The sequence below is a fragment of the Pseudorasbora parva genome, chromosome 17 (assembly GCF_024679245.1).
Source record: "Pseudorasbora parva isolate DD20220531a chromosome 17, ASM2467924v1, whole genome shotgun sequence".
In the NCBI taxonomy this organism is placed as follows: domain Eukaryota; kingdom Metazoa; phylum Chordata; class Actinopteri; order Cypriniformes; family Gobionidae; genus Pseudorasbora; species Pseudorasbora parva.
Genome location: NC_090188.1, coordinates 35,460,798 through 35,532,886, shown reverse-complemented (window position 1 = coordinate 35,532,886; position 72,089 = coordinate 35,460,798). Strand labels below are relative to the sequence as shown.

The 72,089-nt window shown below is 40.1% G+C and overlaps 2 protein-coding genes across 3 annotated transcripts; one reads left to right on the top strand and one right to left on the bottom strand.

Moving 5' to 3' along the window:
- Positions 1-20,907: 20,907 nt before the first annotated feature.
- oit3 (oncoprotein induced transcript 3) lies at positions 20,908-38,969 on the top strand. Its single transcript, XM_067421663.1, has 9 exons — positions 20,908-21,065; positions 27,923-28,297; positions 28,388-28,501; positions 34,108-34,230; positions 34,319-34,441; positions 34,525-34,685; positions 36,992-37,404; positions 37,952-38,051; positions 38,168-38,969. The coding sequence occupies exons 1-9, from the start codon at positions 21,011-21,013 to the stop codon at positions 38,330-38,332; spliced, it is 1,629 nt and encodes a 542-aa protein (XP_067277764.1). The 5' UTR covers positions 20,908-21,010; the 3' UTR covers positions 38,333-38,969.
- Positions 38,970-39,286: 317 nt separating this feature from the next.
- On the bottom strand, positions 39,287-56,840 carry pla2g12b (phospholipase A2, group XIIB). 2 transcript variants are annotated; one of them, XM_067421699.1, is made up of 4 exons: positions 56,371-56,840; positions 49,887-49,975; positions 47,777-47,942; positions 39,287-39,846 (listed from the first exon to the last, which is right to left on the bottom strand). In XM_067421699.1, exons 1-4 carry the CDS (start codon positions 56,726-56,728, stop codon positions 39,728-39,730), a joined length of 732 nt encoding a protein of 243 aa, XP_067277800.1. In that variant the 5' UTR covers positions 56,729-56,840; the 3' UTR covers positions 39,287-39,727. The 2 variants fall into 2 exon arrangements, with proteins under 2 accessions (XP_067277800.1, XP_067277801.1); XM_067421700.1 differs by having other exon boundaries at positions 49,899-49,975; positions 56,371-56,839.
- Positions 56,841-72,089: the final 15,249 nt, after the last annotated feature.

Below are 72,089 nucleotides of genomic sequence, written 5' to 3'. Positions count from 1 at the left end.
ATCTCCTCAGGTCTATACAGTAATTTCTCAACTGTGCAACAGAGTCGCGTTGGTTATGACGCAATAGTTAGCCTATTTTTACAAAAACAGCTTCTAGGGGGCGATACAAGGTAACGGAGCCTTTTATGCATTGTCGTGTTTCTTTATAAATAAACAATGGACAAATGGAGTCTTTAAACGCCTCAGATGTAAAGTTATTCACTGTCAGTGACTCAAAAATGAATGGGAGTCAATGGGATGCTAACAGCAGGTGATGGCTTGGTTAGCAATGGCCGCCCCTATGGGTGGAACGCTTTCCGAGCGCTAGATTACCCCTTGGTTAATATAGTGAATGCTAAAGTGGTACTGGGCCATCTTGCTCGAGTAGCTGGGTAAGATCAACCTCTTTAAAGCTGCCCTAGAATGATTTGAAACAACATTTTAAATTGTTCTCTGATATCTACATAGAGGATATGTGGCTTATTTAAGGTCAAAAAATGTCCAGATACAGTTTTACGGGTCCATTTACAACCCTATAAATTGTCCCTAGGATGTAATGCTCTGTTTTTGCCTTATTTGGAAGAGTCATGAATATTAATGTTGAGCTCTGCTCTGGTTGGCTTATTTCAGCAGCTCACAGCAGTTTAGCTTTTCAGCTTGTGAGTCCTGAGTCCTGACCCTTTCTTCAGTTTAAGACGCTGAGCGAAGCTTGCTTGAAATGGGCCGAACAAATGAACAATCTTGAATTAAATTGTTGAGGTATCGGATTATAAACATCACCCATGACTGTTGATGTTTTTTTATCCGTGGGAAGAGTAGAAAAGTTTCCTGAACAGCCTGGAACATGAAGTGTGTCCATGCGAGCAGCTTGTTTTGATGATTCGCTCCATTTCCGCCTGACAATGAACATGTTTGGACAGATGCAAATGTTGGGGGCGTGTACATAAATGATCCCCAACGTTTGTGTCAAGGTTGGGTTTATGTTGAGAAGCACTTTTTTTCCCTGGTGTTTTTGATTCACGTGATTTACATAAGAGGAGGCAATGATGTTTGAGACTCACAGTATGTAATGTCCATGTATTGAACTCTTATTATTTTGCCATGGCAAGGTTAATTCAATTTTTCATTCTAGCGCACCTTTAAATTATTTTATAAATTAAAAGTAAATGCAGGTTGTTCTTAAGGGGCACCATCTTCACCTATCCTTTGATTATGGTCTCTTAGCTGTCGATCACTTGAACCGATCACATTTTAATAACACAAAAGACGCAAGCGTGCTTACACCAGCTGTGAGAGCTGTGGCACAAATGAAAAGATCAGCAGCGGCTGCGTCTCCTGGCTCAATAATAACTGATTGGTTCAAAATACATTATTAAAAAAAATCTGAATTCTTCTACTCTTCTGAACTCTTTGCCTCACAAGGTAGCATGTTCTCCTCATTAGAGCTTCAGGTGAAGGTTTGCCAGTAGTTGAGATGCGCCGGTCTACCGACCATCAATCAGAACCGGCCATTTCCATTTTCTTTGTTTTTATGTATTATTTCGCCCGTTCTCTGTCCCAGACTTTTTGCACAAAATGCATTGCAATCGTTTCTCAAAATGTGACATGCTAAAGACGGACGCAAGGAGAAGAGCAGAATAAATACTGTACTGCCAGCAAACTCACAGCTGTGATGCTCAGAATTTTGGAAGAAACACATTAAATTGAAGTGGGGGCTTATATGAATGCATTTCTGAAGGGAAATGACTGTTTTCACCCAATTTCCGATGCCATTTTCTTTTGATCTTACCTATGATGCCTAAGCAGTGTTTCTACGGGTGATGGTCATATCATCAAAAAGTTGATTTATTTCACTAATTTCATTTTATTGTATATTATATTCAATCAACTGACAGCTAAGGAACAACTCAAAATCAGTATCTCAGAAATGTTGAATAATGTGAAGGTTCAATATTGAAGACACCTGGTGCCACACTCTAATCAGCTAATTAACTCAAAACAACTGCACAGGACTTTAAATGGTCTCTCAGTTTAGTTCTGTAGGCTACACAGTCATGGGGAAGACTGCTGACTAGACAGTTGTCCAAAAGACGACCACTAACACCTTGCACAAGGAAGGTAAGACACAAAAGGTCATTGCAAAAGAGGCAGGCTGTTCACAGATCTCTCTAACACCTGAGCAGAGCCACAGACTGATCGACTCTATGCCACGCCGCATTGCTGCCGTAATTCAGGCAAAAGGAGCCGCAAATAAGTATTGAGTACTGTACATACTGTTATGTTAATACTTTTCATGTTCATACTTTTCAGTTGGACAAGATTTCAAAAATCCTTTCTTTTTCTATTGGTCTTAAATAATATTACAATTTTCTGAGATACTGAATGTGGGATTTTCCTTAGTTTTTCAGTTATAATCAACACAATTAAAAGAAGTAAACATTTGAAATATATCGGTCTGTGTGTAATGAATGAATATAATACACAAGTTTCACTTTTTAAATGGAATTAGTAAAATAAATCAACTTTTTGATGATATTCTAATTATATGACCATCACCCGAACACCCACTGTGGTCTGATTTACTAAAGCCACCAGGTGGCGGTGACATGGGTGTGAAGGAGGGCCCTTTAAAGCTACACTGTGATATTTTCCCCCATCTAGCGGTGAAAAGGTATATGACCATCCAGTGAATATTAGTTTCTGTTTCTCTCAATTCTGATTTCGTTTTAACTCCTACGGTGGCCGATTTAGTCCAAGATTAACATGGCAATCCCCCTTTTCACATTCGACACGGTGCCATCGAGTGTTAAAACGCGAAAGGCGAAGCTTGAATTTACGGGTATGTCCCTCTTTGGCTAATGTACTTTCAAGATGGAGGAGCAACATGGCGACCGGCATTCGAACCCCTCACCCGTATGTAATTTCAATGGTATTCATAAACTTACGAGAATACTTTATTACTTGAAAGAAGTAAATATACATTAATGAGCACATATATTTTTGAAAGAACTAAGTGTTTTTAGCTAAAAATAAATTACAAAAGTTGCACAGTGTAGCTTTAATCACTGCTTGTAGCTTTCATTTTTTACTTTTTTTCATTTGTGACACCACAGAACTATTTAAGTATACTTAAAAAATATATTCATAATAATCACACACAACAGGTGTGGTGGTGTGGGTCAGTTTAAGGGTAGAGTTAAGGACAGGTGTGGTGGTGTGGGTCAGTTTAAGGGTAGAGTTAGGGACAGGTGTGGTGGTGTGGGTCAGTTTAAGGGTAGAGTTAGGGACAGGTGTGGTGGTGTGGGTCAGTTTAAGGGTAGAGTTAGGGACAGGTGTGGTGGTGTGGGTCAGTTTAAGGGTAGAGTTAGGGACAGGTGTGGGGTGTGGGTCAGTTTAAGGGTAGAGTTAGAGACAGGTGTGGTGGTGTGGGTCAGTTTAAGGGTAGAGTTAGAGACAGGTGTGGTGGTGTGGGTCAGTTTAAGGGTAGAGTTAGGGACAGGTGTGGTGGTGTGAGTCAGTTTAAGGGTAGAGTTAGAGACAGGTGTGGTGGTGTGGGTCAGTTTAAGGGTAAAGTTAGGGACAGGTGTGGTGGTGTGGGTCAGTTTAAGGGTAGAGTTAGGGATAGGTGTGGTGGTGTGGGTCAGTTTAAGGGTAGAGTTAAGGACAGGTGTGGTGGTGTGGGTCAGTTTAAGGGTAGAGTTAGGGACAGGTGTGGTGGTGTGGGTCAGTTTAAGGGTAAAGTTAGGGACAGGTGTGGTGGTGTGGGTCAGTTTAAGGGTAGAGTTAGGGACAGGTGTGGTGGTGTGGGTCAGTTTCAGGGTAGAGTTAGGGACAGGTGTGCTGGTGTGGGTCAGTTTAAGGGTAGAGTTAGGGACAGGTGTGGTGGTGTGGGTCAGTTTCAGGGTAGAGTTAGGGACAGGTGTAGTGGTGTGGGTCAGTTTAAGGGTAGAGTTAGGGTCAGGTGTGGTGGTGTGGGTCAGTTTAAGGGTAGAGTTAGGGACAGGTGTGGTGGTTTGGGTCAGTTTAAGGGTAGAGTTAGGGACAGGTGTGGTGGTGTGGGTCAGTTTAAGGGTAGAGTTAGGGTCAGGTGTGGTGGTGTGGGTCAGTTTAAGGGTAGAGTTAGGGTCAGGTGTGGTGGTGTGGGTCAGTTTAAGGGTAGAGTTAGGGACAGGTGTGGTGGTGTGGGTCAGTTTAAGGGTAGATTTAGGGACAGGTGTGGTGGTGTGGGTCAGTTTAAGGGTAGAGTTAGGGACAGGTGTGCTGGTATGGGTCAGTTTAAGGGTAGAGTTAGGGACAGGTGTGGTGGTGTGGGTCAGTTTAAGGGTAGAGTTAGGGACAGGTGTTGTGGTGTGGGTCAGTTTAAGGGTAGAGTTAGGGACAGGTGTGGTGGTGTGGGTCAGTTTAAGGGTAGAGTTAGGGACAGGTGTGGTGGTGTGGGTCAGTTTAAGGGTAGAGTTAGGGACAGGTGTGGTGGTGTGGGTCAGTTTAAGGGTAGAGTTAGGGACAGGTGTGCTGGTATGGGTCAGTTTAAGGGTAGAGTTAGGGTCAGGTGTGGTGGTGTGGGTCAGTTTAAGGGTAGAGTTAGGGACAGGTGTTGTGGTGTGGGTCAGTTTAAGGGTAGAGTTAGGGTCAGGTGTGGTGGTGTGGGTCAGTTTAAGGGTAGAGTTAGGGTCAGGTGTGGTGGTGTGGGTCGGTTTAAGGGTAGAGTTAGGGACAGGTGTTGTGGTGTGGGTCAGTTTAAGGGTAGAGTTAGGGACAGGTGTTGTGGTGTGGGTCAGTTTAAAGGTAGGGTTAGGGACAGGTGTGGTGATATGGGTCAGTTTAAGGGTAGGGTTAGGTGTAAGGGAAGTGCCAATGGTGTAATTACAAATGTAACTACAGAAATTAATTACAGACGTAATTACATGCAGGTATTTTTAATATGTAAGTACAATGTAAAAACATGTATGTACACAATAAGTGCATTGTATCAAATTATTAATTAAAATGTTAATACATAGTAGTTAAAGCCACCTAATATAAAGTGGGTCTACAATAACTAACTTTTTTCAACAATTTGACTTATGACAAAAGAGCAACACTTGACACAATGTATAGGAGCATCGCAAGCTTTGACGCCTCTTGGATAGTTCTGGGCAACAAACTCATGCCCCTCTTATATCAAAATCCTGCGCCATTTCTCTTTTAAAATTCTCGTTTTAGTTTTACTCTATCCGCTATCATCAATAAACATGTCAAAGGTTACTATTTCACCATAAATCGATGTGAATGGCAAGCAGCCGAAAGTTATTTTAGTCTATATATTTTTAAATACAGATATTTTTCTTACACAAATGCAGCATTTCGCTTCAGAGGGCTTATATTAAGGCCTTTCATTTTTGGGTGAACTAACCCTTTAAAGATGTTTATTCCCTCCCTAAGCAAAGAAAACCATTTTTTCTCCCATGATTCCATTGTTCCAGAGTCTGCATTTACTCTGTGTCTGATCTTAAGCAACAAGGAAATAGGATTACAGGACAGCCCAGTAACTCTTAAAGACTCTTGACACATTCCAACCTATTTCCCTTCTTTTCTTAAATGAGAAAAAAATATCTCCCTCTGACCAAATTGCCACATCCATACTTGTTAAGCTCTAAGACTTGGGAAAAGACAAGCAGCACATCTCCAAATTGTCAGTTTCCGCTCGCCTTTTCTGTCTCCATGATAACCTTCAGGCACTTTCCTCTACTCTGTTTTAATGATACCAATGATTAGCACATTGTTCTGTCTTTTCTGGGCTGCTGTGAAGGACAAAGGAGAGACGACACTCTTCCCAAAGTACAAAGCAAACTCGACACTGATAAAGAAAAATATGATATAAATTACTTTGATGTCATGCTTTAAAACATTTAATTTGTGGTTTAAAAAAATATGTATAGTAAAATAATACATGTATGTATGTATGAATATATATATATATTTCCTAAATTTCAAGGTCACTGCTTAGTCCTTTTTTCAATTATCCTAACAGGATAATTGAGCAGAAGGTCAGTTTTTTAAGCATATTTCACAAGTTAAATAAATTCTGAAGTACAGTATATACAACTTAAATAAGACAATTGAAAAAAAGAGAACACTTTTAGGTACCTTCAAGCTTTGGGTGTTAATCTGGCACTTGGTGCTAATTTCCGTAATAATCTGTTCAATTTTCACTGACGTTGCAAGATGGAAAGCTGCTCTAAGGTTACTGAAACCCTACGACACCAGGTTGTCCAGATGAAGGCCAAAGGGATGACCCTTTCAGCTACTGCAAAAGAAGTTGGTCATTGCAAATATGTAATTTCTAGAATATTGAAGCTTTACAAAGACACTAATTCATTCAAGTACCTAAAAAGGCCAATGCACGAGAGGACAGGACAATGCAGAGACTTTCAATGTGGAATCAGTATAAGACTGCAGCTGGAATTACTCGCCAGTTCAGAGCTGAACACAGAAAGGATCTGTCTCGCCATACAGTGTCTTGCCATTAAAGAGAATTCAGACTGAAAGCTCACTCTGCAGTGACCAAGCCTCTCATCAGCAGAAAGAATCAAAAGGCTAGACTAACCTTTGCTGAGGAGCATGTTGTGTGAACAGAGGAGAATGGTCCAAAATTCATTTTAGTGATGAATGCAAGTTTCATTTATTTGGCTCCAATGGGAAACATTATGTTCGGCATCAAACTGGGGAAAGATTAAACCCAAAGTACCCAGTGAAAGGTGGAGGAGGAGGAAGTGGCATGGTTTTGGAGATGTTTCTGCAGCAGGAGTTGGGCCTATCATACAGCTACATGGCAGAACCTCAGAACCTGTTTATCAGACTCCTTCGGCAACATGTGATTCCTTCACCGTGAGCATCTCCCAATCAGCCCGCAATTTTTATGCAAGACAATGCCATCGATCACACTGCAAAACGGGTAAAGGAGTTCCTTGAATGTGAGAACATTGAAATAATGAAATGGCCAGCCCAGAGTCTGATCTAAACCCCATTGAAAATCTATGTAAAATCATTGGCGACAAAGTTATGGCTAAGAAACCCACTACAGTTACCGAACTGTGGAAGAGACTGAAGAGTGGACCAAGATCACAGCGGAGCAGTGTGAGTATAGTGATGTCCTGTGGCCGCATTCAAAGCAAGGGCCTCTATACCTCCTACTAATTTACAGGTCCTTCTCAAAAAAATTAGCATATGTGATAAAAGTTCATTATGTTCCATAACGTAATGATAAAAATTAAACTTTCATATATTTTAGATTCATTGCACACCAACTGAAATATTTCAGGTCTTTTATTGTTTTAATACTGATGATTTTGGCATACAGCTCATGAAAACCCAAAATTCCTATCTAAAAAAAATTGCATATTTCATCCGACCGATAAAAGAAAAGTGTTTTTAACACAAAAAAGTCAACTTTCAAATAATTATGTTCAGTTATGCACTCAATACTTGGTGGGGAATCCTTTTGCAGAAATGACTGCTTCAGTGCGGCGTATCATGGAGGCGATCAGCCTGTGGCACTGCTGAGGTGTTATGGAGGCCCAGGATGCTTCGATAGCGGCCTTAAGCTCATCCAGAGTGTTGGGTCTTGCGTCTCTCAACTTTCTCTTCACAATATCCCACAGATTCTCTATGGGGTTCAGGTCAGGAGAGTTGGCAGGCCAATTGAGCGCAGTAATACCATGGTCAGTAAACCATTTACCAGTGGTTTTGGCACTGTGAGCAGGTGCCAGATCGTGCTAACAAACGAAATCTTCATCTCCATAAAGCTTTTCAGCAGATGGAAGCATGAAGTGCTTCAAAATCTCCTGATAGCTAGCTGCATTGACCCTTGATAAAACACAGTGCACCAACACCAGCAGCTGACATGGCACCCCAGACCATCACTGACTGTGGGGAGTTGACACTGGACTTCAGGCATTTTGGCATTTCCTTCTCCCCAGTCTTCCTCCAGACTCTGGCACCTTGATTTCCGAATGACATGCAAAATTGGCTTTCTTTCGAAAAATGTACTTTGGACCACTAAGCAACAGTCCAGTGCTGCTTCTCTGTAGCCCAAAGGTGGCTTGACCTGGGGAATGCGGCACCTGTAGCCCATTTCCTGCACACGCCTGTGCACAGTGGCTCTGGATGTTTCTCCTCCAGACTCAGTCCACTGCTTCCGCAGGTCCCTCAAGGTCTGGAATCGGTCCTTCTCCACAATCTTCCTCAGGGTCCGGTCACCTCTTCTCATTGTGCAGCGTTTTTTGCCACACTTTTTCCTTCCCACAGACTTCCCACTGAGGTGCCTTGATACAGCACTCTGGGAACAGCCTATTCGTTCAGAAATTTCTTTCTGTGTCTTACCCTCTCGCTTGAGGGTGTCAATGATGGCCTTCTGGACAGCAGTCAGGTCGGCAGTCTTACCCATGATTGCTGTTTTGAGTAATGAACCAGGCTGGGAGTTTTTAAAAGCCTCAGGAATCTTTTGCAGGTGTTTAGAGTTAATTAGTTGATTCAGATGATTAGGTTAATAGCTCGTTTAGAGATCCTTTTTATATGTAAATTTTTTTAGATAGGAATTTTGGGTTTTCATGAGCTGTATGCCAAAATCATCAGTATTAAAACAATAAAAGACCTGAAATATTTCAGTTGGAGTTCAATGAATCTAAAATATATGAAAGTTTAATTTTTATCATTACATTATAGAAAATAATGAACTTTTATCACATGCTAATTTTTTGAGAAGGATCTGTATGACTGCTGTAAGCATCACATTTTAGTTGTGATGTTTTTTTGTGCTGCAGTGGTTATTGTTCTCTAATTTTGATCACAGTGTTTTCGAAAAAATAAAGGTTTTTGTTGAAGTACCTTGGTATTTTATAAAACATGCTAGCAGAAGAATGGTATACCCACGCTAATCGTCCTTCAAACTTCAAGCAATGTATATCAACAATATTCCTAAAAAAATCTACTGTTTCTAAATTGTTCTCTAATTTTGATCTCCACTGTATTTAACTTGGTCTGTATATATATTATAGAGAGAGACATTTTAAAAGACAAGTTAAACATTACAATAAAACGATGGTTCAAATTTTTTTTTTTTTTTTTTTTTTTTTTTTTTTTTTTTTTTACATTTTAAACAAGTACCTAGGATATCTAAGTCCACTAAATGGGGAGAGTGTTTTCACATTTGGCTGCTAATCTTTCGAATTGCCTTTCTAATAATGTTCAGGGCTCAGACTCTCCCTGTTTAAATCTAGATTTAAAGGTGCATCTCTTTAGCCAAGCATTCACAGAATGCATCTCATGAGCTTGCACTTGTTATTTCAGTGCACATGATTGTCTTTTCTTAATGCTTTGAACAGCAGCTATGCTAATTCTTCCCCTGTTCTGTTTGATCTCGGGACACACATCTGGATCCAGCCTCTCATAAAGACTGCAGATGACCAACACCTGTGAGGAGACAACTGAAGATGATGCAGCTCTGCATCAACAAACACACATGCTCATTGATCATTGACAACATGTATTCCTATTTTCACTTAATTCTGTGCCTTAATTAACTTATTACACTGATTAATAATACATTGTTAGCTAATCTGTGCGCTTTGTTCTGAAATGTGTAACTTGGACAAATCACTTTAAATTGTAATATAGATGCATACAGTTTCTGTGAAGCTGCTTTGAAATATGTATTTTAAAAAAGCACTATACAAATACATTTGAATTGAATTGACTTAACTTAGATTCAGGTCTGTTTCACCAAGTTCCATTGTATGGCTTCATAAAGCATGGACTACAAGTAATATGAGCTGAGCAATATGAATGTGCAGAATGCAGACTCAATTTTTGGGTGCGGTCAAGCGGTTGCACAACTATTGAGCAGTTTTTACAAATAACAATTTAGTTATATGAACAAAAGAAATTCAAGTAAAGCTGAGAAAATGTCTTTGAGTAAATACAAGCCATTTGAACTTTTCATTATTTGTGTGTGTGTGTGTGTGTGTGTGTGTGTGTGTGTGTGTGTGTGTGTGTGTGTGTGTGTGTGTGTGTGTGTGTGTGTGTGTGTGTGTGTGTGTGTGTGTGTGTGTGTGTGTGTGTGTGTGTGTGTGTGTGTGTGTGTGTGTGTGTGTGTGTGTGTGTGTGTGTGTGTGTGTGTGTGTGTGTGTGCGTGCAGTTTACTTAATAATGTTATGTTCAATTTACAAATGATTATCATGTAAGGTGAACACATTTATCAATTGAATTCACCCTTAACACTTTTAAATAACAACAAGCTTATTTTTTAGAAATAAAATGCAAAAATTGGACAAACTCAAATTTAATAGACATTAGTAATATTGTGTTCAAGTGCCCACAGGCTAAACACAGGCACCACTCTTCTGCATAATGATAACCACAAAATTAGACACTCCTCTAAATGTTCAACATAATTGAACATTAAACTAACATAAACTAGCAACATCTTTCCCTTTACTGACAAACAAATAAAATAACACTTTCATCCCTAAATTTACTCTCCTAATGCAGTTTCTTGCAAAGCATGCTGGGAACTACAGATCCGCTGCCCAGTTTGTTTGTTTCACTCAGCAATTTTAGGTTGACCGAACAAACATTTAAGTGATGCTGTCAATATCAACCCAGGCTCATTGGAAATACGTGACTCTGCCTACATTTTTGCAACACCCAAAATATGTACCTCCAGGTACGTTTACCTGCACTTTTTGGGTGAAACGTCCACCGGAGGCGCTAAGTGGTAATATTTTTTCTCCATTCCCAGACTGATCTCATGAAATGGTGTAAGTTATGCATGACACGCAATTCGTATGCCATTTTGACGTGCTATCAAGACGCATAATCCCTTTTTAGCATGTTTATCAACGCCATTTCATTCTATCCCACTACACTGCCCCTACCCCTAAACCTACCCATCACACACACACAAAGCCCCTAAACCAACCCATCACACACACACAGCCCCTAAACCTACCCATCACACACACACAAAGCCCCTAAACCAACCCATCACACACACACAGCCCCTAAACCTACCCATCACACAAACACAGCCCCTAAACCTACCCATCACACACACACACAGCCCCTAAACCTACCCATCACACACACTCAAAGCCCCTAAACCTACCCATCACACACACACACAGCCCCTAAACCTACCCATCACACACACACACACACAGCCCCTAAACCTACCCATCACACACACACACAGCCCCTAAACCTACCCATCACACAAACACAGCCCCTAAACCTACCCATCACACACACACACACACACACACACACACACACACACACAAAGCCCCTAAACCTACCCATCACAAGAAACATTCAGCATTTTTACATTTTCAAAAAAAAAAACTATTTAGTATGTTTATAAATCCATTTACCTTGTGGACACACACATATTCAGACACATTTTGAACGTGTAACTCAAGCTCTTCCCTAAACCTACCCATTTGTGTGTTATAAAAAACAGGATATAACAGGCAGATACGACTGCAGGCACAATTTATTCAGAAAGTACAAATATCCCAAGTTTTCCGAGGCCAAACGATTGATTTGTGTGAAGAAAATTGACTAAACGACTAAAACATTAAGATCAACTCTGTTCTTCACATGAAGATATCGTCTGACTTCAGAAGACCGAATGCAACTGAGTTAATACTTCTATACTGTTTTTTGGTCGGTTTTTGCAATAAATACATGTGACTGTACATTTATTTGCCTGTTATGTGTTTTATATTGTTGAGAGTGGGTAGGTTTAGGGTAGGAGTGGAGTTAGTTGCTCCAAAATATAAAATTGGGCTATACATATTCATTCTGTGAGATCAGGTTGGCAGAATCACATGGTGTAGACATACAGTCTTATATTTGATGATGATAGTTTTATATTTTAGATTTAAAAATATTACCACTTAGTGCCTCCGGTGGACGTTTCACCCAAAAAGTGCAGGTAAACATACCTGGAGGTACATATTTTGGGTGTTGCAAAAATGTTGGCAGAGTCACGTATTTCCAATGAGCCTGGGTTGGTCAGTACTCATTATTAGTAGAAACAACTCAGTAAATTTAAGTTCATGTAGTTACATAAAGTTTTTTTAAGTAATGTGACCAAGTATGATTTGAGTGCAACTAACAACAGTGAAAGTTCTCTTGAGTGAGTAGTGGGTTTGAATAAAAAGATCAAAATGGCCAGAAACAAATAACTTTTTTTTGTAAATGCATCAGTGTTTTGTTGTGCTGAGAAATGAATGCTATTCAAAGCGAAATCCGGGGCACTCTGTGCTACAGAGGACAAATACCTTAGAGTGTCTAGTTTAAGAAGCCTCACATGTCCTCAACTGACAGCTTCGCTAGTACCTGCCAAATGGCAGTGTTGACATTGTGACATTCCTGTCAGCCATCATTTGTGTTTTTTTCCCTTTTGGTCTGTGTCTGTTGGTGCGTTCAAGTCATGACGTAAAGATTGACAACGCCACCACAAAGTCATAAATAGCAGCAGGATTTCTTTAAGCCCCGATCTGTACGAGTTGGGGGTGTGTCATTGAGAAACATTTGGGAATGTCTGTAAGTTAGTTGAATATAACGGTATTTAGCAATGAAACCGTCAGTCTTTGATTTACAACAAAGCAAGCTAGCATTGTAATATAACAATTAGCCAAATGATACGGTTTACAGTGGCTTACATAAGATTACATAAAAACGTAAAAGATTAAAACTCACCTGATGCGCATTCTTTGTTCTTTATTAAACCTTGCTGTATTTTTGTAAACTCCATTAAAAGAAGGTACACCGCCACATCTTTCTCCAACCTAAGAGACTTGAAAACTTTTCACCTCGTAAATACGAACATCCCAGGAGGACTTGAACGCATCATGTGTGTCGCTCACATGTGATTGGCTGACATCTGAATAAGGGGGATGAGGAACACCGGAGTGCAGGTTCCTCTCGCTATGGCATCTTTCCCTCAGAACTGGTGTTCCATCATTGTTTGGAATTCAGTGCCGACTTAATCTTCATCTTTGTGCACACTTTCACTTGAGCTGGATTCAATTTTGAGCATTTTAATGATATGTTTGTCAAACATAAGCTTAAAGGGGTGTTAAAACTATTTTTTTTTACTTTAGCTAGTGTGTAATGTTGCTTTTTGAGCATAAACAACAACATGCGAAGTTACAACATTCAAAGTTTTAAGCAAAGGGAGATATTTGCTTTAAAAAAAATCTATTTGTAAGGACTACAGCAAACGGCCGGTAGGGAACTACAGACATTCCTGCAGGGTTGCTGACATCACTGTTTACATAAACCCCTCCTCCGAGGTAGAGAGAGAATTGAAAATAATCAAAGATATCTGAAATTGAACAAAGACATTTGCTTTACTGTTTTTAACCCCCTTTCTCTTATCAGCAGGGCCTTTTGGAATTCTGAAGGCCAAATGGGTGACACGCTATAGTGGGGGGAGTTTGGTCTGGTTGGTCAGTTTGAGTGTCTCACATTAAGAGTTCAGTCATATGGTCAAGGAATAGATAAAAGAAGATTATAACTGTTGCTTTTATTCTCTGGCTCTCTCTTATCTTGGAGGCCTTCTCTTTGGCTCTTCTCTTTCTCTTTGTAAATTCAGTATTAACTATCAGTCCAAACAGGCAACCAAGACAGAAGGGTTAATCAGATCATCACAGGATAAACAGGCAGATCCATACACGAGGAAGGCAGTCAGGAGAACGCTTGGTATGACGGGGGGCTGGCAATACTTTGCACGTATGCCTACACCTTGGGTGCTTCCCAATTCTTATTTGTGCATCCTCGTTTCCTTTCCTAGCTTCCTTTCCTCGCGCCTTAGCTCCACACCTTCAGGATGCGAAGAAAAGACGCGAGGACCGAGGAATAGAATCATGTGAAATAATATCTCCTTTAACGTCACTTCAAAGCGGCGTCAATTGATGATGACTGAACCGCTGGATTTAGTAGAGATTCTTGAACATTAGAGATAACTATTTATATTTTAATATAAATATTCAAAATATCCGAATCATGAATCAATACGCGGATTCAACATGACCTTTGAATCTTTATTTGGGTTTGAAAACAAACGCAGAAAAGACAATGCTGAATAAAGTCGTAGTTTTTGTCATTTTTGGACCAAAATGTATTTTCGATGCTTCAAGAGATTCTAATTAACTAACTGATGTCACATATGGACTACTTTGATGATGTTTTTATTCCCTTTCTGGACATGGACAGTATAGTGTGCATACACTTAGATACGCTCTCAGACTAAATATAAAAATACACTTAACATATAAAATAACACTTAAACTGTGTTCTGAAGATAAACGGAGGTCTTACGGGTGAGGAACGACATTAGGGTGAGTCATTAATGACATCAATTTCATTTTTGGGTGAACTAACCCTTTAAGTATGTCTAAAAGCAACCCCCCGTTTTTTTTTCTTTCTTCTGTCTAGGGATGGGGTGATGGGAGGGAGAAAAGGGAGAAAATGTTTGCTGTGTTGCTGGATTAAAAACTACCCAGGTTGGGTTGAAAATGGACAAACTCAGAAATTGGGTTGTTTGAATGGGTCCATTCACTGGGTTCAAACAACCCAATTTCTGGGTTTGTCCATTTTCAACTCAACTTGGGTTGTTTTAAACTCAGCATTTTTTAGAGTGTAACTGAAAATGTAATAAAAATCACAGCGGACTTTCAAAATATTTTTTTTATTATGATCATAGACTGACCTTTGAATTTGAATGCAGCTAATACACTTAATCTCTCTCACAATACAAGCTGCAATTAACAATGCCAATGAGAACACACTCTGAAAAATGCTGGGTTTAAAACAACCCAAATTGGGTTGAAAATGGACAAACCCAAACATTTGGTTGTTTGAACCCAGTGAATGGACCCAACAACCAAATATCTGGGTTTGTCTATTTTCAACCCAACTTGGGTTGTTTTTAACTCAGCACTTTTTTTAGAGCATATGTTTAAGTTGCTATGGGTGGTTGCTAAGAGTGTTGTGTAGTGATACACAGAACTGTTGGGTGAAGCAGCCATAGCTGTGTTTTATTGTGAATAAAACAGTCATTGACCGATCAGAATCTAATTTTTTGGAGTTAATTTGCTTTATTTTCCAGATTTAATCTTACGCACATGTAGCCTGACAAGCCAGACCCACATCAAGATGTTTGGTCTGGAAACTCCCCATAGACAGGGCTCAATCTGAGGGGCGGGATAAAAGGTTGTCTTTCAAACTCCCTCTGCACGCGATAGGATAGCGGTACACCAACCGGAGCAACGACGGTGAAGGGGAGCTCTCTGACTGATTAAACATTCGCCGTATCCGGTCGGCTAAACTCCGAACACATCTTCCCTTTTTAAGAATGACTTCAGTGCCGCTCTTTGTTCTTTTCTCAGAGGAAAGCTTAACTCCAAGTCTTCCGGAGGCAGAGCTGATTCGAAAGACCGCCGCCGTTCGCCAGTTTCTGTGTTTACTAGAAGACTTTGTTACTAGAAGCACGCGAACGCAACTCGGCCGTCGTCATTATGGCCCCGCCCGCCGACTCTATAGCCTACCTACACGATGTGATTGGGCCGTCCAGATTCAGAGGAATACAGCTCAGATAGGAATTGAGAGTTGCTAGACCACACTTGCGGGCAAATTAAATTTGCTGCCGCTAGGGTGCGTCTAGATTTCTAGGCTAACGCACATGCACACTCTTCAAAAATGGTGCTTGAAAGCTCTTGACAAACTAAAAGACGTTAACAACATTGGTATGTATTTGAAATAAAAAATATAGATTAAAATGAATGTCAGCTTGCTTATTTTGCTCAAGATAATGATTTATTACGTTCACATGTCATGTAAACAATAAACTATACTTGTAACCACAGGTCGTTCTTTGCAATGCTGTTTGCAAATGTTTTGGAACTATGGTTTCTGGAAACACAGACTTGTCGAACTATTCTGATAATGACAGAAATTGTGACCATTGTTTTCTAATGATGCTTTTAGGAGAAGCGCCCCAGAGTAGCAAAGAAATAAGCCGGCCAATCAAAAGAAAAGATTAAGATGAAAACAAGCACAGACAATGGACAGAGCTGAGGAACACAGGAAAAATGTATTGTGGACAGATGAGTCCAGGTTTGAGGAGTTAGAGTCAAACAGAAAAATACTTGTGAGACGCAAAACAAGGGAAAAGATGCAAGAGAAGTGCTTATCTGTCAAGCATGGTGGAGGCATTGTGATGGTCTGGGGGTGCTTTGGAGGTGGTGAAATGGGACATTTGTAAAGGGTAAAAGGGACCTTGAATAAGGAAGTAATAATTCCGACGATAATAAAGAATATAATTTTGCAATGCGATGCCTTAACCGGTGGACAGCACTTGATTGTTGCCAATTTTCGTCCTCCAACAGGACAATGACCCAAAGCACACCTCCAAACTGTCAGAACTGTCAGCAGCAGTCAGCTGGAGATCTGTCTGTAATAAAGTGGCCAGCACTGACTACAGATCTGAACCCTATCACGCTGTTGTGGAGGAAGAGTGAAGGAAATGTCCATCAAGCCAATCCATCTTGTTGGAGATGCTCCAGGAAGCATAGGGTAAAATCTCTTCAGATAACCTTCAAAAATTGACAGCTAGAATGCCAAAGATCTGCAAGGCTGTAATTGCTGCAGAAGGTTATTTTTAAGCAATGTTTGAAGAACACAATCATTAATTCAACCACTAATCAGTATTTCTAACGCCGCAAATAACTGCATTTCCTAATCATTTGCTATTTTTCCTGTTCATACTAATTTAATGTGTGAATTGATTCTAAGTGGCACTCTTAGTCCTCCATATGTCAAGCCTCATCTTTAGCAGCCATTTATCCCATTTATGAAAACCTTGTGCTACATAATATAATGACATCCTTCTAATGTGCTGATTTGTTACTTGACAAACTTATAATTAGCACATTTGGGCTGTTAAATAAAGTGTGGAAACTGCAATTCAGTGTAGCAATACACTTTTGGGACTTTCAAACCAAAACTAATTTTGGTTCAAATATATTCCTTTAGTTACTCAACAGTCTATTATTACTTTTGAGAGATAAAGGCAATTCTATGCACTACTGTATTGGTGAAAGAAATCAAACTGGATCTTACCAGGACACAGAGAGACTGATAAGTGGACGGTAGGATGCACAATAAAGAAACAGACAACTGGGCTCACATCAGGGTCTCTAGTTTGGAAAACAGACCCCTCGCTGGTACTCAGCTGGAAGCTGAAAAAGGGACAAAAAGACAAACTGCTACTGGCCTTTTGACAAGGTTACAAAGAAAACACCACCTCTGTCATTGCAAATAAGAAGAAAACGGAAGAATTGGCTAAGGAAGATTGAAGATTGGGTTTGATATAAAATGGACCCAATTGTCGGGTTTAAATTTTAGGGTAAAAAATAGGTTTAAGAAATATGGACATAGTGTCCGTGACGTCACCCATAGGATTCTGAAGAGCCGTTCTGAAGCTTAAAGAAGGGGCGAGCTGGCCGTCGCCATCTTGCTAGCGCGTCATCGAGCGTCACTCCCAGATAACAGAAATGGACGAAGAGGCGGGATTTGGGCGGAGCTTAGGTGACGCAATGACTACAGACGGCGAATAAATGGCTATCCACCTGTCACTCAAAGTAACCACGCCCTTAATTATGCAGAACTTTAAGGCTTTATATAATGTAAATGAATAAGTTATAAAAAAAAATTCAACCCCCTCACAGTTGTCATGAAGGGCAAAATTAGGCCATCCTTAAAAATATTCTTGTTTACCCTGTCAATTTAGGGCCGACTTAAATATATATATATTTTCTCCTTTTAGTGTTTGCTCAATAGCATTTATTTGTGCTGCTGCTTGCATTTAAGTTTTTTGTTCTTATTTTTTATTTTTTTATTTGACAGTAGTTCTTTCTTTCCCTGAGCATGGCAAATACCAAACCGTACTGAAACCGTGAACCTAAAACCGTAATACGAACCGAACTGTGAGCAATCTGTACTGTTAGCGTAACGTATGTATGGGGGTGCCACAAAATTAGAACATTTTCAAAGGGTGCCATGACTGAAAAAAGGTTGGGAAACACTGATTTATTGAATGGCTGTGGCTCGACGGCAGGAAAAACAATCAAAACAATCACGATTTTTAAACCTTTTTCATCATTAACGTTAATCAGATCTATTATTCTAAATGTAGGCTGCCAAGAAGGAGGAAAGAGGGGCAGTGTCTCTTCAAAAAAACTGAGAGACAATACATAATATTACAAAAATAAAATAACGTCAGGAAAAAAATGGTCTGCCATTGTCTGCGATGTTTGTTTACTGTAATATTTACCAGTAAAGAGTAGGTAATAGCTACTTAATTAATTTAATTCATAAAAACAACTTTTTGCTTTTTAATATTTAAATACACTAGTCTATATCACCAGATGCGTTGGTTTAGCAACAAGTGCAAGCCACTTCAGAGACACAGATAGTTGCGTGTTCTGAGTCAACACAATCGAGCGTTAAAAATACGGAACATATCACAGGAAAATACTAAAACGGGAAGACAGCGGGAAAAGAGCTAAAATACCTGAGAAACACTGAAAAAAAGGGAGGGTTGACAGCTTTGAGTCAATGACAGCTAGCTGGTGGTTGGCACCTTTTCTTAATGAATGCACCTGAAATGTATGCAATAAACATGTTTTTGACAAATATTTCAATTTGTTTGTGGTCTATATAGTCTGCAATTAGCCTATGCGCCCGAAGGCACGGCTTGAAGACCCAGTCAGTGATGTCACGATATGCCAATTTGTTTAAAATCAAACCTACGTAATCACCATCACCAAAAATTAACTTTTTTTTTTAAAAATAAAAATGTGAAGAAAAAAAATACATAGACCTTTTTATTTTTTTATTTTTTTTACTGTTACTGCAAACCAAAATATTTTTAAAGCTACACTTTGTGATATTTTCCCCCATCTAGTGGTGAAAAGGTATATGACCATCCAGTGAATAATAGTTTCTGTTCCTCTCAATTTCGATTTCGTTTCAACTCCTACGGTGGCCAATTTAGTCATGGCTTCCAGTTTGACCTCTTCTGGTAGTGTTACTTCAAGTGATGAGGTTACTTTTGAAAACTATTATAATTTGCAGTTATTTAATTTGCCAAATTATCTATGATCAAATTAATCTATGTAAAATGAATAATAGTTTTACGTTTTCGTTATTTTTTACCATTTCATTGCTAACATCAGCTATCAGGTTCCCAGACGAATGCAAGCTAATCTTAGTAAGGTAACTTTTATCAGTGCTATCGTATATTGTACGACATCACTAGCGTAAGGCAAACAAATTATAATGCAATTCAAATATTAATCTCATGTTATCCGTCATAGAACACGGATTTATGTTAAGGTAAACAATATTTTTCATCATTGACGCGAGGAAAACTATCCTAGATGTCGTTCTAGTGTTATGCACAGCACACCATGATACAATTCGCCAAGCAACAATAAAACTTTCAATATACACAAATAGGCTGAATTAATATTACCTGTCGAGAAGAAAGCAGGCAACGTCGGCGTTCTTTTTAAAATCGTTTCTCCTCATGAGCTCTTTCAATCTTGGAAAGGCCACTCCGATATTTACTTTTGTCTTGTTGATTTGCCCGTTATGTTGCCGTCTTAATTCTCTTTTCCGCTTCCTTGGCGACTCTGATACATATCCTGCAATATTACTAGGTCCCCGACCCGGGTCGAATTCGGTAATCAATTCCGGGACGTGGTTGCTTTCACACAGAAGGCGACCCAGCAATGTTCTGGGAATATTGCGGGTCCGACGTGCAGTGAAAGGGGCTTAAGAGTGATCCTCCATCATCATATAGCAGCCCAATCCTCCTCTACACATTCGACACAGTGCCATCGAGTGTAAAAACGCGAAAAGCGAAGCTTGAATTTACGGGTATGTCCCTCTTTGGCAAATGTACTTTCAAGATGGAGGAGCAACATGGCGACCGCCATCCGAACACTCAACACGTATGTATTTTCAATGGTATATTATAAAATTACGAGAATGCATTATTACTTGAAAGAAGTAAATATACATTACTGAGCACATATATTTTTGAAAGAACTAAGTGATTTTAGCTAAGAATAAACTAAAAAAGTTACACAGTGTAGCTTTAAGGATGGCCTTAGCTGTATAGGCCAAAACTACAATTTGTACCAGGCTGTAAACATGTTTTTTTCTGCTGTAAAGTTGGGAATTTTAACATGGGGCTCAATGAGATTCTGCTCCTTCTGGAGCCTGCCTCTAGTGGCCAGTTGGGGAATTACAGTTTACATTACTTCCGTATTGGCTTCAAGAGAGACCGCGGGAGTTTGCCGCTTGGTTTAAACGTTTAGGTTTGTTCATATTTGACCCAAACATTTTGACCCAAGCATTTTTTAGAGTGTACGTTTTCTAATCTAAGTGCTGAGCTTCCGTGGATACAGCCAACGAGCCTGAGCCATGCCAATAACACCTATGGGAAATCCTACAGAGAGCATGAGATAAACTCCCGAATGTCTTAAACACTCTCTGCTAGGATGCATCACATCTGCACGAGTGGTGTCTGTCAGCTGCTGTAGGCGGCTGACTGGTGTTGGGTGGGAAGATAAAGGATTCTGGATGATGTATCAGGGTGGGATGGATAAGCCGGACTCCAGTAACAATGAGAGGATGGTCCTCGATCTATCAGAACGGGTGGGTTTTCATAGACAGGGGACAAGGGAACAGGAGAAGGGGTCAAGGTGAGATAGATGTCCTGTCCATGGGAAGACAACAAACAAAATATTTACAGTCATTGTGTTTTTAGTAGACCCATCCCTCATAATGACAGAGATAACAGACTCCACTATTAAACCACAAAGCTCTTCAACAAACTGAAGTGCCAAGACAGGAACGATTAGGTGTACATCTGTGGCTTTCTCATTAAATAAGTTCCTCTCTACCACTGGACATGTTTTTCACTTTGGTTGTTCTGTTACAAGCTGCGAGTACTGCACTGGCCATAGGTAAGCACTTTACACTCCTTACTATTATTATTCATATAATGTGCTTTTATTATTTTTTTGAAGGTCATGTGAGTGGTGTCATCGCCTCATGTTAGAGTGTTTTGAAGGGTTCCACTTTTTGGTTTTTATGTGGTTGCTAGGGGGCAAATGTTTTTTTACTGGCCTTCCCCGAGTCTTTATGATATTCTGGTCTCTAGATATGGTTAATGTCATTCCTTCAATGGAAATCATAAATCGACTCAAATATTTGAGGTATTATACTGTAATTACAGTTATGAGCAATAGTAATTATTTTCAATAAAAATGTGACAATATGTCTGACTTTTAGAAACACTGAATGGGTTAATTTCCCCACATGACATAGGAAATAGATGACTTTATTTTAAGGTGACATTTTTACAGTGCAATTACACAGAGAACTAATTAATATTAATGAACTACATGTACTTACTACACTGATAACATGCATCACAGAAAGCGTCTAATTAATGTATAATGTATCAATCTGGAATATGTATTTATTTATATGTATTTATAGTGTTTGCTTATCTGCTAGTTTCCTGTTATTTAGACATTTATGAGATGTCTTTAAGATGTTTATGATCCAGAATGTATTTAAAACTTTTCAAGAGAGGTTTATCAACTAATGTTTTCAAGAAGTGTGTGCGTGGCGTGTGTGTATGTGTCTGTAACATATAAGACACAAATGTTATAATGACATGGATATGACATAGTTATTACAAGGAGAGGGCATTACCCCATGTCCCAATTGTTCAAAAGGCTTATAAATCATACAGAATGATTTTTAATTTGTATCTATTTATTTATTTGAGAAAGTAAAAATGTTTCCTGGGTAGGTTAAAGGACAGGGGCAGTGTAGGGGGATATAAAATAAGGTTTGTAAGGTATTAAACCATTACACCTATGGAATGTCCCCACAAGGCATAAAAACAAACCTGTGTGTGTGTGTGTGTGTGTGTGTGTGTGTGTGTGTGTGTGTGTGTGTGTGTGTGTGTGTGCGCGTGTGCTTGTTTTTGTAACATATCAGGACACAAATGTGTATAATGACATGGGTATGGTATTACAGAAGAGGGTGAAATATGAGGACATTTCCCCATGTCCCCACTTTTCAAACTGCTTATAAATCATACAGGATGAGAAAGCCAATATGCAGAATGTTTCCTGTGACAGGTAGTTTTAGGGGCAGGGGCAGTGTAGGGGGATAGAAAATACGGTTTGTATGGTATAAATACCATTACGCCTATGGGATGTCCTCACTGTGTGTGTTTGTGTGTGTGTGTGGGGGGGGGGGGATCTGCTGGAATATGCAGCAGATGTGAAAAAGGACTTGATTTATTATAGAGGTGTCCAGGAATACTGTGTTTACAATGTCAGCAGACATTCTTGACCTGAACATCCGTTTTTCCTTGACCTCCAGCTGTTCTTGTATCAACCAAACATCCCTAATAGATATCCCTATCTACAGTCTGTCTGTGCTGATAGAACTACACTATTATTTACATTCAAAAAGGTTTTGAGAAATGTCTCTGGGTGCGACACAAGTTGTCTTCTAAGGCACTATTACAATAAAACTCTAACCCTAACTACTGAACTGAAGCACAACTTGTTTGTACTACAGGGATGAATGATACTACAAATCAAAGAACATGTTATGAGATTGTGGCAAGCAGCGGGGCGCGGGACCGCAAGAGCGGGCCGGTGGCGAGTGATAATGGGTGCCAGCTGCGCGACACACCGGTCTCGTCTCGCGGCCGAGTGACGGGAGTATAAAAGGAGGAGCGAAAGACGAGAGAGGACCAGGCCTGGAATTTATGTTATGTTTTGTTGTGTGTGTGCGGGCAGTCATCCGTGAGGGGCTGCCCGCGTTACTTTTGTTTTGTTTATTTATTTAATAAAAGTTTGTTGAATGTTCGCCGGTTCCCACCTCCTTCCTTCCCATCTACAAACTTTGTTACACTCGCGGGTTTCGGCACCAATGTAATAACGTTCGTAGAAATGGGAAGGAAGGAGGCGGAAACTGGCGAACATTCAACAACTTTTATTAACCAGCAGCCATATCACCCTGTAGCCCAAGACTGGTTTCCCACTGAAGCTAAGCAGGGCAGAACCTGGCCAGTGCCTGGATGGGAGACCAACTGGGAAAACCAGGTAGCTGCTGGTAGAGGTGTTGAGGCCAGCAGGGGGCGCTCATCCTGTGGTCTGTGTGGGTCCTAACACCTCAGTACAGTGATGGGGACACTGTACTGACAAAGAGCACTGTCCTTCGGATGAGACGTTAAACCGAGGTCCCGACTCTCTGTGGTCGTTAAAAATCCCAGGATGTCCTTCGGAAAAAGAGTAGGGGTGTAACCCCGGCATCCTGGCCAAATTTGCCCATTGGCATCTGTCCTTCATGGCCTCCTAATCATCCCCCTCTCCTGATCCTCTCGGTCTCTTCTCCACCAATCAGCTGGTGTGTGGTGAGCGTTCTGGTGCAATATGGCTGCCGTCGCATCATCCAGGTGGATGCTGCACATTGGTGGTGGTTAGAGGAGATTCCCCCCTTCATTGTAAAGCGCTTTGAGTGCCTTGAAAAAGCGCTATATAAATCAAACTAATTATTTATTATTATTATAATTAAATAAACAAAATGAAAGTAAACCGTGGGCAGCCCCTCACGGATGACTGCCCGCACACACATAACAAAACTCAACACAAAGTCCAGGCCTGGTCCTCTCTCGTCCTTGACTGGTGTCGCTCATCCTTAAATGCCTACGAGCTCCCTCATGAGAGGACTCGAGACTGGTGTGGCTCGCAGGTGACGCTCCTTCGCAATCGCGTCCCCGGTCTCACTCGCTCCTCCCATGTGTCTCGCTCGTTCACCTCGCCACAGAGATGCTAATATTTTATAGAAACCAGAATATCAGAGACGTGTGGGTTCTTTTCCTTTGGGTCAGTAAACAATCTCCTGCAACCATTCTAGACACCGGAGGTCAGTTCTTTCAGAAAATGTAAAAAACACATTTAAATGCATACATTATGTGTCCATCTGCTTGAACTTGAATGTGTGTGTGTTTGGACAAACTGCTCTCTTTTATTTGGAGATATGGCCATGCAGTAAAAGTTGATTCTAGACCTGTATTAATTCCCCATGAGCAAAGTCAGTGTTACTGTCAATTTTTATTTTAACTGAGTTGATAATTTACTGGGGGAAGGATTCTCCCTCTATGCCTCATCAAGCTGCAGACTCTTGCTGACTAATGGTCTTTCACACCTTATGCTGCTTCATTTTTCATTTCCACATGGTCCAGCAGAGCAGCCCAACTACATATAAGGACCTATTTCATTTGTGGTGAGTGTTAGGGAGAGAGCAGTGGTGCAGTGTGGAGTATTGATTTGCCTTCTTTTGAAATCTACCAACCAACTAAAGCAAAAGAGTTTTGCACTGACAGATTTTAACAAGCGGTTTCGTATTATCAATATAGGGTGCAATACTTTTTTGTGCTGCTTTAGTCATCTTCCTCTGATTGAAACAACACATCCTGAAATAAATGATATTCAGAATATTAGGCTTTCCTCTAAATACTTCTTAAAATACCTGCTTAAAGGGATAGGTCAACCAAAAATGAAAATATGTCAGTTCTATCAACTGTCTGGTTACCAACATTTTTCAAAATATCTTCATTTGTGTTCCGAAAATGAATGAAGGTCTTACGGATGTCGAACAACATGAGGGTGAGTAATTACTGTATTTAAATTTTTGGTTGAACTAACCCTTTAAGTGTGTTTCTTGCCTCTAGCATCACCAAATATTAAAAATATTTAATATGTTTAATCACTTAGTATGCAAACTTTTCCTAAAGATGACCCCTTTCAACCTTTGGTCAACAGATGGCTCTTATCATGGCTAAAGACCTATTCGGACTGGATTAGATTAACATGGGGATGTGGGGGTAAAGTAATTATTACCAGAGGTTCTCTTTGATTTTAGTCCCGTCCGAATGTGCCATCTTGGTAATCATTACGGACAATGGGACTCATTCATGAAACACGTGCAGAACGAATTTGTGTGTAAGTCATTCGTAAAGCCGCTCTGACGTAAATTTTCGGATTCACGAAAATGTTTGTATTTTCAAAATGTTAGTTGGTACCAAGCGGCAAACTCCCACGATCTCTCTTGAAGCCAATACGGAAGTAATGTAAACTGCAATTCATCAACTGGCCACTAGAGGCAGGCTCCAGAAGGGAGCAGAATCTTATTGAGCCCCATGTTAAAATTCCCAACTTTACAGCAGAAAAAAACATGTTTACAGCCTGGTACAAATTGTGTTTTTTGCCTATACGGCTAATTTTGACCTTCATGATAACTGTGATTTTTTTATAACTTATTCGTTTACGTTATATAAAGCCTTAAAGTTCTGCATAATTAAGGGCGTGGTTACAGCCATTTATCTGCCGTCTATAGTTATTGCGTCACATAAGCTCCGCCCACATCCCGCATTTTTGCCCATTTTCTTTTATCCGGGAGTGACACGCGATGACTCGCTCACAAGATGGCAACGCCCAGCTCGCCCCTACTTTAAGCTTCAGAACGGCTTATCGGAATCCTATGGGTGACGTCACGGACACTACGTCCATATTTTTTTACAGTCTATGGTTGGTACGAAAGAAATTTACAGCTGCTCCCTACCACGAATAAATGGTGCTATAACATTTGAACGTACTGTGTTCTAATTTAGGCAAACTGATGACATTGCTTTTGATGCACTATGTAGGGCAGGCCTACCATAATAATATTTCAGGAGTTGATTTACCCCGTCTTTTTTGTTTTGTTTGTACTGTTTAACGTTGGGTAATAGGCAGGCTCATCGCTGTTCTTTTTTACCAGGCCGTCCAATCACAGTGGAGGAGGGGCGGGTCAAAAACTACACCGACCAATCATCCCACTTGTACACGAACTGAAGAACAATAATAGAAAAGTTAATACTGTTTTTTTTTACTGCATTTCTTAATTCAGTCATATTCTTCAAAATGAGATACTAGTATCACATTACTGCCATGGATATTTTGTATCATAGCTAGCAAAGTTTCTCAGCTGGAAAAAACGCTGCCCTTGCAAAGCGCTTTCAATCGCCACCAGCTGGCCGTTTTTAGAAGAGCACCAGGTGTTTAGCTGGCTAAAACATGCTTTGGTGGACATACGATAATTTAATATTTATTGCTAGTCATATGGCCAATTAGTCTCTTCAACATTTATGCAAAATCCTACAGCCAAACCTGAGAAAGAATTCCAGAAGAGTCCACAGCGTTTCTGGTCACGTCATTTGCATTTGTAACTCATGGGCGGGGAATCTGCAAATTATGAATAAGCGTGCACGTGCATCCTTTTTACACATGTTTGGAATTCACTAACATACACACGTTTAACTAACGAATCCGTGGTATACGAAGCGTTTGTGGAGCAGAGTTTCCGCGAAGGTCCATTTTACGAGCAAATTTCTCAGAATTTGCTCATATATTTACGAAAGTTTCATGCATGAGGCCCAATGACAGTAAAGATTACTGAGACTTTTACCTTCTGTAAAAAGGTCCGGAAAAAAGACCTTGGGTAATACTAACCCCATTCGAATAGACCTGCTGTAAAAATGTATGGTAAAATCCTGTCATTTCCTGTTACGTTTTAAAAAATTGCGTTTTGCGTGCATGGAGGCGCTTGAAGCATTCGGTTGCGTTGTAAGTGGTGGGACAAATCTGTGGCGAACCTCCAGCATTTTCCGTGTATAATTTAAAGCAAAAAGAAGATCAAAAGCACTTATTAGAGGCACAACACTTATTTTAGCTCTAGGAAAGTGTCTATTACCAACACAATGCAATCAGAATCATTAGACTGGACACACATATGAGTTCAGACTGGCGCATGTTGCGTTTGCTCACGTGATAACAGCAACATTATACGCACATGACGACAAGTAGATTACCATGGTGCGTAAAGCAAGTTACTCCTCCCACTGCTGCTAGTTTTACTGAGGTGTCTTATCCCGTGCGAATTGGCCAATAATATTACAGATGTCCTGAGGTGAAATTACTTTACCCCCACGTCCCCATGTTAATCTAATCCGGTTGTCTGCTGAGACCGTGTCAATTGGTGTTTCCTCTGAATTTGCCTCACTGGCACGTCATGCTAAAAAAAACCATCTCCGGCGCAATAATTCCGAAATTTTGAATATTCCGATCTAATATGATTTCTGACCTGTAAGGTTGCCAGATTAATAATCATACAAGGTGTGTTAATAGGCCAGAGGAGAACTGGTGCCCCGACTGAGTCTGGTTTCTCCCAAGGTTTATTTTTCTCCATCATGCCCTGATGGAGTTTTGGTTCTTTGCCACTGTCACCTTTGGCTTGGCTTGCTCGGTTGGGGACACTAAAATTATGATCAAAGTTATTCAACTAATTATACAAATAAAAGTTATGAATTAGATTTTAATTAATTCTATAAACTATAATACTGATCTGCCAACATTGTCGCTATATGATAAATTAAAATAAGCTGATAACATCACTGTTTTCTCCAGTACGACTGTACAGCCAAATCTAATTTTGTTGCAATATTATCCTGTTTGACACTGTGAAGCTGCTTTGACACAATCGTGATTGTAAAAGCGCTATATAAATACAGTTGATTGATTGATAATCCCATCTGAATAGGGCTTAATTTATAGTTGTCTCTACAAATTAAATTGGAAGAGAGTATTGGCCAGGTGATTGGATGAAAGTATTGGATGTGACACCAGTATGTAGCACATAATATGTGCTGACAGGTTCTAACCAATTGTTACCTGTCTCTGTAATTGCTCAGCCTTAGATCCCTGCTCAGCGTATATCAGCCTGAACGAACCATGGCGGAATACTGACTACCATGTCAACAACTCTGCGGGAGTCCCTCTGTGCGACCGGCATGTGGCGGGGGAATGGTATCGCTTTACAGGGATGGCTGGGGATGCTATGCCAACCTTCTGTATCGACGAGAACCACTGTGGTACCCACGCCCCCATCTGGCTGAATGGCAGTCACCCTCGGCCTAGTGATGGCATTGTCACCCTGTCTGCTTGTGCTAGCTTCAACAATAACTGCTGTCACTGGACAGCTAGTGTAGATGTAAAGGCCTGTGCTAAGGGTTACTATGTTTACCGCCTACCCCGACCCTCTGTCTGCTTCCACGTCTACTGTGGCCGTAAGTCTTCCTACTGCCTCATTAGTTCTTTCTGACATGTTAGTTAAGAATTGACCACCACTAGACATTTCGTAATGTGTGTCGCCATAGATTTCTATGACATATGCGATGAGGTTGAGTGTAATGGAGCTGACTGTCCTATCGAGCCAGAATGCCGCTGTTCTGAGGGAACGGTTCTAGGCCCTGATTCACAGACATGTCTGGGTGAGTAACAGTGTGGTCTAGGCCTGGGCAAGATAAATGCTTATAGAGCAGAGAATTATATTGCGATAAGAATGAGAGAGAGCTTTTGCAGTAATGGAAAAGAGACCACAAGATTGATGAGAAACAATCCATTAATGTACAAAGGCAGCCAGCAAAAGCAATGCTTTTAAAGGTAAAAAAAAAGCAGGGTTTTTAAAAATTGTTTTAGGTAAAAATCAGGATGCAATTTGTGATGTTTGTCTTGCAGAACAACACAAGTATGCGATTGTTACAAGAACAGATAGAGGCCAAGGGTAAATGGATGTTCAAGTCATGACTGTAGGGCATGGGTGTCCAATCCTGCTTCTAGAGGACCACTGTCCTGCAAAGTTTAGCTCCATCTCTGCTTAAACTCATCTAAACCAGCTGACCTTCAAATTCCAGGCTGGTGGGTTGGAGCAGGTTAGAGGTAAACTCTGCAGGACATTGGCCCTCTAGGAGGAGTATTGGATACCCCTGGTTTAGGCCAAGTAGCCTGACAGAATCTGACTCATTTGAAACATTGTTAAAATGAAGAATATATACTAACAGATCCTCTAACCTTCATGTATTACTTCACTTGGGGGATTCAAGCCTTAATTTGAAGAGTCAGATCCTTTAAACCATTCCTTAATTTGCACAAAAAAAAAAAAAAACACATTGCATGAAGCAGTCCTACTTCATAAACTGGTAGGAGAAAGTGTCAACTTTAAATGCTGTTTTGAAGGGCAAAGTTATAGGATAATAAGGGTTAAATGGAATAAGTGAAAACAATTAGATGTAACTGAATGTGTTGATTTACTGGATCGAATATAATTAAGCAGGGACGTGAACAGGATTTTTGAGGGGCAGTTGCTCTGACCTAAAAAAGGCCCCCCCAACCGAACCCCCCCCCCCCCCCCTCATCATCTGTCCAATTACATATTATTATTCTTATTGCCATTATCATTATTATTTCAATGCCCCCTAGTGGTATTTATGTTCTGCTCAGGAAAAATATTATAGGTGGGGCTATTTTTTTGCAGGGGGGTCTGGGGGTTTCTCCCCCAAGAATTGTTTTTTATTTCATAGATGTGATTTCCTGCATTATGGTGCGTTTGAGGCCATTTCCCTTGCCTATACCAATAAAAGAACTCAAACCAGTCAATATCAATAGTCTAATAAAAAAAGACAATATTAACCGTTTGTTATACCTTTCCGACAACGTTAAGTCTCATCCGACAACCGCGACAATCTCCTTCGAGTGCCGCTCAGGCAGGCTCAGCCAGGGCGGTTAGAAGGAATTTGGGGGCCCCAAGCAAAATGGGCATGGCTAACCTTCTACAGATAAACGGGTAATGATTAAAAAATGTTTGTAAAACTTTAAGAAACCATTTTTAAAACATCTATAAACATTTCATAGATAGACAGACCAAATATTCCTAACACTTTGTTAAGGGTTACTAGTTGGTTTGTAAACTGCCTATAAACATTGTCTGGATGGTTATTATAAAGTTGCAACAGATGACTATAATACGTTGTTAAATAGTTAATAAACAGTAACAGTAAAACATGTGGGTTGTCCTGATACTGTACTTCAAAATGCAACAGTGTAAAAATTGCCACACAGAATAAAGAAAACTGTTTTATACAAATAATATCATATTTGCATAAACTGTTACTACCATATATTCCGACACTAGCACATTAAGATAAGCTATGAAAAAAAAAATCATGTTCCTCTGCCTCTTTCTGGTTAAATAATGTTTATAATAATAGTTAATATAGCATGCTATATTAACTATTCCAGGCTATTTATGCATAGCATAAAAATAGTACGTTATAGCATGCTATGGCACTTTCATCAAAACCTATTACAAAGCTATAGCAATTGTATGTCATTGAATACGATAAACAGTTATTCTGGAACAGATCTTGACTATCAAAATCCATTGTTCTGTATTTTGCGTACGTGAGTTTTTGTTGTAGATGGCTATTGCTGCGCGTTTAGCTAGAATGCCATACAAAACCAACCCATTGGGCCACTGAATCTGCTTAACGACAACAGCTGGGGCAACAGCCTTAGTCCTAATGGGTTGTTATCATGGCTATCAAAATCCAGTGGTCTGTATTTTGCTTACGTGAGTTTTTTTTGTTGTAGGTGGCTTGTTTGTTTCGTTGCTTCTATTGCTCTCCCCTTTTTTGTAAGTCGCTTTGGATAAAAGCGTCTGCTAAATGATTAAATGTAAATGTAAATGTAGATCTGCGTCTTCCTTATCCCGTTAAAAAACATCCTACATTATGTAACCATATTCCGTCCGTTCGAAACAAAAGTTGCACTAACTGTTCGTTACAAGCAGCATTTGCCGTCAGGTAGGTAGCTAACATACACATATTTTTGCTAGCGTACCTGCTGCAAAATTACTACCTGCCTGCTATTTTATATAGTGTAATTTAGCACTTACCACTATCTTGTTTTTTCTCTTTTTTCTTTTCTGGCTTCCTAAACCATAATTCTGCTTCATGATTGCCGAGGAGGTTTTGTATTTTGCCGGCAGCAGAGATCGCGTGGTTGGGTGGCTGCTGTCAGCAACGACTGAGAGGGCCCCCTTGAGGGGGATTCCGAGAACAGTGTCATTGCACTTTACTATATTGACTATCAAAGGGGCGCTCAACCAGTTTGTCGTTGCATTTTATTCTTAACCTGTCGTCTTCAGGCCCCAGGCCAGCTCGGGGCCCCAAGCAATTGCTTGACTTTCACTTTCGGACGGGTACCCGAATATGGAAGTGAATGAGGCTTTGCGATTTTTTTTTGTATCTAGCCCTACGTGAAATTCTGCATCCATTGTACGAGTTTTTTATTTATTTTTTCTACCTCAGAAGGGCAGCTTGAGTCGAGAGGGGTATATTGGGCAGTTGCCTGGGCAACCTGAGCACCTCCCTGTGCACGTCCCCATGTCGCTCACTGATCTTCTCTCTTCCTGTCTTTCAATAATTTCTGTTAGCATTTCATGCTAACCTTTTACCCTTCAGGAACAACTTAACCAATTACCATACCTGTCAAGTTTCCCATTTTGGCCGGGAAAGTCCCATATTTTACCATCCTTCCCGTATTAGTATTTTTCTTTAAATATCCCGTATTTTAACCTGCGTTATTAAAAAAATAATAATAATACTGGAGGAAAAAAACAAAAACATTTCCAATCTAAGCTAAGCTCTGTAACTAGCCTCGCGATAACTGCCATCTGCAATAGCCTACAGTCAGACTGTAGGTGGCCGTTGTCACGAGGTAATTGTGTGAGGTCAGATGACAAGTGACAACGCAGGAAAAAAACAAAAAACAAAACAGAGACGGATGATGGACGTAAGACGAAAGGCACTCCTGCCAAAAAAACAAAACCCTTGTGTAAATACCGTGATCAATGGGACAGCAAATTTATTTTGTCTGAAGAAGAGCAGGTGGGGGACAGTCACGGGTTTTGTAAGTTTTGTAACTGCGACTTCAGCATCTCACATCCACATCATATGCGACAGCGGAAGATCTTTTAAAGTGACAGTAACCATTTATAATGACAATGTAAAGAATAAAAGTAATTGCTCACTAAATATGCTCTGCTCTTGACTAAATAACTTCAGTTCCTTTAATAAGGATTAATCTATATATAATTCATAATTTATGCAGTGCAAACTGATAACAATGTATGTATATTTCCTACTTGTTAACAATTATACAGGGAGGTAGAGCACAGGTACAAATGAAATGTATTATTATTATGGGTTTAATATGAGGATTTATACACCCCCTACCACCAACCCCACTCTCCCCCATTTCTCTCGGATTTTGATACCCAAATGTTGACAGGTATGCCAATCACTGTCTATTACAAAGCCAGCAGAATAGAAATTACCGGCTTTGTTGCAAAACAGTAATCTCCATACAAAGGTACAGCGCTTCACTTTTTCCATATTTTATGTTATGTTACAGCATTACTCCAAAATGGATTCAATTAAAAAGAATTCCCTCATAGAAATACCTCATAATGACAATTTGAAAGAAGTTTGTTTGAAATCTTTGCAAATTTATTAAAAATAAAACATGGCAAAAATCATGTACATAAGTATTCACAGCCTTTGCTATGCCACTCAAAATTGATCTCAGGTACATCCTGTTTCCACTGACCATCCTTTAGATGTTTGTACAACTTTATTGGAGCCCACCAGTGGTAAATTTATTTGATTGGACATGATTTGGAAAGGCACACACCTTTCCTTATAAGGTCTCAAGCCGTGAAGTCCAAGGAATTATCTGTAGACTCCCGAGACAGGATTCCATCGAGGCACAGATCTAGGGAAGGGCACAAAAACATTTCTGCAGCATTGAAGATCCAAATGAGCACAGTGGCCTCCATCATCCGGAAATGGAAGAAATTTGGAACCACCAGGACTCTTCCTAGAGCTGGCCACCCGTCAAAACTGAGTGATCGGGGAAGAAGGGCCTGGTGACCAAAAACCTGATGGTCACTCTGACAGAGCTACAGCATTTCTCTGTGGAGAGAGGAGAACCTTCCAGAAGAACAACCATCTCTGCAGCACTGCACCAATCAGGTCTGTATGGTAGAGTGGCCAGATAGAAGCAACTCCTCAGTGAAAGGCTACCTGAAGTTTGCCAAAAGGCACCTGAAGGACTCTCAGACCATGATAAATAAAATTCTCTGGTCTGATGAAACAAAGACTGAACTCTTTGGCCTGAATAGCAAACGTCATGTCTGGAGGAAACCATGCACCACTCATCACCTGGCTCTCTACAGTTAAGCATGGTGGTGGCAGCATCATGCTGTGGGGATGTTTTTCAGCGGCAAGAACTGAAAGACTAGTCAGGATCGAGGGAAAGATGAATGCAGCAATCTACGGAGACATTCTTGATTAAAACCTTCATCTTCCAACAAGACAATGACCCTAAGCACACAGCCGAGATTACAAAAGAGTGGCTACAGGACAACTCTGTGAATGTCCTTGAGAGGTGTAAAATGACTGTGCATCCAACCTGATGGAGAATGAGAGGTCCTACAAAGAAGTGTGCCAAGCTTGTAGCATCATACTCAAAAAGACTTGAGGCTATAATTGGTGCCAAAGGTGCTTCAACAAAGTATTGAGCAATGGCTCTGAATACTTATGTACATGTAATTTTTTTGTGTTTTTTGTGTTTTTAATTAATTTGCAAAGATTTTAAACAAATTACTTTCATGTTGTCATTATGAGGTATGTATTGTTTGTAGAATTGAGGAAAACATTAATTAATTTAATTCATTTTGGAATAAGGCTGTAACATAACAAAATATGGAAATAGTGAAGTGCTGTGAATACTTTCCGGATGCACTGTAAAAGATAATCCCAGGTGTTTTCCAATTTTCTAATATATGTTCCAATACAGTATTTTTCAGTTAGGATGCTGCCTTTAAAGGTAGCTGTGTATAGACAGCAAGGCAACTCACTATTTTTATTTTATTTATATATATATATATATATATAAATAACTGAATAACTGTTTCTACTCCACATTCAATTAACTGCTTCTGTTTTTAACTGTGATCTGGTGTGTTATGTGTAAGATGTAAACGAATGCGAGAAAGGGAATGGAGGATGTGCAGAGGTATGCATCAACACCAAGGGCTCTCGACGATGTGAGTGTGGACTTGGTAAAGTACTAGACGTAGACGGGAAGAGCTGTAAAGGTAAGAACATGGAAAGAAAAAATTCTTTCAAAACATCCTGAATGTGGGCAGACTTTCATTAAACTCATACCTTCTGTGTTCTGTGTAGAGACTGAAGGATGTGACAATGTGAATGGAGGCTGTAGCCATGGATGCTCCTCAGAGGACGACTCATATTACTGTCACTGTCCCTGGGGTCTGACGCTGGGAGAGGACAAACGGACGTGTCAGGGTGAGCTAAACCTCTCCCTTGCCTTTTGGTTTTTTTTCTGTCAGGGTTTGTAGACTTCACTTTGACGTTTGTTTTGTGTGCAGTCCCTGTGCAGTGTGATCCTAGTTCCATAGATGTCTCAGTTCCCAAAGATCTGGTGGGAGGACTTGACCTCTTCTTGTCTAACATTTCCTGCCGTGGCATTTCCAATGGCACTCACATTAACCTCCACTTTAGTCTGAAGACCTGTGGCACTGTGGTCCAGGTAAAAATTATTATGGATCTATCAATCTTTTGTTCAAAAGTCAACATGACATTTAGACTGACCCTGTTTAATTCAATAATTCATTTTCTCCAATTAAAAAAAGTTTGTCTTTGTAATCTAATAATAAAGTTGCTCCATCTGTAAAAAGTCTTTCCTTTTTAACTGAGGGTGTATTCACACTTGGCATTAAATTGAACCCTGGTGCGATTGCTCTGTTAGTGCAGTTCATTTGAATACAGTAAGTGTGAACTCTGCTACTGAACCCCGGTGCACACCAAACAAACATATTGAGACCGCTGAAAAGATGGTTCTCTGTCCACTTACAAACAAACTGGTGCAGTTTGACTGAAATATGAATGCAATAGGGATCAAATACATGGAAACAAACCAAAAACGTGCTACCTTAAAAATGACAGAATGCTCATATTGCCCATTACGGTTCAGTACATCCAGAACCATGCGAGTATGTTGGAGGGATTCCTGCCGCTGGTTTGACTCTTTTACACATTTTATAAGCTCTCCATGAGTTCTCAGCTTGTCAAAATACCATCATATGTAGGCTACACACATACAACGAGCGCATTTAGCCCAGCACACAGCATTGTTTTGGATGTTTAGTGAGTTCCATCACAAAATATAGGGGAGAGCAGGGCACAACCTAATGCTTTTTTTATGGGATACCATACATAGCCTTCACATGTCACTTTCACTTTTTTTTACTTGCAGTTTTTTATGACCTTGAATGGGGCAAAATAATGGCAGTGACAAAAAAGCCTGAAAAAAACTAACAAAAATATAATTATATATTTTTTTAATTGCCATTACTCTGCCCTGTTGAAATATGGCAGATGAGCAGAAAGTCACCTCACTAAAACAGATTAGGAAGTATTAACTGGTACACAAATAGTATTTTGGCTAACAAAGTCATTTAATGGCAGTGTTGTTAATGTAATAAACGTTCTCCAGAGGGTGAAGAGGGTCCAGATTGCTTTTCACAATGAGTATTATTTCAAAGTAGCTTGCTTTACAGAAAGTCCCTGTTATGTCAATAATGTCGTACCATGATTTAACATAGAGTAAGGTTTAGGGATAGACCCTAAAAAAAAAGTCTCCTCAAAAGTACAGTCCTTGCCAGTGGTATTTTTTTAAAATCCACAGCAAACTCACATCCAGGGCTGCGTCTGAAACTGGCAGCTGACTCGTTGCCTTATCAGACAATGGCTGCGTCCGAAACTGGCAAAATGCTGCCTTCAGAGGACGCAATTCATGGCAGGAAGGCATCAAGGCATGTCCGAATCTATTGTTAGCTTCACTTCCTGTCTCCTGAGACACCTTCATCTGATCGAGTTTTAAAGGCAGCATACATGTACGTATCCTTCGCTGCCTTTGGTATCCCACAATCCTGTGCTTTCTATTCAGTGAAAGTTGAGCTGAAAAAATGGCTTCCAAAAGTTGCGTTTGCTTGTCAGTTTGTGAGTAAATGTACAATTTTTTTAAAACCAATATTTACCAAATATACCAACAGAAATTATTAATGTAGTAATTAAATATTTGTTTAGTTCTCACCAAAGCTCTCTCTGTTTTGCTGTATATCATTAAACTGTTACACTGCCTAAGAAGTCTTTCCGAAAAAAAATTTGTGAGCTTTCTTGCACAAAGCACTGCCTTACAAGCCATTGTCTGATAAGGAAGCGAGGCAATGAGTCCGCTGCCTATAGATTTTTGGATGCAGCCGATGGCTTGTAAGGCAGCGTTTGTGCATGAAGGCACCTCACGAAACTGATTTCGGATGGACTTCTTAGGCAGTGTAATGGTTTAATGATCTACAGCAGAGAGCTTTGGCAAGAACTAAATTATTTTTAAAAAAAATGAATATTTTACACACTAACTAACCAGCAAACGCAACTTTTGGACGCCATCTTTTTTTCCCAGCTCAACTGTCACAGAATAGAACGCACGGGATTGTGGGATATCAAAGTCACCGAAGGATATATGTTTGCTGCCTTCAAAACTCGATCAGAAGAAGGTATCTCCGGAGACAGGAAGTGAAGCTAACATTAGATTTGGACTTCCTAACTTGAAATGTGTCCTCCGAAGGCAGCCTATTCCAGGTTTCAGACACAGCCCAGGTCTGGTTACATAACTTTTCAAAATGCAAATGGAGACAGTACCAGCCTACACTTTTTCCCTCACTTTCAAAATGACTGATAGTAAAATAGTTGGCAAATGATGAAACATGTTGACATAATACTTGATAGTTCTCTGTGAATGTAGTGGAAAATCTTTTTCCTTTCTCTCTGCTTCAGGTGATTGATGACAAAATCGTTGGCACCAACTTGGTGACAGGGTTGCCACGGTCTAGTCCCAGCAGCAATGGGGATTTGATCGTGCGCACCAGTAAACTACTGATGCCAATTACGTGTGAGTTTCCAAGGCAGTACGAAGTGTCAGATGGCTACCTGCCGAGTCTGCGCAACACAGCGCTGGAGTTAGCAGGCCACAGCGAAGGAATATTCCCCTTCAGTTTGGAGCTGTTTAAGAGCGCAGAATTTTCTGAACCGTACAACCAACCTCCTCAACTGCGGTTGCGTGACTCATTGTACTTCGGTGTTGAGCCTCGAGAGCGGGTGGATGGCCTTGCCGCCTTTGTAGAAAGCTGTTTTGCCACACCTGGCCCCAAAGCTGACCAGGCCTTAAAATATTACCTTATCAAAGATGGGTAGGTATTCAAAAGATCTCAAATGTCAGGGATCAGAATCTGTTCTGTATGCTCAGAATTGCACTTTCAATAAGTGAGTCTTTCAATAAGTGAGTCTTGGCAAAAACGGATGTCATTTCTATGTTTAGGCGGCAGGGATGTTGTCGGCACCTGCTGAATGTAACTAATAAAGTAACTTGTAATCTTACTTAGTTAGATTTAAATTCAAGTAATCTGTGAAGTAACTAAGTTACTTTTTAAAGGAGTAATCAGTAATCAAATTACTTTTTCAAAGTAACTGTGGCAACACAGTCCATGACTGGTGCTCATAAATTCCACTGAATTAGACTGTCCTAGAGTCAGATATAATGGCTAAAAAACATTTATTTTTAATTTTTATGAATTTCTTTTTATTCAAGGACACCTGAGTGTGAATTCATATCTGTGAGATTGTATAGATATTAATTTAAATGTGAAATTTCAAGTGAAGATTGCTTACATCACCTTTAAACAAAGGCAGAGTCTATATTTAGAGACTATCGTGCTTTAATGGCCTTATGTTTCCCAGCTGCATTTCAGATGAAACAGTGCGTCAGCTTTCGTCTAAAGACCAGCTCTCCAAACACTACCAGGTCCCCGTCTTCAAGTTCATTGGCAAGGACAACAGAGTGAGTAGGGGACATTTAGCTGCCTGGTGTATCTTATGCATGTGCTTTTGTGTGCTAATAAGGTAGCTATATTGAGTGGGTCATTAATCAATCGTTTTATGTGTACTGTGTGTTAGGAGGTGTTCCTGCATTGCCGTGTGCTGGTGTGTGGGCAGGCACAAGGGGAATCTCGCTGTACGCAGGGCTGCAGAAAGCGTTTGAGGCGACATCTCTGGATCGACCAGCACCAACAGCAAAACGTTCTGTCCAGTGGACCCATTCATATACTGCCAGATCCATGAGACCACATTGCTCACCTACATGAAAACGACGCCATCTACAGGCTACTTTAGTAACCTTACATTATCATCAATATAAGGAGCATTTGTTTAAGTCGGTCTCATCTTGCTTCCTTCCACTGCTTCTGACACTATATTAATATAAACCTATATCAGTCTCAAGCTACTGTAGGTGATGTGTGTGCAATTAACAATTATTTATAATCATAATCATAACATAATCATTTTAATAAAGCTTAGAACATGAAACTGAATTTCATTTTGCAACCTTGGATAATTTACATTCAACACAATTTTACTGATGGTGAAAACAAAATGATTTTTACAGCCAGTAAAGTTATTTTTCACAGTCTGTAGTCACATTGTTTCTCACAGGCCAATAAACATTCCTGTGTGTTACTGTTTAACACTGATTCTACATTTAATTACATTTAAAACAAAAAGCCAAATAACTCTTCGGCTTAGGTTAATTTAGTTTTCAGCATATGATATTCAGACAATTAAACATCTTTTAAAAAAATATTACTAGTCTACTGAGGTTCAACAAAATCATAATACTTTGATTATGCCAAAACAATGTAACAACTTAAATATGGTTGACAACAATTTTTAATAGCACATTAAATATTATTTAACAGTGTCATCTATTGTCTAAAGTGTGTATTGCAATTTTTCTGTTCCCTACATTTTAATTATTTCAGTAAATATTAAATATTTAGTGTTAACTTGAACAAATATATTTTTTAAATTGAGATTATATATGTGTGTGTGCGTGTGGTGTGTGTGTGTGTGTGTGTACAATTTGAATATATATATATATATATATATATATATATATATATATATATATATATATATATGTGTTTTTTTTTTTTTTTTTTTATAAAATCTTCCTATATAACAAACCTATACACAAGCACATACAATACAAATTAGTGGGACTGACACTTTTACAAATGCAATATAAACTCTTTATTTAACTAAACTGGATCCACTCGCACCAGGGTTACTGGGGTGAATCTCATAAACATGTCAAGAACATGTAATGGTCATATTTCACCCCAAAAATATAAAATGTGTGTATTTTGAGGAACAAAAAGTAAAACCAAAAAAACCAAAAACAATGTAAAGAAAATAAAGATACATGAATTAAATAATATATATATTTTTAATAGTTGTATTTATAAAACACAACAGTACGAAAAATTAAAATAATATAATTAATAAAATTTAGGATGAAAATTTTCCTAATTGTTTCTTTGAATGTTTGTGGTGAAATATGACCTGGTTGCATTTTAATGAGATACATCGTAATACTGACTCATTGTGTGGAGTAGTTTAAACATGTAAAGTGTTTCTATGTGTTGAATGTGGTGTGTTTTTGTGGTCTGTAGGTCTTCACAGCTCGTCCTTCTCTTCTCCTTCGCAATAGCAGGCTGCCCTCTGGCCGTTCATGAAGGGCCTGCAGCCCAAAGTCCACACCGTGTTATACATAGTGTCCGCAAAGGTCTCACATGCTGAGGGAGAGAAAGGATATCAGAGGTTGAGTGGGTTTGTTCTGTTTGTTATAACAAACGACAATCCATATTGTTCTTTTATTGTTCCAAAATATAGTTAGCATCCTATAAATCCTACATATCCTATACGCACTATATACACTGCTTAAAAAAATTAAAGGAACACTTTTTAATCAGAGAATAGTATCAAGTTAAACTCCTGGGATATTGATCTGGTCAGTTAAGTAACAGAGGGGGCAAGTCATTTCAGCTGCTTTAGTGTTAATGAAATGAACAACTGGTGCACTAGATGGGCAACAGTGAGACGACCCCCCCAAACAGGAATGGTTTTACAGGTGGAGGCCACTGACATTTTTTTCCCTACTCATTTTTTCAGACTGTTTTTCACCAGGCTATAGGGGCAGTGTCACTACTTGTAGCATGAGGCGATACCTGGACCCTACAGAGGTTGCACAGGCAGTCCAACTCCTCAAGGATGGCACATCAATATGTGCCATTGTTAGAAGACTTGCTGTGTCTCCCAGCACAGTCTCAAGAGCATGGAGGAGATTCCAGGAAGACAAACAGTTACTCTAGGAGAGCTGGGCGGGGCAATAGAAGGTCCTTAACCCATCAGCAGGACCGGTATTGTGCGAGGAGGGGCAGGATGAGCACTGCCAGAGCCCTACAAAATGACCTCCAGCAGGCCACTGCTGTGAATGTCTCTGACCAAACAATCAGAAACAGACTTCATTAGGGTGGCCAGTGGGCCCTGTGCTCACTGCCCGGCACCGTGGAGCTTGATTGGCATTTCCCATTAAACACCAGAATTAGCGAGAAGTGTCCAGCTTGGGTGTTCCAATCATGAAACAAGAATGCCTATTGGGCTTTCCTGGTAGCGTCTCATCGACCAATCGCGATGAGTTTCTTAAGGCACATGGGTATGATGTCATATGCATGATATTTTTCCCCCAAACTAGTTCAGCGGAAATGCCCTGCAACTGATTCTAAACATTTAATTTGGCCATGTCAATCACAATAACGGTTGCCCATACCCAACCCTGATCCCTAAACCTACCCATCACAAGAAACATTCTGCAGTTTTATATTTAAAATAAATAAATAATAATTTAGTACGTTTATGAATCCATTTACATTGTGGACACACACACACACACACACACACACACACACACACACACACACACACACACACACACACACACACACACACACACACACACACACACACACACACACACACACACACACACACACACACACGCCTTTGGCTTGGCTTGCTCAGTTGGGGACACTAAAAATATGATTAAAGTTATTCAACTTATTATACAAATAAAATATATGAATTAGGTCTTATTTAATTCTATAAACTATAATACTGATCTGCCAACATTGTCGCTATATGATAAATTAAAATAAGCTGATAACATCACTGTTTTCTCCAGTACGGCTGTACAGCCAAATCTAATTTTGTCGCAATATTACCCTGTTTGACACTGTGAAGCTGCTTTGACACAATCGTGATTGTAAAAGCGCTATATAAATAAAGTTGATTGATTGATTGACACACACACACACACACACACACACACACACACACACACACACACACACACACACACGGAGTAGACTTACACGCGGAATCACACACACACACACACACATAATGTTTTGTTTCAGCGTAGACATACAAGCGGATAGCTCAAAATGCATACAGATAACACGCCAACTGGTTTTAGAAAGTGACGTGTATGTTTATGCAAAGTCATGATGTCACGTTGCAAGATGCTAGATCTTATTTTGACGCTTCTGTTTGAGAAAAACGAACTAGCAGCGAATATTGAACATGTTAATCCGGATGTTGACAGCTAGCAGTTCAGCAGAAGAGGTGAAGAAGGGGGTGTTCCAGTCTGGGAAAACGGAAACCCCCACCAGCACAATAACGCCCATTTGTGGCCGCAGTTGGTTGATATTGGAATTGGCAGGTCCGCCACTAGTGCCCTGTGCTTTAAACAGATGAGAGCAGGTTAACCCTGAGCACGCGTGACAGTCGAGAAAGGGTCTGGAGAAGCCGTGGAGAATGTTATGCTGCCTGTAACATTTTTCAGCATGACCGGTTTAGTTATGGGTCTGTGATGGTCTGGGGAGGCAAATCCATGGAGGGACGCACAGACCTCTAGGCTAGACAATGGCACCCTGACTGCCATTAGGTTTCGGGATGAAATTCTTGGATTTATTGTCAGACCCTATGCTGGGGCACTGGGTCCTGGGTTCCTCCTGGTGCACAACAATGCCCAGCCTCATATGGCGAGAGTATGCAGGCAGTTTCTGGAGGATGAAGGAATTGATACCATTGAATGTCCACCACACTCACCTGACCTAAATTCAAAAGAACACCCCTGGGACATTGTATTCCTGTCCATCCGACAGTACCAGGTTGCACCTCAGACTGTCAGGAACTCAGTGATGCCATGGTGCAGATCTGGGAGGAAATACCCGAGGACACCATCAGTCCTCGGGTATTTCGGGTAGGACACCATTCGTCTCTTTAGTCAGTCGGCATCAGTCGCCTCATTAGGAGCATGCCCCGACTTTGCAAGGCATGCATACAAGAACGTGGGTACCATAAAAAGTACTGAGTACCATTTTGCATTGTTGAAATTAAATTCCTGCTGCATCATTTTTTTTAAATAGAGTAAAGATTATGCGTATTTGGCGTGCTGTCCAGGGGAGGGCTCCGGGCTCGGATTTTTGCCCGAACCCAGAGTATCCCCCCCCCCCAGTGATAAAGATACTCTATAACTAGACTGTAATGTTTTATGGATTGTTTTGGCATCTGATGAGAGTTTATTAAATTGAAGTGAGGAAATGGGGTGGTGGAGGGATGCTAAAATAAAAATGGTCAACGAGAGGAGGTAAATCTGTTGTATAAATACATTGATTAGTTTGATTAGCTTACCATGCGCCACTTGTGTTTAATTGGGTTTAATTATCTGACGTGCTCCCCTTGTTAATTAGGTTTGATTAGCTGACGGCTCCGTTGTTTAATTATCTGTATGTGCTCCTCCCGAAATTAGTTAATAAAACTTCACATATATAAGGAGAGAGCTAGGAAAATTCCCATGGTGAGTTGAGCCTGTGCAGGATGGAAGTAAATAGGGTATGTAGATAGAACAATCCAATGGATTGGCCAAAGCCATCAACTTTAAGAGAACCATTTAGCTGCAAAACAAAGCAAAGACAAAACTATATACACAGATCAGGCATAACATTACGACAACCTTCCTAATATTGTGTTGGTCTCCCTTTTGCTGCCAAAACCACCCTGACCCATTGACGCATGGTCTCCTCTAGACCACTGAAGGTGTGCTGTGTTATCTGGCACCAAGATGTTAGCATCAGATCCTTTAAGTCCTGTAAGTTGTGAGGTGGGGCCTCTGTGGATCAGATTTGTTTGTTCAGATCATCCCAGATGCTCGATTGGATTGAAATCTGGGGAATTTGGAGGCCAAGTCAACACTTCAAACTCGTTGTCGTGCTTTTCAAACCATTCATGGACCATTTTTGCTTTGTGGCAGAAGCATTATCCTGCTGAAAGAGGCCACAGCCACCAGGGAATACCATTTCCATTAAAAGGTGCACATGGTCTGCAGGAATGCTTAGGTACGAGGTTTACATGTCAAAGTAACATCCACATGGATGGCAGGACTCAAATTTTCTCTGCAGAACATTGCCCAAAGCGTCACTCTGACTCCACTGGTTTGCCTTCTTTCCATAGTGCATCCTGGTGCCATGTGTTCCTCAGGTAAGCGACCATTAGACCAGGCCACCTTCTTTCATTGCTCCGTGGTGCAGTTGTGACGTTCACTTGGCCAATTTTGGCACTTTCAGGTGTCAGCATGGGCATCCTGATTGGTCTGCGGCTATGCAGTCTCATACGCAACAAACTGTGATGCACTGTGTATTCTGACACCTTTCTATCAGAACCAGCATTAACTTCTTGGGCAATTTGAGCTACAGTAGCTTGTCTGTTTGATCAGACACGCTGGCCAGCCTTTGCCCTCCACGTGCATCAATGAGCCGTGGCCCATGACCCTGCCACCAGTTCACCACCGTTCCTTCCTCAGACCACTTTTTATAGATACTGACCACTGCAGACCGGAAACACCCCACAAGAGCTCTGACCCTTCATCTATCCATCACAATTTGGTCCTCTTCAAACTCGCTCGAATCCTTACACTTTTTCCTGCTTCTAACGCATCAACTTTGAAGACAAAATGTTCACTTGCAGCCTAATATATCCCACCCACTAACAGGTGTTGTGATGAAGAGAATCAGTGTCATAATGTTATGCCTGATCGGTGTACATATACAGTATAGTTATATTTACCTACTTTGGATGGGTGTTTTTCAGTGAGATTGTCACTGTGCATTATGGCATTGGCTTCTGCTTTAGAATTATTAAAGGTCCCATTCTTCGTGATTTCAGCTTTCAAACTTTAGTTAGTGTGTAATGTTGCTGTTAGAGCATAAATATTACCTGTCAAATTATAAAGCTCAAAGTTCAATGCCAAGCGAGATATTTTATTTAACAGAAGTTCCCTTTCAAAGCCTACAGCGAATGGCCGGTTTGGACTACAGCAGGAAGTGCAGGGATGTAATGACGTCACTAAAAGTAAAAAAGTAAAAAGGGGGCGTGGTCTTGTTACACTCCCACGTGGAGAAGAGCGCGCATTCAGCGCTTGCATCTCCCCGTTATGGTAAGAGGCATAGATATCCATAATAAAGGCTAGATGTCTCGTGCGCGCTGTTGGCCAATGGAGGTCGCCGTCCGCAACTGGCGGCCATCTTGTCACAGGCAGCTCGCTCAATCGTAACAGTGTGTTTTAATGGTGCATGTACTTTTAAATAACCATAACTTGCTCAAATTTCAACCAATTTTCAAACAGTTTGGTTTGTTATAAACGTCAGAGATAATTATAATTATATATACTTATGAATAATTATATATACTTATGAATAATTATAACCATGGACTTCAATATAAAAGTAACATTGAACAGAACAGATAGGTGCAATGAATATACACACGCACAAGGTATTGATGTTAAATCAATATATAGGCTACTAAAACTGTGCAAAAATAATATATATATATATATATATATATATATATATATATATATATATATATATATATATATATATATATATATTAGGGGTGTAACGATACGCGTATTCGTATTGAACCGTTCGGTACGAGGCTTTCGGTTCGGTACGCGGTACGCATTATGTACCGAACGGTTCTTGGACTAATTAATTAGAATTTGGAAAATAAAAAAGTGTGTGAAATATAATAATATGCGTTCAACAAGGTAGCCCAATAACCAAAACGACATAACAGGCAATGCCCCTGACACCGCCGAAGTGAAAGAACGAAAAAAAACACCAAATATGTTTTAGGCTGCTCAGTCAGGTGCTCGCTTACTCAGTAGGCTACGCGCTGAATGCTCGTGGCAAAATGGCAATTGCGTTTAACAAACCAGAAATAGAAGATCCTCCAATGAACAGGTCTGGTGTAGAGTACAGCAGCGGGAATAATTTATGTCATGTCAATCAAAGCCGACAACAAGACGATCTTGTTGTCTTTACACCGACAACAAGACGATGAAAAGGAGAAACAGCCACAAACTATCCCACAAACTATCCCCGCAGCATTTGGACAGACATTTCCAACTTATTCAAATGGCAAAAGACATCACCGCGGCGAGTGGTCCATTTATAGCCGCGGATATGAGACCTAACGCCCGTTTCACACATACTCCGTCTGCAGTGCGTGCGGTGCGTATTTTTTTCCGTACCCATGTTAACGGATGACAGCTTTCAAACTGCACGCGGATGCTGTCTGTCAGTCCGTTCCAGGTGCGGTGCGTCTGCAGCAGTGCGGCGATCGTTTTCGTACCGAGTGTATTTTTTGCTGCGCTGCGTTGCTGCATTAAAGTGGTAGAACATTGTTCGCATTAAAATAAACATGTACTGACGCGAAAATCTAGTAATTTCACCACAGATGCATCTCATTTAAAATATACTCTTGTTTCAAAGTCAACACATAGCTTTTTTTTTCTCAAGTAAAGCAACAAAACGACACCTTACCTGGCATGTAGGTTAAAAAAAATGTGCCATAATGGAGAGCACTCGTACTTTCTTGGAGGTGAAAAGCAAAGTTCTTTTTGACCTGCAGGATTTCTTTTAAAAGGGTGTAAAAACGAAAGAAAAGACGAGAGTCGGCTGTTTTTGAATAGACTATTGTAAGTTTCTAATTTAAAATGTTTGTGATTTAAGGCTATAAACTATGTTTAAATGTTTTGCCACTTGTGTGAGCTAAATCTAAAGTATATAAATATGAATAAATGAATTTAATAAAATGTTGTTTAAATGTAGTAGGCTACGTAACCTGACTTCTATTAAAGAGTAAACAAAGAAAATTGGAATTCTGACGAGGCATGTTCAGTAAAAACTTTTGGATTTTAAATAAAAAATAATGAATAAATGCTGTGTTTGTGGTGTGCAACAGCGGATCAGTTGCGGACTGCAAACGCAGCATGTAAAGCACTACAGGGTGTGTGGCTCCTGCAACGCACACGCAACTCAACACGCACCGCACACGCTAATGTAAAGAGCTAATGTCTTATTCCTGTAACTACATAGAAGATGGGTAAAATCATACAACAACAAAAAATCATACTTTGTTAGTTTTAATAAAAAAAATAAAAAAGGTAATTTCTGCCAATTTTTTCTTTTTGCTGTATCTAAAACATACCGAACCGTACCGTACCGAACCGTGACACCAGTGTATCGTATCGAACCGAACCGTGAATTTTGTGAACCGTTACACCCCTAATATATATATATATTTATATATATATATACACACACACACACATATATACAGCTCTGATTTTTTTCCAGAGCTAGCTATAGCTTATATATATATTTATACACACAAACTTTATAATAAGAATATCACTAATATAATAAAATAATTTGTATTTTAAAAAACATAAACAAAAAACATGCAAACTAAGTTTATTTTAACTTCAAAAACTCAATTTACTAGGATTTTCCCACCTACATTGCACTGTGCCTATTTCAGAGATCACTTTTCCCACCTAATTTTGCCTACCATCAAATGCCTTTAGAAAGCTGAGACCTTGTAGTTTCTTAGGAAACGAGCAGAATAATTGTGTGAAGTACTGGCACAGAGTTATAGCGGCTAGAATATAGTTTTTTTACACAAGCTGCACGATTAAGTTTATCGAAACGAAAAGCTGCAATTTCAACATGTTAAAGAATCCAGATTTGTAGCCATATTAATAAAGTTTGTAAGAAACCAAACCATTTGTAAATCCATCAAGATTTCAGCGAGATAAGAGTATTTATTGTTTGTACAGATCACTCATCTTACATCAGGTTCCACAGAGCCCGACAGAAAGCTCCTGTGACAAGATGGCCGCCGGTGATGACGATGGTGACTCCGCCGTAAGACATCTAGCCTTTATTATGAATATCTATGGTAAGAGGCGGGAACTTTCCGGGCAAAGTACGCTAAGCTGCTGTCCATGCACAACACGGGAAGCGCTGTCCCAATCAGAACTCGTTACGTGTTTCTGAAGGAGGGACTTCATAGAACAAGGAAATCATCAGGCCGTTTTTAGGACAGAGGAAACAGCGCTGTACAGATAAGTCAACTGTGTGAAAAATACTGTGTTTTTTTACACGCGAAACATGAACTCATGTTATATTGCACACTGTAAACATAATCAAAGCTTCGAAAACACGTGAAGAATGGGACCTTTAAGCTACCTTTCAGAATAGCTCACTAGGTTTTGTAACAGGGCTGAAGTGTGAGTTGCATGTGAGTATTTCGCACCTTCAACCTTTGACATGAGGCCCAGGCTCTTCTTCAGGTCACCACAGATGCTATGGAGGCACCAGCGGAATTTGGTGTCACAGCGGTACTTGTTAGAGCCGCAGGTATCATAGCAAATGTCTAGCTGGTTGCAACATTTGGTCATGGCTGGAACACCGACATCAAACTGTGGAGTAACAGCACATTAAACAACATGCACATTAGAACTTTCACACTGTTTTACTAAAACCAGAGTAATAAACTGCAGTGCTGAGAGAGGGTTATGCAGTATAAGGAAAATAAGTTAATAGATTATTTGATTTAAATATATTTTAAATCAATTTTAAACAAACAAACATGCACAAGTGCAGACACACAAAGAATTTGTTAGTAACAAACAATGCAACTACCTGACACACTTCGATGTAATGTATTGTGAGTCTGTAGATCAGTAGTGATTATATTAATTATTTTATATTTATAAGCCTACAGATATATTTGTATATATCATATACTGTATGTATGTATCGCACAATTGCAATATTTAGCAAGGAGTTCCTGCTCCATCTTTGGTGTAAAAAGGATAAAAGGATGAAAACTCTTGATTTAGTTATAGCCAGAGGTTAGAGACTCATCGTAATAAATAATTTCATAACATAAGGTAATTACATTTGTCGTCCATACTAGAGGAGATACCATACAGATATATTGCCTTTATAATTGCTTTCTTATGGACACCTTAAGCTTTAAAATCAGAATTTATTAGAGAGCCAGTAGCCAGAAATTACACACAGACCTGTCTATGAGTCTTTGTGTGGAACGTAACTGGCACATTTGCCTTTGTCTTTTCTGACAGCAGTCCCATTGGCTCTTTGGCTGGATGCCAAACTTAACTGTCCCAAACCTGTTGGATGTTCACTGTTTCTTCAGAGTCACTGCTAGTCTCTCAGGTTTAGGAGCCACATTTTTTAAATTTTGCTGGTCAGTGCAATACTAATACTTTAACTTAATGCTATAAGGTCTGGTCCACATTGCAACTTACTATGGCAAAGTAACTCAGTTAGAAAGGAAGAGACAGTCTGAATGAGTCTAATGTAAAGCACCAAACTCTGTTTTTGTTTTTTGTTTTGTTCTTGCAGTTTCGGGTTTACTTGAAATATATTACCATAATCATTTACTCAGATATAGAATATCTAGTTACTTGATACTAAGTGCTTTTTTTTCAGATGTAATGCTATTAAACCAGCTTATATACCAGCTTTTATTATATACCAGCTTCTCTAAAGGCCAAAGTTTTATATGTCACTGTATTTTGAATCCCAAAGTGCTTTTTCCCTTATACAAGCAGGATCACCCCTGTGTTATCAAGTTTATTACACGGCTCTGTGAAATACTTGCTTCTGATTGGTCAATCGGACTTCCAGCAGTATGTTATTCCCAAATAACAACCGCTCATACGGGTACTACGAGTTATCTTGACCGGTACTACTTCTATGCTTAACGGTGGCGCCATCTTGTGGCTTAAACAGCCGTGCGTTACAATGGAAGACTTCAAGGCAGGTTTCCTTTATAAAGTTTTTAATATAGATATTTTTCTTACACAAACGCATCGATTCGAATCAGAAGGCTCTATTAACCCATCCGAGTCGTGTGGAACATGTTATTTGACGGACAGCTGCATTTTTAATGGACTTCAAACACCACTACAACTACTGCTGGGATTAACGTTAGCCTGGACTTTTTAAATATAACTCTGATTGTATTTGTCTGAAAGAAGAATGTCATATACACCTACGATAACTTGAGGGTGAGTAAATCATTGGCTTGGTTTCATTTTTGGGTGAACTAACCCTTTCAGCATTCATTTTCAACATTTAGCAGCAATAGATAAAGGCTTAACAGTTTGGAACTGTTTTTCTTTGCGGAAGCTTTGTGGAAGAGCTAATAAAATATTTAATCTCAAGACAATATTTTGTGTCTAATTTATTTGATTATAACTTTGATTGATTCATCCACCAGTGCACACATAGGCCAGATTTCCACAGGCCATTCATGGAGATGGTTCTTACCAAAGCTTTAAGGTGGCAGCCTGGCCACTGGTTAATGTTAGTAGAAATAAAGGGTCACATACACTGTTCGGTACCTGGAAACCAAGAAGTGAGGTGCTACAACCATCGGGTTCTGGCATCTGATAACCAACACGAGGCTGAGGAGCTTTACCTGATAAACAAAAAGGATACATTAGAATATAAAATATATCATATATTTAATAAAATTAAAATAATATTGTTAATTGCCTTCATTAGAATACATTTCATATAACCGTAGCTTTAAGAACTTTACATACAAATCTGAGGAAAATTTGCCTGACAAGCTAGACCCACATCAAGATGTTTGGTCTGGAAACTCATCATTGACAGGGCTCAATCCGAGGGGCGGGATAAACGGTTGTCTTTCAAACTTCCTCTGCACGCGATAGGATAACGCTTCAACCAACCAGAGCAACAAAGGTGAAGCGGAGCTAGTTGACAGATTAAACTTTTGCCGTATCTGGTCGGCAAAACACATCTTTCCTTTTTAAGAATGACTTCAGTGCCGTTCTTTGTTATTTTCTCAGAGAAAAGCTTAACTCCAAGTCTTCCAGAGTCGCGGTCAAAGCTGATTCGAAAGACCGCCATTCGCCATTATGTTAAGCCCACCGACTCTATACACGATGTGATTGGCCTGACCAGAGTTTGGTTTTTCCAGCTCAGAACTGTATTGAGAGTTGCTAGATGATACTCTCTGCAAATTAGATTTGCTGCCGCTAGGGTGCGTCTAGATTTCTAGGCTAGAGGAAAATCTGAAGCAAAAATACATAGTTTTGTTTTGTCAAACCCTGAGATCCACTGAAAATAATGGCTGCAATTTTTTTCCATTATTTTTTTTCAGTGATACCATAGAATAACCATTGTGGGTTCGAGTGAACAATTCTGAAATAATAAAAAAAATGTCTTAGTGTGAAGAATGTTTTATTAGACTGGATAAACCCAGCCTGATCTGATTTGATTTTACCTCAGTCGGGAAACCTGTATATTTATTTATTACAAGACTCTGTGAAATACTTGATTCTGATTGGCCAATCGGGCATTCCAGCGGTATGTTATTCCCAGATAACAGCCGCCAAAGTTGAACAACACCGCTCATCTGCGTTCAAGTTATCTAGACTGGTACTACTTATATGCTTAACGTGTCACTTCACTGTCGTCGACTGTCTGGTGCCATCGTGTGACTGAAACACTTACCCACCACAGGTTACAATGGAAGACTTCAAGGTGTTTTACTCATGATTTACTCACCCTCGAGTGTATATAACCTATGTGTATATAACATTCTTCTTTCAGACGAATAAAAGTTATATTTAATAAATTATTTTTTAAGTTAAATTAAATTATTTAATAATTAAGACGACAGTAGATGGCAGTAGATGTAGCTCTGTTTTTGAAGGCCATAAAAATGCAACTGTGCATCAAATAACATGCTCCGCACGGCTCTGGGGGTTTAATAAAGGCATTTTGTCCGATCATATTCTGTATTCAGTCGATGGGAAAAGTGTTGAAAGTGCCTCTGCAGTTCAAAAGGCTTACACTGTATCTTGAATTGCCAGAAGGCACTTTCAACACTTTTTCCAAGGAAGGCGATCGGCCGATAAATCCTGTCCCCCTGTGAAATCATGTCCGCTTAGGACTCCAGGGTGATTCTATTGGCTAAAAGAACTTTTCCTGGGTAATCTGTTTAGAGCCTGATTACAATTCTTACAAAATCACGTTTTGATTTTTGTCATTTAATTGTGTTAAATTGTCTTTAATGTCTTGCAAATCATGTTTCATATACTAGTAGTATATAACTGAAGCTATAAGTTATAAAACCAAGCATATCTCGTTCTTAATGTGTTTTTTTTTTAGTTAGCGTATGTTCTAGCATAGCATACAGCTAACTCGATTAGCTTACTTTATACATCACGGTTAGACTTACCCTAAACAGCTTTTGATTGCGATAAAAGCTTTTGATCAGGCATTTAAAACAGCTACCACGTTGGGTCCTAAGTGGACACGATTTCACAGGGGGACAGGATTTGTCATGACACAGAGCTTTAAGTTTTAAATATGGACACCTTTCTTACACAAACGCAGCGATTCGCTTCAGAATCCCACAGAGCCGTGTGGAGCACGACGTTTTCATGGACAGATTCATTTTTTATGGACTTCAAAAACAGAGTTACTGCTACTGCCAAAGCTTGGATTAGCCTGGACTTTTTAAATATAACTAAGATTTTATTAATCTGAAAGAAGAATGTCATATACACATAAGATCACTTGAGGGTGAGTAAATAATGGGCTAATTTTCATTTATGGTGGAACTATTTCTTTCAGCATTAATTTCAGAGTTGGACAGTAACTAAGTACATTTACTTGAGTACTGTACTTAAGTACACTTTTTGAGTATCTGTACTTTACTTGATTTTTTTCTTATTTTTTTTTCACTACATTTGAAAGACAAATATCATTTTTTACTCCACTACATTTCTATCAAGGTCCTCAATGTTGAAAGTCGTTTCTATAGCAGCTTTGAAAGTCAGTGGATGATTTTTTTCTTCTTTAAAAGGTGTTTGGGTTTTTGCAGAAAGCCTTTCTGGAATCACTTTTAAAGGGTCACGTGAAGTTCAATGATTTTCCCTGCATTTTTTGAACACTGCTCAGTTTATAGCAAAATGAAAGAAGACGGATGTCAAAAGGCTTATTTTGTCTAGTATACGCATGAACAAAGTTGATTATGTCCTAAGTGAAGGTAAACAGTTGGAAGAATATCAGATGTGTATCAGTGTATATGATCCGTGCATTCGGTCCTAAAGTGACAGCAGCTTTGTAAAGGGCTTTGTTACTTTTATACAAGCATTTAAATAAGTTTAAAGCTACACTGTGTGGTATTTTCCCCCATCTTACAGTGAAAAGGTATATGACCATCCAGTGAATATTAGTTTATGTTCCTCTCAATTCCGATTTCGTTTTAACTCCTACGGTGGCCAATTTAGTCCAAGATTAACATGGCTTCCAGTTCGACCTTGTCCATGAGTGTTCCTTCAAGTGAGGAGGTTACTTTAGAAAACTATTATAATTTGCAGTTATTTAATTTATCAGTTAACATGTAGATTATGACATTTATGTAATATGAATAATAGTTTTACGTTTTTTTGTAATTTTTTTTACCATTTCATTGCTAACATCAGCTATCAGGTTCCCAGACGAATGCAAGCTAATCTTAGTAAAGTAACTTTCATTAGTGCTGTCGTTATTCTGTGTATTGTACGACATCACTAGTGAAAGGCAAAGTTTGCATTGTAGGCTATATCATTTTCTCTGTGAGCAGACATCAGTTGATGTGACAGATGTGTGAGGGAGAGCTAGAGGTACGCGAAAGGCGAAGCTTGAATTTACGGGTATTTCCCTCTTTGGCTAATGTACTTTCAAGATGGAGGAGCAACATGGCGACCGGCATTCGAACCCCTCACCCGTATGTATTTTCAAAGGCATATTATAAATTTACGAGAATACTTTATTACTTGAAAGAAGTAAATATACATTAATGAGCACATATATTTTTTTGAAAGAACTAAATGTTTTTAGCTAAAAATAAACTAAAAAAGTTACACAGTGTAGCTTTAAGTTAGTCGTATGCTAGCATGTCAGATGGAGCATCACTGACTGGCATAAACCATAATGATGGCATAGTGTATTTATACAAAAATTATAAAATAATGCGTTAACAATTAAAAAAAAAAAAAACTTTTGATACTTAAGTACTTTTGAAAACAAATACTTGTGTACTTTTACTTAAAGGGTTAGTTCACCCAAAAATGAAAATTATTTCATTAATTACTCACCCTCATGCCATTGGAAACCCGCAAGACTTTCGTTCATCTTCGGAACACAAATTAAGATATTTTTGTTGAAAGCTGATGGCTGAGAAAGGCTTCAGAAAGGCCTCCATTGGCATTCAGTATATTTCCACTCACAAGACCCATAAAAGGCACTAAAGACGTCGTTACAAAGTCCATCTCACTACAGTGGCTGTACAATAATTTTACGAAGCAACGAGAATAGTTTTTGTGCGCAAAAAAAGATCAAAATACTGACTTTATCCACCAAGTTATTGCCTTCCGTGTAGGTCTCTCAGGCGATAGCGGCGCTCTTCCTTTTCCGGGTCATGTATCCGAATGGCAGAGCTGCGTCATATTCTCACGCATGCCTCGAGTTCACGTCAATAACTTGGTGGATAAAGTCGTTATTTAGATTTTTGTGCGCACAATAACTATTTCTGTTGCTTCATAAAATTATTGTACAGCCACTGTAGTGAGATGGACTTTGTATCGATGTGTTTAGTGCCTTTTATGGGTCTTGTGAGTGGAAATATACTGAAAGCCAATGGAGGTCTTTCTGAAGCCTTTCTCAGCCATCAGCTTTCAACAAAAATATCTTAATTTGTGTTCCGAAGATGAACGAAGGTCTTACGGGTTTCCAACGGCATGAGGGTGAGTAATTAATGAAATCATTTTCATTTTTGGGTGAACTAACCCTTTAAGTAAAAATCTGTTTTTACAACTTTCACTTGTAACGGAGTAATATTTGACCAGCAGTACTTATACTTTTACTCAAGTAATGAAGTTATGAAGTTTGTCCACCTCTGATTAAATTCAACATATATGTTAAAAAAACTAAACAAATCTTTTCAGCAATAGATAAAGGCTTAAAGCAGTTAGAGACTGTTTTTGTTCGCGAAAGCTTTGCGGAAGAGCTAATAAAATATCAAGACAATATTTTGTCTAATTTACTTGAGACAAGTAGCCGTGTAATAAGCGGGATAACTGTGAAGGGGTTTATTCTGTGATAACAACCGTCTGGGTGTACATTATCCCTTACTTATACTGCTTCTGTTACACTTTTGAATTATGCTCATTTATTACGCCTCTGATTGGTTGAAGGACTATCCAATTGCGTAGATAGAGTCATTTGAATAATGCTTATTTATCACACCCCTTGTGCATTAGAAAATACAGAGCAGACTCCCCGGACCAATGTTAAATCCTAAATTGAGCTTGAATTAATTCAAGCTCAATTTAAATAATATTCCAATGTCAATCAAATATATGTGATCACTGTTTTCCAAAGCAACAAACCACAAAAAAAGATTTAATTAATTATTTTCTGTGTAACAATTTTAATTGTCTGATTAATAACATAGAAATCTGACATAACATATTCGAGAGACATGGATTAATATTCATTAATTCATCCATGGAGTATTCTAATTGACTGCACGGTGCAACAGTATAAATAAATCATTTCCATGTTTTGTATTCAGAGCCTATCCAGGTCTTTATCATTGCAAGAGAAGGTGACAATGTAGTGTCTACCACAACTACTCTATTATCTTTGCGTTTGCATTTAGTCAAGGGCCAATTACCAAATTTTCAGTAGGACTTTTGAACCCACATGAAGTTTCTTATGCAATTATTTGTTTCTAAAACTACATAGACAGACACTGACACATTTGACTGTGTATAAATACTGAGCAAATAAAATACAATCACTGCCCTTAGGCAACAGAAAAATTAATAACATTGAAAATTTCCACTTACTCATATCACTAATTAATTCAATTTCTGGATTTGTTCTGGGTACATTAGTTCTATTAATTTGCATTCCATTTACACTCTTTTGGGAAATACTAAGCACAGAGTGCAAGTCTGTCATCCTGAAACCAGAAAAGTAATAAAAATGAGAGTCAATATATAAATAAATGACTTTTCTCAGGCATAGGCATACGAAATGTTCTGATTCATCAGTGTTATCTGTAGAGTGGTGTGATTGACTTGCCCAGTGCAATTCTGTCTGTCAACATGAGGATTGAGCAGATCAGTGAGGGCGTTTCAGGTGATCAGCTAAATGTATTCGTTTTTTTTAATACTCAACTTTGCAAAACAAAATTTTACTAGCTAAACTTAAATCCAAATTATAATAAGAAATCAGGTATTTATTCACCTTCACTTTACTTTCTTTTTTAAGGAACACAAAAGGAGAAGTTTTGAAGAATGTACACACCCTCTGCATTTCTATATGACAGTTACTGGTGACATCTGTCAAGCTCCAAAAAGGACATAGAAGTGTTATAAAAGTAGTCGATATGACCCTGTGTGGAAATCTACAGTCTTGATCACTATGAAGATTTAACATTCTTTAGAACTTCTTTGGAACAACATGAGAATAAGTAAATAATGTTTATTTTTGGGTGAACTGTTTAATGGTTATCATCTTCGTCAAAGGCATATGTGACACAATCTTAGATTGTTCAATAAATTATGACGTGTGTTTTTACATAGCTTTAACTCATCAAAATAAGTTAAGAAATGTTAACCTTTTTTATTATAAGTTATACAAGATGCAACTCATTTTTAAAGTCAGTTTAACATAATCTAAGTTGAAATAACTTAAAAAATAACTTAAATATCCAAGTCGATTGTAAATAAAAAAATTCAGGCTGTGACTTTTCTTTTTCTTTTTACAGTGTATTTCACTTACCATGTCTACAGCGATACTGACATACACCATCCCGACCTCCCATCAGCTCCAGTATAGAGTCAAAATAGCCATTCACTGCCTGGAACCCCCCTCTGATAGAACCGAAGCCCCAGTCCGATTCATCCTCAGATTCTTGTGTGGTACTCTGGGCCTCTGCGGCTTTTCCCTCAACAGGGGCATCTGCCATCAAGATGTGTTCTGCCTGGTACTCATTACCCGGAACATCAGCAGCCTGAGCTTCAGGTAAAACGGAGCCGTCAGTTTCCGCTGCCGCTCCATCGACAGAGGCCTGGATAAGTGTGGCAGCCAAGCCTGCGGAGATACATAGCAGGAGCAATGGTAACGCACGTGGAAACATGATTTGGCACCGGGTCCTAGGAGGTCTGTAGGCTCCGAGGAAAAAGGGGAGACAGATAGATTCAAAGGGCTTAAAGGGAAAGAGTGAGCAGCACAAACAGACACTGTTGATAGTGCCTCGTGGAAGGGACTTTGACCTGTGATTAGATCAAGCAGACAGCAAGGCATTGATTGGCACTAAGGTTAAAGGTAAGGTCCAATCTCTTGCTGAAGCTTGCTCTCTCAGTGAATCACAGCCACACTCCCAGTGTAATCGACTCTTAACTTCTATTATCTGCAGTTAACACTTCACCTGCAAGATGATCTCCTCACACACACACACACACACAGTCATTTCATCTGTAAGAGACTATAGAGCTGTTGTGTTTCAACTATTTTTATCCCATTGACACACTCTTGCTAATCTCAGGGCCTATGCTCTGCTATTTGGCAATGATCCTGCATAATTATGAACCATGGTGATTGCATTTATATCAAAATTAATTTGAAAATAAAAACATGTTTATTAAGTTAGAAAGAACTAAGTCAAAAAGTGTTATTAGTTTAGTCAGAAAATACTATACAGGTTGGAATATATAAGGCAAGACAAGGCAAGTTTATTTGTATGGCACATTTCATACGCAATGGCAATTCAAAGTGCTTTACACAGAAATGAATTAAAATAGTGGTAACATATGCATGAGAAAAAAGAATACCATGTGTATGAAATTAAAAACAAGGAGAGTTAAAACAATTGTAAAGATAATAAAAAATAAAATAAAATGGTCAGATCCACAATAGCGGTCTGATATAAAAATAAAACATCCTTCAAATATACAGGAGGTTGTAAAGATTTGGTGATTTGGTGAACCTAACGCAAGTTCGTACATTATGATTGTCAAAGTCAACATAGTTAATAGTTATTAGAAAGGTGTGTCTATCGCTGAATGTGCAGTTGCTCACATATTTTCTTATCAGATGTCACTGATTTCAGGCATGCATGGTGTAGGAACATGTTCTGGTTGATAACCCTATACCTATAGTCTCCCCCTCTCCTCTGTGGAGATGTCCTCTTGTACAGTTATTGGCTATCACTGCTACCATTAATGCTGTTCGTAACAACCAAAATTAATGCACAACATATAACATAATCTTATAAAACCAACATGATGCATTGCATAACTACCAGGACAGATAATAGTACCATATGGACAAAGAATTTATTATGTGCTTAAAATAAGTATCCCCCAAAATTAAACAACAAAAATCAATACATGAAAAATTTGGTTTTTTTCCTATAGAGCAGCAAGCACAGTATGGTGAAAGTGTTGTTGAGTTAAAGGGATAGTTCACCTAATAATGTTGTTAATTTATTGACCCTCAGACCAGGCCAGATATACGTCACAACTGCACTTCCTGCATCATCGGACACGGATGCGTATGCCACACTCACTCGTTCACAATCACCAGCATTCTGATCACCTGCACATCATCACCAGAGCCACATATAAGCATGACAGTCACGAACCCTCATTGCACCGATCACCACCCATGACATTTGTCTACGTACCTGTTGTGCTACTTACCTGTCTTTGTCATGGGGATGGGGAAATGAAGCCTCATGAAGCAGTGAGGTAGCCTGACAAGCCAGACCCACATCATGATGTTTGGTCTGGAAACTCACCATAGACAGGGCTCAATCCGAGGGGCGGGATAAACGGTTGTCTTTCAAACTCCCTCTGCACACGATAGGATAGCGCTACAACCAACCAGAGCAACGAAGGTGAAGCAGAGCTTGTTGACAGATTAAACATTTGCTGTATCCGGTCGGCTAAACTCCGAACACATCTTCCCTTTTTAAGAATGACTTCAGTGCCGTTCTTTGTTCTTTTCTCAGAGAAAAGCTTAACTCCAAGTCTTCCAGAGTCGCGATCAGAGCGGATTCGAAAGACCGCCGTTCGCCAGTTTCTGTGTTTACTAGAAGCACGCAAGCGCAACTCGGCCGTCGTCATTATGGCCCCGCCCACCGACTTTTATACATGATGTGATTGGCCCTGCAAGAGTTAGGCGAATACAGCTCAGAAAGGTATTGAGAGTTGCTAGACGACACTCGAGGGCAGATTAAATTTGCTGCTGCTAGGGTGCGTCTAGATTTCTAGGCTAGCAGTGAGCCGTTACCCTGCCTGTTCCGGGAGAAGAGCCTGTACGGCCCATACATGGACATTCCGCTCTGTCGACGTCAAGCGGACCCATACTCGAAAAAAACTCTCCGAAACTTGTGAGAAACCGGAAGGAGTATTTTTGACACAGAAATACTCCATCAAACGTCCAACTTAGTTTTTGAATTTTTGTCTATGTTTAGGATGGGAATTTAAGTCTTTAACAGTGTAAAAAGCTCAGTATGCATGAAACAGCATTTCACCCCCCCTTTTCACGTTCCACTTACCTCTATGTCCTCGTCTGTGTCTGACAATATAGGTGTCTTTTTTTTCTTCAGTAGTGATTCATATAATAGAAGTCTATACCATCACAGAGTCATCAAAACATATACAGGCAAAACTAAATTAAAGGTGAGCTAGAATGATTTGAAACAATATTTTAAATTGTTCTCTGATATCTAAATAGAGGGTTTGTGGCTTATTAAAGGTCAAAAATTGTTTTACTGGTCCATTTATTTCCCTAGAAATTGTCCCTAGGATGTAATGTAGGATGTCCCTAGGATGTAATTGTCCCTCAATGACAGCTAACACATCTATACCATCCGTCATGGCAATGATTTTACAATGATAGCTTCTTAACTTTAAATCACAAACTGAACTGGGTAGCTTGTAAATGTGTTGTTTACAGTAACGTTACAGTTTGACCGTAGAGTACTGATTTAAAAGTCGATTTATTTCGCCAAACAAAGTAATGTAGAAGCCACTCAAAATAGTCAGTGTCATGTTTACTACTCACCCGCTGCAAATTTTTTGAGAACTGACTTCAGTTCAGTTCATTTCAGTTCTCAAAAATGTAGATTTATTTAACAAATTGACTAGAAGCCTTGTCAAATGACTTTGTTTCAACTTAGATGGTGGAGATGGTAATGTTAGCTACAACGGTCGAGTGAGCGATCTGTAAGCAACTAAACAGTAGTAGTAAACGTAGTTAGCTTCTGAGTTTACCACTTCTAGGAGATCTGCTTCCAAACAGTTAAACACACTTTTGAAAAAAGAAGTGGGGAGTGTGTCAATGGTGCAGGTTGATGTTTTAAGGTGCTGTACTGTGTCTTCTAACATTTTACCGTCAATTGTTTTGAAATCAGACATAGTAACTTTCTTAGGCTTTGATCGGATCTGTCTGACCCCAGAGCAACTCAAGGATGTGCTGATTGCCTTTCTGATATTCTTGATTTTCTCTGAGAAGAAGGAAGCAAACTCGCTGCATTTGCTGTCTGAGAGCATTTCTCTTGGAATGTGACTCGGGGGGTTTGTTAGTCTGTCTACAGTAGCAAAAAGAGTGCGTGTGTTGTTAATGTTTCTGTTTATAATATTTGAAAAGAAGGTCTGTCTAGCTTTTCCTAGTTTAACATTGAAAGCATGAAGGCTATCTTTATTGTAAGGGAAGATTCAAATATAAATATTAAAAGGTATTGTGAACTTACAAATACACTTGCAGACTTATACACACATACACATATGAGAAAGAACGTTAAGCAAAGAGGAAGGAAAGGAAGAAAGAACATGAAGGAACCAGCAACCTCTGACAAGATCGCCTGATAACCTGGGTCATTGATAAAAATCAACTGATAGCCAGTCAGCAGTTACTAATACAGTCCCTGACAAAAGTCTTTTCGCTTGTGTACAAATTGACCTAAAGTGATGCTGAAATATATTTCTAATCAAGATTTTTTTTTACAAGAAATGGCTCATTTTAATCCCACCAGATTTTGTGATAATGTTTCAGTGAAAAACTAAACTTTCAAAAAGTATTCTAATATTCACAGCTTGATAAAGCCCATTAAGTCAATTTTTGCAAAGACATAAGTATTGTCACCTTGTCATATGAGCTTCCCCTGTGACTAATAATGGATCAATTGGTCTCAAGTGTGTATAAAAAGAACCCCAGTACACTAGACCTTCACATCAACTGCAACTAGACCTCTGCAAACATGCCTAAGATTCACCCAGTGACTAAAGTTTTGATTATCAAGAGGCTGAAGACCAGATCCACTGTTGATGTGGCAGACACCTTCAATGTGTCTCAGCGTCAAGTACAGAGGATAAAAAAAAGATTTGAAGAGACTGGAGACGTTTTTGACAAGCCCAGGTCAGGCAGACCCCGCAAGACAACTGCTCGAGAGGACCGTTTGTTGGCTCGAAAATCCAAGGCCAGCCCATTTTCCACGGCAGCAGAGCTCCACGAGACCTGGTCACCTGAAGTCCCTGTGTCAACCAGAACAGTTTGTCGGATTGTGTCTCGAAATGGCCTCCATGGTCGAATCAGTGCCCAGAAGCCAGCACTAAACAAAAGACAATTGAAAAACCGTGTGGCATTTGCCAAGGCCCACAGCCTGCTAAAAGGATGGACGCTGGAAAAGTGGCAGAAGGTGGATTTTTCAGATGAATCTTCTGTTGAATTACACCACAGTCGCCGCAAATATTGCAGGAGACCTACTGGAGCCAGAATGGATCCAAGATTCACCCAGAAAACAGTGAAGTTTGGTGGCGGAAAAATCATGGTCTGGGGTTACATCCAGTATGGGGGTGTGCGAGAGATCTGCAGGGTGGAAGGCAACATCAATAGTCTAAAATACCAAGAAATCTTAGCTACCTCTTATATCCCCAACCATTAAAGAGGCCAAATTCTGCAGCAGGACGGTGCTCCATCGCATACTTCCATCTCCACATTAAAGTTCCTCAAGGTGAAGAAGATCAAGATGCTCCAGGATTGGCCAGCCCAGTCACCAGACATGAACATCATTGAGCATATGTGGGGTAGGATGAAAGAGGATGCATGGAAGATGAAACCAAAGAATATTGATGAACTCTGGGAGGCATGCAAGACTGCTTTCTTAGCTATTCCTGATGACTTCGTCAATAAATTGTATGAATCCTTGCCAAACCGCATGGATGCAGTCCTTCAAGCTCATGGAAGTCATACAAGATATTAAATTTGGATCTCACAGCACCACAACTTAATTTGCTGACATATTTTTGTATTTGCAGTAAATTTGTTCAATTTCTGTATAGGCGACAAAACTTTTGTCTTGCCAAAATTTGACCTTTCTGTCTTGATTAAATGATAAATATTTTTTCTGTGAAAATTATTTATTTCAGTGCATTAAACATCATTTGGGAGGGTTTTAGCTTTTCATATTAGCTATTTCTAACACCAATGAATTAATTAAAAGTCAGGTTAATATCAGGTATTTCTAGAAAATAGATAAGCGACAAGACTTTTGTCAGGGACTGTAGACAGTCAGCAGTTTAAGTTCATCTGGAAATACCCAATGACTGTGTATATATACCTATGCCTTTTGACTCTTTGGTGTTCATCTTTTGATTTGATTGATAGATTTATCCTCATAGAAAAATCTCTACGAATACTTGCTAACTGCTCTGCTGTATGATTTTAACTTGAATTGCTCAAATGAGAATTAGTTACTTTTACATCTATTGCTTTGAACTGCATACAAGGTAATCAGGGCTTGACATTCCGCCAACCCGCCAAAGGCGGGCTGTCAAATGCAGCCACTCCCACTAGCCACTTTGGCGGGTTGAATATAATTTCACCCTACAGCCAAATGAAATGCCAAGACCGTCGTATCACAAAATTACAATTTTATTTCAATTCTTTATCGATCAACTTGCAGTAAGTGAAGGCGGGATAGGCGGAATCGCGTGAGGACACACAACAGAAGCGTGCTCTCTCTGTCACACGTGCAATCAGTTCTCCAGTGTTGGGCATAGCGTCGCTACTACAAGTAGTGACGCTACTAGCTTAACTACATTTTTCGTTTGCAATTTCCCAAGCATTTCTGAAGATCAAGCTCAAATTGGAAACACAACTGCCAAGTCATCGATATACTTCACATTCTATGTTCCTTTCTGTTTCGCGCAGACGCGCACAGATGCGCGTGAGCCTTCCAAAGGACTCCTTTGGCAGTGAGCGTGGAAAGACGGATTCGGCGCAAGCACTGGATACGCGCACTATCTAGTTGACGTTTGTTTCCGAGCGCTCAGTTCGCTGTTGCATGCGCGTCATCCGCGCAGTGACAGAAGAGAATCGTCTTCAGTGCAAAGTTTTAAAATAATCTATTGTGTCTGTTGAATAAACAGCTCTTATTAAAAGCATAGGGATCCGGCATGGCCACCTCTTGATATGAATTAATTAATTTTTCATTAGAACACACACACACACACGCACGCACGCGCGCGCGTCTGGTTCACTATCTTTGTGGACACTCTCCATAGACGTAATGGTTTTTATACTTTTAAAAACGTATTTTCAATCCCCCAACACTGCCCCTAAACTTACCCATCACAGGAACATTCTGCAATTTTACTCTCTCAAAAAAACCCCATCCAGTATGATTTATAAGCCTTCTGAAAAGTGGGAACCGCTGGCTGGTTCCCACAATGTAGGTAATCTCAGGTTTTACTATCCTTATGGGGACATTTGGTCCCCACAATGTAATATAAACAAGGGCATACACACACACACACACACACACACACACACACACACACACAATAATAGGCACGTTTTGTTTTTTGCCATGTTGGTACTGTTTGCAGCAGGTCTTAATTCTTTTGCTACTGTACTTTGAGCTGAGTTGAATAGTAAATTAACTTACAGTTTCCTGCAAAAGTGCCCAAGTCTAAATTGAGCATAAACATGCAATCACAGGTGCGTATGCATATCATACACATACAGATGAACATACTTTTGCCAAGTTGCTGTAGCTTAGCTTACTGCTACCCCCAGCTTCAGTGTAGTGAAGCTTAATTGAATGTAGAGTAACTGGTATCTTAGCTCACTACATTTTCCAAGTAGCTTGCCCAACACTGCTCCTTGTGCCTGAATAATTAAATACACATGCACACATATAATTTGCTGTAATTGTCCAGCCCTTGCCCACCTGCACATCCCAGCTGATATACAATGTAGTCTTGATTTGGATGGTCACTCTGCATGTCAAAGTTTGAAAGGGTTTTAAATCTTCAAAAACAAGTAAATTGACTAAAAAACAAGTAATTTAAACATGCCAAAGTCAACTTTAATCATATAAAATGTAATTTCCAAACCGCAAAATTGTGGCCGGTGAAAATGCTGAGGGGCTAGTTACTTTGGAAAACCACTAGCCACGGTGGCTGGTGAGCAAAAAAGTTAATGTCAAGCCCTGAAGGTAATTATCCTTTGTATTATATTTCACTCATACAGGACTGCACTGTTGAGATTGGAAAAGCTGAAGTATTATAATCTGTAACCTTTTGATATTTTGCTAATAACTATTGATTATTGTGTAACCAGTATTTTTATCTTTTGTATAAATAAATGTTTATTTATAAAGACAAAGTACTGTTCAGTTTTTACTTCAGCTTATAAAGACAGTTCTATAAGAATAGACAGAGCATTATAGTGCATCCTACAAGGCCAAGGTCAACCAACCATCCATAAGAGAATCTGCTGGAGGGTAAGCATGAATTCATTCAAATGGTTATTGACTGATTATTGATTTCATATTGTTCATTTAAAGGTAGAGGGTCATTCACCTAGATTACTGGTAAATGTTAAACAAGCTAGTGTAGGTTTAGACCTGATTCTGATCAGCACAAGGCTACTTAGTTGCAATTATTAATATTGTATCCTAAGGGTTAATCAGGACCTGAGATAAATACCAGGTCTCACCACATTATAGATGTTATAATGGAATACAAATTTTGTCTTCCGCCACTTTCGTTCAGATTTTCTGCATTGCTTTTTCATTATTTGAACTGGTGTTGAGTTTCTCCATGGTGCCTTTTGTTTTCCACTCTTTTTCCTGACTTTCAGGAGCAATATCATCAAGTACACTCTTTAACTTTTGAGTTAAAGGAGTCAAGGAGAAAATCAACAGAGTCAGCAAATATGCTTGGTGTAAGAGATAAAGCCTTCATAAACAGCACATTAGTGTTCTCATTTAAGCATCTCTTTTTTACAGAGACAGATCTAGCTTCAATGGCAGGAGAGATTGATATATCAAAGAAAATACAGAAATGATCAGACAGTGCCACATCCTTAATAACAATCCATGAAATATTTAGACCCTTACTGATAACTAAATATAGAGTGTGTCCACGATTGTGTGTGAGTCCATGTACATGCTGTGTCAAATCAAAAGTGTTAAGAATAGTCATGAGCTCTTTTGTTGTACTGGATTCAGGATTGTCTATGTGAATTTTAAAATCCCCAGCAATAGCAAAACTGTCAAACTCAGAGGAACTTATTGATAACAGTTCTGTAAATTCCTCAATAAAGGCTGGAAAGTACACTGTAAAAAGTCAATCTGTGGGTTTGTAGATTTCATTGAATTTAATATGTAAACTTTATTTAACAAAATTAATTTCTTGTTTTTTTGACAGTTTTTTGCATTGAAATTATTTAAAAATTACTGGAATAAAAGCTACTAAATGTGGTTGTTAAGGATTTAGCTATTATTTTTGAATAATTTCAACTCGAGAGAATATTGAATTAATCCAACATGATACAAATGAGCTGTTTTCAATTTAGAAGCATTTCCTGCTAAAACGCATGCTTAATGCAGCTCACAGCACGAGGCACACATGCACTGGAGTTCCTTGATGCAGACTCATTTCTGACAAAGGTAAGGACTTTTTTGTAATTTATATTTGAAAAAGCTGTTTTAAATTGTCCAAGTTGTCTACTTGATGTAATATGAATGTCATTTTTAATATATAGGGCCTATTGGACCTTAAAGGTGCATTGTCGTTGCTGCCTATGTGTGGATCAGATTTAATCAAAAAATGGGTCTCGGATGACGTGGGTGAGTACATGAAATTTTATTTTGTGTGAACTAACCCTTTAATCTGGTTTTCTTTAGTAAATTTTAAAGGAAAAAGCATAATTTTTCACATATTTAACTTATCTAAAATGTGCTGCTGATTTTGATTGCTTATCCAGGGTGTTGCTATGCTATTGGCACTGTTTAGAGCATGTTTGGTAAATGTCACGGCCCTTAGAGGAGATATCATTGATTAATTTCTTTCTTTTAGGATGAACAGTGTCCTTTTGATATGACGAGAGGTGGACATCCGCTGCATGGCAGAATTCCTTGGGGAACGTACAGGAGATCTCATCAAAGAATTCAACGTATGCAAACTTAATTTCAATATACCAAATGTGTGAATTTAAATAAATTATTGTTGGTTACTTAACCATAATATTGTTGACTGGACTTAACTTGTTTGATCAGTATTGTAAGATACAAACAGAGTTGAGATTTTCTCTTTTAATCAGTATTTCTTAGGTTATGAGTCTCACTGCTGTTTATGATTGAAGGAAAATGAAGAACAGTCAGGAATTGAAAAGCTTGTGATGGCAGTAATTGTGACCAGGACAGGAGCTAAAAGTGACAGTCCAAATGACACTGGAATTGTTATTGAATGCTTGGAAGTTCTCACAGGCCTTGAAGTTGCAGTTCTGATGGTAAAGAATAGTCAATGTTCACACTGAGAATACAAAATTTGTGACTTGTTGGCAATAAAATGAGTTTGTAATTCATCTTTGATGTCTGTCTGTTATTCATACCTGCAATCAGATTTAATTAAATGATTTTAATTAATCCACTCATTAAAAATAATAATACCAACTTAATTTTGTGTTAAATCAAAACAATTCCATTAAGTAGTATTCATAACCATAGTCAGGTTTTTGTCCAAGGAAACCAATATTTTTGTTTAAATTTTACTTAATTATTTTGTGTGATGTTTGCAGTTACTCATTTTGAATAGTTGATTTTTAATGTGCTCATTTGATTAATTCTAACTCAATTTTTAAGTGTGTTGAATTTAATTAATAACATTGCTTGTAATCTGTTGCCACAATTTTATTGAGTAGATATAGGGTATTATTTTTTACAGTGTACTTTGGAGGCCTGTAAACAATGATAAGCAGGCTTCATTGAGGACTGTTGCACTACAGTTTTCTTCTAACCACGTTTCATTTAGAAGCAAAAAAAGTCAAGGTTGTTTGTGGTTATTAAGTCGCTGACTAGAAATGATTTGTTCTTAAGTGAACAGATGTTTAAAAGTGCTAACATAACAGTATTCATTTTTTCACCCACATTAGTCTTAGTTTGACAAGTGACAGGCAGCAGATTTTATTGGTTTGCTAAAAGGCCTGACAAGGCCTTAGACTTTCTTTCACGAACAGAACTGGGATAGATAAAGAGGCAGGCACACTGGGTTCCCACTTGTTCTGTAAACATTTGATAAAGTTACTGTTATCATAGCGGGGACCCAAAACACGTCGCTGAGAGCTGGAATCAGTTGTTTTTGGTTCACCTACATGGTGGTGAGACCACTGCAAATATCAGACCACTGCAAATCTACCAAGACCTGGCCGTCCCTCTAAACGTTCATCTCATACAAGGAGAAGACTGATCAGAGATGCAGCCAAGAGGCCCATGATCACTCTGGATGAACTGCAGAGATCTACAGCTGAGGTGGGAGACTCTGTCCATAGGACAACAATCAGTCATATACTGCACAAATCTGGCCTTTATGGAAGAGAGGCAAGAAGAAAGCCATTTCTTAAAGATATCCATAAAAAGTGTCATTTAAATTTTGCCACAAGCCACATGGGAGACACACCAAACATGTGGAAGAAGGTGATCTGGTCAGACGAAACCAAAATTAAACTTTTTGGCAACAATGCAAAACGCTATGTTTGGTGTAAAAGCAACACAGCTCATCATGATCACACCATCCCCACTGTCAGACATGGTGGTGGTAGCATCACGGTTTGGGCCTGCTTTTCTTCAGCAGGGACAGGGAAGATGGTTAAAAATTATGGGAAGATGGATGGAGCCAAATACAGGACCATTCTGGAAGAAAACATGAGTCTGCAAAAGACCTGAAACTGGGAAGGAGATTTGTCTTCCAACAAGATAATGATCCAAAACATAAAGGAAAATCTACAATGGAATGGTTCAAAAATAAACATATCCAGGTGTTAGAATGGCCAAGTTAAAGTCCAGACCTGAATCCAATCGAGAATCTGTGGAAAGAACTGAAAACATCTCGGTTACGTATGTAACCCTCGTTCCCTGAAGAAGGGAACGGAGACGTACGTCGGAACTGAACCGATGAATTGGTATCTGATCTCAGAGACCTATCCACTTCGAGTGTATAAAAATGAGCCAATCGGAGATTGGCATGTGATCCGCACATTCCACGCTCCGCCCCGCAGCACGGGTATAAATAGGAAGTGGAATGGCAGATCAATGCTTTCTACTTCGGAGCCGAACAGTTCTATTGCTGTTACCACGAAAAGTGTTTAAGAATTGAGTCTCGTGAGAGAAGGAGAACTGCCAGTGCGGGTGAAATGGCGCTTCAGCGAGTGATCGACAGTTGCAATTGTTTGCATTCAAAAAGAGCTTGTTGGTTCGCTGGGCGTTTTCCAATCTGAGTGTCACACACAGGCTTGCACTGTGGACTGTGTGCTGACCGCGGTCATCTCCCTGCTCTGAGCACTAGAGATAAGTCCCAAGAGGGTATCGAGGTTGGGCGAGTAGGATTTAGTCTCCTCGCACCTCTGAGGAACCTGACGATTAGGTCGTGCTTCCCTACAGACTTACCTTCGACTGCGTCGTGGTATGGCGCTATTGCGGCGACGTATACTTTGAGGGTGGAGGGAGACAGCCTTCGCTCCAAACCGTCTTCGCTCCAAAAAGGAAAGCACGAAACCAATCGAACACCTTCGGGGGTCTTCCCGGCGGGAAGAACACCACTCAACGAACAGGTTCCACTTCAGTACATACAGTCCGGGATTGGCCGTAGCCCACCCCCTTTCTTGGGCACGATGAAGTAGGGGCTGAGAACCCTGTCTTCATCTCGGCTGGAGGAACCGGCTCGATCGCGTCCTTCGCCAGTAGGACCTCGATCTCTGACCGCAAGACTTGGGCGTCGCTGCTTCGCGCCGAGGCGAAGAGGACGCCTTTGTACTTGGGTGGCCGGCGGCGAACTGAATCGCATAGCCGAGTCTGATGGTATGGATGAGCCCACGAGACGGTCGAGGGGGCTCTAGCTAAGCTCCCAGGGACCGTACCAGCGGGACCAACGGCACCACAGACATGCCCGGGGTGGGGCAGCGTAAAGGAGTGCTCTGGCTCGACTCGGGAGGTCCGGAGGCGGCCCGAAGTGTCGCGCGAGTACTCCTGGTGCGGGCCCAGAGGCCTCCTCAAATCCCACTCGGCTGCCTGCTGCCCTGAGGCAGAGAGGTGGGATGCTCAGACCCGACTCGGGAGGCCCGTGGGCGGCCCGGAGTGATGTCTGAGTATTCCTGGTTGGGGCAGAGTGTGGGTGTGAAGGCCAGTGGCGTCCTCGAAGCCCACTCTGCTGCCTGCTGCCCGGAGGCAGGGAGGTGGAGCACTCAGACCCTACTCGGGAGGCCCAAAGGCGGCCCGGAGTGTTGTCTGAGTATTCCAGGTTGGGGCAGAGTGTGGGTGAGAAGGCCCGGAGACAGTCTCGATGCCCACACTACTGCCCCCTGGCGAGAGGAGGGGAGGAAAAAAGCAGCAAGGCCCGGGGGCGTCACACACTTCCAACCTGGCCCTCTTGGGGCCCAGAGAGAGAGGAAACTGCTCTTGAAAATGTGGGTACCGCTGGGCCCCGGAGAGCCAGTGGCAGAAACGTAACCAGTCAGGGCCCCCCGGTCCTCCTCCGATGCGAACATCACCTCCCCCCGAGTAGTTCCTGTTCTCCCTAAGCTGTCCGTCTCAGGGCCGCGTCCCCTTGCGCTTGCCTGCCTGTAAGCGGGACCCTGGACGGGTTGGGCGCCTCCCTCGCGTCCGGTACCCTGCTCCTCCAGTGGAGGCTGCTGCTCGGCTCTAGCAGGGTGGAGGCGGACGCAGGAGGGGATGCCCTTGGCGACAAGCCGGCAGAGGCGCTGCGACTGACGACGGAGCAGCTGGTCATCGGCACCTTGGTGCAATGCCTTCGTCTGCTTCTGGGCCACCAAGAACTGCTGGGCAAGTTCTCAATGGCGTCGCCGAGGAGGCCAGCCCGACAGACAGGCTTTTTCTTACGCATATCTGCCAGGTTAGCCCCCTGTTCCTGGACCACTAATGGGGACATTGCCTGACCCAGGGAGCGTGCAGTGATTTTCATCGCTCCTAGGGCGAGGTCCAACACCACACACAGTTCCTGCACAACCTCTGGGTTGGGACTACCCTCTTGTGCGTGCAGGGCAGAGGGCAGTGAGAGAGGGAGAATTTTTTTTTTTGAATTATGGCCCTTTTGCCATTACATATTTCCCTCTCTCCGATGCAGCAATTGACATCTGTCCTCTGCCAGAGCCCAAAATGAAACTCTTTTTTAGGATCAGCAATTCCATCTTTAACTACCAGCAGGCATGCGAGACAGTGAACGTGGCCGTCAGAACGGCACACAGCGCACTGAACGCTCAAGCCTCTATGAAGAAGGCAAGGTGAACAATGCCCTGACGTGGTCATGTTCTCATGAGAGAATCCGAACCACCCAGTAACAGAGTCTCAGCATGCTTTTGATGCGATAGAGCAGCCGGATCTCACAAAAAATGCATATAAATAGTACGAGTGTGTAATGTCGTGGAATGTATACGCCAAAACTCATTTTATACGCCAAAACCCACGACATTGTACACTCGTACTATTTATACGCATTTATGTGTGATCGGGTTGGATAGAGGATTGGGGGCCCGAAGGGATTTTCCCGGCAGGGAATTCCCACTGTAATCCTCAGGCCACCAGCGCTTATCAGCCAAAGTAGCTCTTTTCCAGTAACACCAGAAAATGAACTAGATCGGGGGATAGGCGAAGGGAATCGACCCCATCTGAGGTTTCATAGTCTCGACCACGCATCTAGAGCACCGACTGACGCATGCTGGTTGCTGTGACAACCACCGCTGTCAGCCGGCTGCGCGACGGCACACGGCGCGCTGAACACTCAAGCCTTTTATGAGAAGGGTAGGATGAACAACACGCCGGCGTGACCATGTTCTTCTTCGAGAACATGAATCACCCACGATCGCAATCTCACATGCAATCGTGGCCGTCAACGAGGACATACCATACCAGTATGTCTCTTACCTGCATACCAGGAATACACGGTTTGAATGACATCTTGAAAAAGACGAGGGTCAAACCGTGTTGCTCTTTTTAGAATGGAAAAACTGCTCTTTTAGACGTGCTGAAGCACTCAGGGAGATGACCGCGGTCAGCATACAGTCCACAGTGCAAGCCTGTGTGTGACACTCAGATTGGAAAACGCCCAGCGAACTAACAAGCTCTTTTTGAATGCAAACAATTGCAACTGTCGATCACTCGCTGAAGCGCCGTTTCACTCGCACTGGCAGTTCTCCTTCTCTCACGAGACTCAATTCTTAAACACTCTTCGTGGAAACAGCAATAGAACTGTTCGGCTCCGAAGTAGAAAGCATTGATCTGCCATTCCACTTCCTATTTATACCCGCGCTGCGGGGCGGAGCGTGGAATGTGCGGATCACATGCCAATCTCCGATTGGCTCGTTTTTATACACTCGAAGTGGATAGGTCTCTGAGATCAGATCCCAATTCGCCGGGTTCAGTTCCGACGTACGTCGAACGTGACCGACTGAAAGGGAACTGCTGTTCACAAACGCTCTCCATCCAACCTCACTGAGCTCGAGCTGTTCTGCAAGGAGGAATGGGCAAAAATTTCAGTCTCTCGATGTGCAAAACTGATAGAGACATACCCCAAGAGACATACCCCAAGGTGGCGCTAAAAAGTATTAACTTAAGGGGGCCGAATAATTTTGCATGCCCAATTAAATAATAATTTTTGCAAAATTCAAGGGAGGGGGGGGGGGGGGCGATTACTTTCGCAAGGCACTGTATTATTTCACTATGGCAAGGTTAATCCAATTTTTCATTCTAGGGCACCTTTAATACCCATTGCTCCTGATAATAAACTGAGAAACAATCGATCTGTGCAAGAAACTGAGGAATATTTTGCTCATTCACAAACTTGGTCTAAGAAAGACTAAGATCAGGGTCATCCAAGTATCTACCTTTGACTTATATTTTTTAACCCTACAAATCTAAATTACATAATCCAGTACATAAATATCTGAGTTACTAACCCAAGAAAAAATTCAATTCT

Bases quoted from the DNA above. Each gene is read 5' to 3' on its own strand.
- pla2g12b (XM_067421699.1), bottom strand. From the start codon at position 56,728: ATGTTTCCACGTGCGTTACCATTGCTCCTGCTATGTATCTCCGCAGGC. The intron at 49,976-56,370 runs GTAAGTGAAATA...TTTGTTTATCAG, and splicing joins TCAGTATCGCTGTAGACATG to GTAAAGCTCCTCAGCCTCGT. The intron at 47,943-49,886 runs GTATGTGACCCT...GTTACTCCACAG, and splicing joins GTTTCCAGGTACCGAACAGT to TTTGATGTCGGTGTTCCAGC.
- oit3 (XM_067421663.1), top strand. From the start codon at position 21,011: ATGTTTTTCACTTTGGTTGTTCTGTTACAAGCTGCGAGTACTGCACTG. The intron at 28,298-28,387 runs GTAAGTCTTCCT...GTGTCGCCATAG, and splicing joins CTTCCACGTCTACTGTGGCC to ATTTCTATGACATATGCGAT. The intron at 34,686-36,991 runs GTAAAAATTATT...TCTCTGCTTCAG, and splicing joins CCTGTGGCACTGTGGTCCAG to GTGATTGATGACAAAATCGT.